This window comes from Sprattus sprattus (assembly GCF_963457725.1).
Source record: "Sprattus sprattus genome assembly, chromosome: 2".
Lineage (NCBI taxonomy): Eukaryota > Metazoa > Chordata > Actinopteri > Clupeiformes > Clupeidae > Sprattus > Sprattus sprattus.
The window spans coordinates 58,877,427-58,948,685 of record NC_137921.1 but is presented as its reverse complement, the minus strand read 5'-3'; the positions used below and the strand labels follow the sequence as shown (position 1 = coordinate 58,948,685).

Genomic DNA, 71,259 nt, shown 5'->3' with positions numbered 1-71,259 from the left:
AGGCACCTAACCCCGATCACTGGCAGCCCACTGCTCCGGGTTAGTGTGAAACATCACTTCACTGTGTGTGTGTCACTTCACTGGATGGGTTGAATGCAGAGGTGGATTTCAGAGTGTGTGTCTACACCACCTCTGCCATAGAGAGGACTTTCACTTTCACTTACCAAATTGCACTCATTGAGTGGTACTTCCTCATCATCTTTCAGCTTCTGCCCACCCGGAACCACCAGCTCAAACGGCTGCCAGCCGTCCACCAGCGATTCGCGCACAAACTGATAAAGTGCAGCAACCCTTTCTCGAGCCAGGAAAGTACCTAAAAAACACATAGCAAAGTGAATACTGGCACAAGGATACCACAACACTAACCACAACAGCTTTATTTTTACCCTGACTAACAAATTAAGATAATTCAAGCAGTTGTTTTATGCTCAGGCCTCTGTACATAGGATTGAGGTAAAGTGCCTCAGACTGAGACTCAGTAGCCCAGCCAAGCAACACACCGCTTCAGGAGCATTGAAGGGAGGGCTGTCATTTGATGTTATCATATATCAACAACCTTAGGCCAGAATATGTTACATTTGGCCCACTCCTGTCTGCTCAAATGACAATGTGCCATGCGTACAAACCTGTTTCTGTAACATGGGATATGTAGTTTTCATTTTATAACTATATTTGTAATTTGCAGCAGTCCCCCCCTACACATGTCTTTCTCCTAGCCCCACACACAGATCAGTTTATTCCTGCCTCCACCTGCACTCCTCAATCAAACTTTCTCTTTTGCCACATCCTTTTGTGCAGTCCTGCATTTCCATCTAGAAAGTTTGACTTCATATTTAGAAAATTGTTCCCTACGGTCCTCTGGCTCTGCGTTATGTGTGTGCACACTCAAAAGAACTGTTTGTTTCCTAGACCCTGGACTGTGCAAACACCAGTGTCTCAGACTGAGTCCTTAACTATCTAGCTTGCTTCAGGAGCACAGAAGGGAGGGCTGTCATTTCATTGGCTGTTGAGTTTGAATATCAACAAGCGTTTGTTTGAATCACAGACCCCATCTTTAAGCGCCTAAAGGCAATTGTATTGTTATAGCGCTATATAAATAAAATTGAATTGAATTGAATTGAATTGAATTTAATCTTTATGGCATTCAAGTCAAGTGTAAACACAGTGAGACAACCATGTCTCATCATTACAATAAACGTTAACTATTTTCGCTGCCTCAGAACAGTCAACCAAGCATTGACCCATCCGTATCAAAGCGGTTTAGAACTCTTAACAAATGAGGAGTCAAACGCGACACGTTCTATGACGTACTCTAGCAAGTTGTATACCCACACAAGCATTTCACCAGGAAGTAGTTTAGTCCACCCCATAGATCCTCTGCTTCACGGGAGTACTGCAAAACCTTCAACAAAAGCAGTGCCTCCAAAAAGCACCTGATAACATTTGAACTATAAGGCTTGCAAAGGAAAGCACTATATCCTTTTTCCTAGGCTGTTGCTGCTGCTTCTTCTTCTTCTAAGCGATTATCTGTGGATAAAAACTTAAGAACCACCACTTAACCTAGAAACTGAATGTATTAACTTAAGCAGTGATGTGGAATAATTTTAATATAATTACGTGGATGGCAGAAGGGGCTACAATATTAAAATATTAAGATGGGGGACGGGACTAACTGAGCCAGGAAGAATACACAGATCCCAATTCTTAAAATGTGCGGTTTTCCATTTGCGGGGTGAACTCATCTGTGATGATGATGAAGGCTAATGCGTAAAATGTTTTGAGAAATATCAATAAATAAGAGTTCCCAATTACCAAAGTATAAGCAAATAAACCAGTTCAAATGAATGTGCCATATAGTGCTTGAATAGACCAACTGCCTCTCAGTGTGAATTGTTACCCTGGAGAAGAGTTCCATCTGGCAGGCGCACTCTTAGAAGGGTATAGTTGTATTTCCGTCTCTCTCTCTGCTCATCCCTCTCACGCATGGCTTTTGTTCGTAACATGGCATTCCTCTCCACAACCTCGCTCCTAAACACAATCACATACAAGCACACATGGTTTTTACATCGCCATTACCACATCTGCACACCTCACATCACTGCACTCATTCATTTGACTGAAGAAATAAGCAGTCATGTCATTCAGAAAAGCACTGAGTCCACACAGCTCCAGACTCACTTGAGTTGCTGCTCCCGTTTAAGGTCCTCTAGTGTAAGGTTATAAAAATCTATGGGAAGATCAAAGTGTGTAGCATTGGAAGAGGGTCTGAAGGCCTGTGGCTGACGGTCGAGTTGAGCCCTGACTGGCTCTCCTTTCTTCAGCTGGTCCCTCCTCTCCTCCAACTGCTCCAGGGAGCTGCCATCCTGCTCTGCCAGCCGCAAGAACTCCTCACTGTCCTCTGGAGGAAGCAGGACATTTACTCATGGAATTGTTACATCAACAGTGACATTCACTGCATAATGCAGTAATCACTGAACTGAACATATCCATAAAACCTGTTTACATGATTATAGCCTGAATATCAATGATGTATGAAGATAAGAAGATAAATAATAGTGAATTGCAATGCAGATATTTATAACTGGTTTTAAGCATTATGATCTGTATATTTTGATACTTGCTATTTTAATTCCACTTGCTTTTATTCTATGCTTTGCTATATTTCTCAATGTGGCACATAACATAGTCTCACCTTGCCCATCTATTGGTAGCATGGTTCTCTCAAAGCCCAAGGCCTGGAGGTACTCCAGACAACCCTCCACACAGCTTACTCTCTCCTAAACAGATCATAAACAGAACTAAATGAAGTAATGCCCATGCTAATCATATCTCCATCTCCAACAAACATACCCCTTTGCCTTCGCCAAAGGTACCTGAAAGATCTTGTTGCTAAGTTTGATCTTCCTGTATTTCTCCTCTGTGGGATTCTTACAGATGTTGTCAATGTACCTGAGCACACAAGACAATGAAAACTGTTAATGGCACTTGTGAAAAGTGATGAACTCACTCATGAAGTGGCAATTGTGAAAAGGCTCTGTAATCAAGAAGCATGGCATTCATTTCCATTCCTATGCTATGTCAATGACCTGCCTATACCTATCCATGAAGCCAGGCAAATAAAGCTTCTCTCATTACATGACTTAAACACTGAAGCCAGACAAATAAAGCTTCTCTCATGACATGACTTAAGCACTGAAGGGACTTTATCTGCTCCTACTTGCTGATGATGTCCACAGCTCCTTTGACCTTCTCCTGGTCTTTGTTGAAAGTGTGAATCATCATGATGGAAGCTTCAACTGGATCCTCTGCGAATTTCTGTGGGGACAGATTTCACAACCGTTTCACATGACATGCAAATTCAGAATCAGAATCAGGTTTTATTGGCCACGTAAGTTAGCACAAACTAGGAATTTGTCTTGGTACAGTGGCTCTCAGTGTGCTTACACATATTACACAAAATATACATTACAACACAAAACAATACAACAGTGCAAAACAATACAACAGTGCAATGGTCTAACAGTCCAAGAAGTCTAAACAAGTATATACAAGGAGGAATAGTACAAAGAAGATGAGAGTCCAGAAAGTGCAGGAATAAACAAATACTATACGGTATGAGTATGACGGTATGGCACTCTGAGATTCATGTGAATGTAGAGTGCGCTATACATTTAATTAATTATTATTATTATTTTATTATGTCTGTACGACTACACTGAAGACACAGAAAACTGAATGTTACCAGGATACTAAAATCAAAAGAGTAGTTAAGATGTCAATATGTCCTGTTCAGTTCATAACTTTCAGACATACCATGAGAATAGCTTCCTTAATGCAAGGTTCTCTTTCAGTCTTGGTAAGCATGAGTCCAGTGAGAGGGCATGTGAAATAAATCCCAGGAACCGAATGAGAGACAGCCTCTTTGACTGGAACTGTACAGCTCTATTGGACAGATATAAAGATAATATATTATTGTACATAAGGTACATGGTATGGTTATATGAGGGTTATGTTCTCATACTATACTTGTTTTACTTTTTTTTTACTTGCCTCATGAGTAGCTGCTGTAGCAGAAGCCTCTGCCTCCAACTCTCGCTTGACTGGAAGAGACGTGCAGAGTTAAGAGCATTGAGATGACGTCATAGGTGTACAAGAGACATGTGCCGAGTGAAGTGCATTGAGATGACGTCATAGGTGTACAAGAGACATGTGCAGAGTTAGGGGCATTGGGATGATGTCATTGGTGAACAAGAGGTATGTGCAGAGCTAAGTGCATTGGGATGATGTCATTGGTGTACAAGAGGTATGGTTAGTGGTCTAGTTCTCCTGGAATCTCACCCTGATTTCGAATGACATCCTGCGATGTGTATCCTTTTGGCTTCTGGTGTTGATCGATTCTTGCCAGCGCTGCAGCACCAGCCCTCTGTGCCCCCTCGGTGGGCCGTGCACGGGGCTGGTGTTTGGAACTGCTCTGCAACACTTGGGGTTTAGAGCTATCAAGGAGATAAGGAAAATCAGAACATACATCTTGTTACAAGTGCTTAGTTTTTCTTTTTGGGCATGGAACATATTTTCTCTACCAAGCAACTGTATAACAATCTTTGTTATAGTTTGCAAGTCCCAATTCACCTGGTTTCAAAATAGGTAAGCCTAGTTGTTTTAGTTATCTTTTTAAAGATGCATTTATTTGGATAGGACAGCAAAGTTTTTTGGACAGGAAGTGAGGAGGAGTGAAAAGGTGGGGAGAGGATCGGGAAACGACAGCAGGCCAGAATCGAACCTGTGTCCCTGCAGACATTGAAGCGCATAAATTGGGGGCTCAGTGCCACCCCTGACTAATTTCATGTTTAAGTCAGTAAGGCATATTGATTACTATAAGGTGCTGTTTCAGTCAATAACCTTGGTTTATTGATTCAAAAGATTGGTAGGGAAAAAAATATGGGAAAGGTAAGTAACTGCACATCACTTAAAACTACTGTTTACTGTGTCTTCACAGTACGATGAAATATGGCTTAACCATCACATCTTAAGGTCGGAGTATTTCGCTATTCTTGGGAGATTGTACGTTCTATCGGTTTACCAATACAGCAACAACTTTTGGCCTTCTCTAATCGGTGTTACCAATATTATTGTAAATAATTGTAAATGTTTGTTTTACTTAACACCTGTTGTTCTTCAGATGTCTATGTCATCATGATCAATACTTTTCTGAAAAACCTGCTGTTTGCCATCTAAAAGATCTTTCGCCCTCTGGTGGATTATCTGTGCACTGTAGGTGAACTGTTGGCAGTAGTGGGCTTTGAATGCTATATCCAAAATGGCTTCCTTAATGTAGCATCTCATGGGCAAGGCCCTTTTCTATTCCAACATGACTGTGCCCCAGTGCACAAAGCAAGTACTAAAAATCAGAATCAGAATCGTGTTTATTGGCCAAGTACGTTTACACATACAAGGAATACAGAATAAGAATAATACAGAATAATCACCAATTCTCACAGAAACACTCACAAATCTTGTGTAAGGCCTTACAAGAAGACTGGAAGCTGTTATAGCTGCAAAAGGGGGAACCAACTCCATATTAAAGTAGATGTATTTGAATATTATGTCATTACAGTCCCTGTTGGTGTAATGGTCAGGCGACCAAATTCATTTGTCCATAGTGTAGGATACAACAAGCATTTCAGGTAATTTATCTATCCATCCCTCCATTGTTTTTGGATTGCAAAATAATCCACCTCCTCCTCAAAGACGCATCTCATCCACTGACCCTTGGCTGGCGAGTCAGCATTCAAATCATAATCTGGGTCTGAAATTCAATCTTCTAATTCATTGTTGTTCTTTTTCTCAGAGTAACTGCTGTACACTTCATCAATGTTGCTCCCCTCTCTGAGCTCGCAAATGTTTTGCTGTCCACACAGGCTAAAAGATAAAAATGTGTGTTATCTAGCAAGTTAGCTGCTCAACCACGGTCAAAATTGGCTGACTAGGCTTATGATAAAAAAATTGCGAGCAAACAACTTTGCAACAACATCAAGCAAGTACAACAACCCAAGACATAGCAAGCCAAGTCATTCCTAGTCCAAAAGCCAAAAGTCCAGCTTGGCATCTGTCTTCTATCCTTTGTCTCTTTTACCTCTCGCCTACAAGTAAAAGCCAGTCTGAGATGTACGTTTGTTCGGTCTCTTGCTTTGTCACTCTGTTTTTTTCTTCCTTGCTTCTACAAACAACCTCTTCGGTCTCTTTGCCGCCTCTGCAATGATGTCCATACTGAGAATAGCTAGCTAGCTTCTTCTTATAGCCAGCTGAAGGGTCTGAACCATAGTTGTAGTTGTGTGATGTGGTGCCATAAAGCATTACACAGTTCTCGTGAGAGGTCTCGTGCAGAGTCCACCAAAGTTACATAGTGCAATTATGTGAAAGTATGCTCTGCCTAGCCAAATTAGCAGTTTTATTTTTCTTCCTTTTCTGTTTTATAAGCTACTTCAGACATACAACATTCATAACAATATAGCTTCAATAACTGATGAATGACAGTAAAACACAGGTTGGAATCTGTAGCAGGGCAGCATGGGTTGATCTTTACATATATAATAGTACCAAAGGAAGAGAATTGTTATATCTACACAGCCCTATCAAGACATTATTAATTCATATGTGTAAAAACTGATGCTAGATGCCTTTAAAAGACTGACTCGAACTACATCTTTTATACAACAAAAATGCATTACACCTCTAGGCAATTAGTATTGATTAAGAATGGTGTGTGAAATATCGGCATGGGAGTTTATTCTGTAAACAGCCGCTGGTTTAACTCCTCCATACTGAGAGGGAAGCTGAGCAGCTCTTTCCTTATTCTAACTACAGCAGGTCCCTCCTAAACCAATAGCACAGCTTTGTATACAAAACAGGTGCAAGTGGAAAAAACAAAACTCCACTGTTACATAAAGTATTTGTGGTAAAGTATTGTTTTAAAATAATGTATTATGATTATGACACTATTTGATGTTTTGTAAATTAGCAAATTAAATCACATAATGTCGAATGATGTAGGCTAGCCAAAATGGCAAATGTCAAATTCCATGGTCAATATTTGAGGAAGGTTTTCGCGACTGGACACATTCGCTATACAATGGACGGCAGGTGCACTTGAAGCAAAGAAGTTTGTGCAGCCCATTCTATAAACTTCTGAGTAAACAGCATAGATGCCAGCAGTCCGGAGGTGGGAAAGTATTTTGATTTAATGCAATTCTTGTAAGCATTCAGTTCTGCATCAAACAAAGGTAGGGGGCAGTTTTTCATAAACTCTGATATCTATATACATCCACATTGATTCACTATCAAACACTCGCAGGAGCAGCCAAGCTAACTCCACTAACGCACTTTGACAAAATTACTGTAAAATAAGGGAGGCCTTGTGATGCGGATGAAAATGATCAAAAATACACTCAAAGTAAAGGCAGCATACTAGGTGTATAACTACATAAACTGGAGACACCGTAGGCTTACACCGGAATACTATTCTTACTCGACTCCAGAAGTTTGCAGCTTCAAAAAGCAGACACAGAAATGGTCCTACTAATATTTGTAATGAAGCACCTTGTCTTTGAAAGGCTAAGTAATACCGTTTAGGAGACAAGAGCCCTGTGCATTATGTTTTTAGGTATTACATTTTGGAGTGCCACCCCAACATTTTGCTGGACCTCACTTTACACTCCACTGAAATTGTTATGGCCTGAATGCCTGGTAAACGACAAGTCTAACTTGCTTAACCCTAGCAAATTGCAAATTAGCAAACGTTAACGTTAACATTCGCAAAATACAGTCTAGTGAAAAAGCAATGTTACTTCACAGTGGGGAGAACAGCAATTCATTTGATACCTAACCAGCAAGCTCGCTATCGCTAAATAGCAAACATCTTTTTCAAATCATTTAAATATGAAGGCTGGCTTTGATTAATCAATTTCAATGCGCCAAATTAGCAGCATTATGTGACTTCTGAGGCGACAACACAACAATCAATAAGCAGAAAACATTGATGTTATCGATATTTCGTGAGCCAGATGGCTAACGCTAACTAAAACAAACAACCAACTGGTCAATGTTATGAAGGCAACTTCTCATTGAGGATAGGGATTGTGCCTCCTGTTACCTGCTGTCTTCGGTAAGTTTCTTCCCAGGCCCAGCTGTTTTAAATTTGACATCTTTCTTGATATCTTCCAGAAATTTTTTCATAGTGAATGTAGGTTGGTACGTTAGCTCAACGTCCAAATTGTATGTCAGGACCAACGTAATCTACTGTAATCTTCTTCTTCTTCTTCTTCGCCTCCCTCTTCTTCTTCTGTTGTATTTGATGGTGGTTTAACAACTTGGTTTAGCGCATTACCGCCATCTACTGGATTGGGTGTGAACCATCTGTACATTCTAATAATCTTAAGGGAAAAAATTAATCAATCAATAATAATAAAAAAATAAATAAACAAAACCCTCTAATTCTTGGAGAAAAAAACCACAACAGTTTTCCTAACAGACTTTTCTAGATGTTAAACTCATCAGGCCTTTCAGTGTCATCTCATGTATAAACTGTTTCCCTTTGATGCCTTTAATTTCAAACGAAGATAACGGCCACTAAAGTGTCCCGTTATTAATTACAAAAATATCGGGCTGATTCTGTCTTTCTCTGTGCTTTGGTTGATTTAAAGCAGCAATACAGAGTTCTGTTCCAAAACTAGTAAACCTTGCAAACACCAATAGCCCAGCTGACACTGATGGAAGCTTGCCAACACACAACTGGTGTCTTTTGGCATTTTAGATTGTAATGTCATGCGTGTGAAAGTTTTCTTCCATATTTGCAGGGTGTACCAGCCCGTTGCACTGAACTAGAGCATATTCTGGATGGCTAATGAGGAAGACACAGGTGTTTATCTGTCCTTCACATAAACATACGCTATCAAAATGAATTTAAGGATACTACCAATACTAGTTGCCTGTAAAACCATGATCTCAAAAGGTGTCAAATTGTTGCATAGTGTTACTTTATATGATGCAGTCATATCAGCCCTCCTTTCCCTGATCCTTAAACAACATGCTGAACGTGGTGGAATTGGTTATGGCTTGAACCCTTGAAAAACGCGAGCATCTGAAAAGAGGTAGTCAAATTTGTCTGACTTTAATGAAATGCTTTTGTACATTTAAATTAAATGTATCGTGCACATTTGTCACATGAATGCTAGCCTGCTTATCCTGATATGTGTATCAATTAATCTACCATGTTTCTGATTTTCTCCCTTCCCTTTATCCTCTCTTCACTTTGCTAGACTCACACATAGATCAGGTCAAGTCACATAAGGCAGAACACATAATACTCAGGAATTCTGCTTCTTAACCTTAATTCTAGCTCTAAGAAACCTAAAGACATGAACAACATGACTTCCTTATATGACTGGGTCAGGAAGGGATCCTAAAACAAATGGATAAACATTATACATGTTCAGTCTAAGTTATCTTTAACATGATAAAGAATAAATTATAAAACTGTAGATTTGCATAAAACTTCTGGCAGACGACTTTGGTTTCATCACCACCAGCTTCTGGGTAGAACTGATCTCCTGAGTGTCTGTATATTTCTATCTGGTTTCGGTAGCCTACCAGTGGCATTTCCCTGCAACACAGGCTATATTTTCTCTCTGTCGAGGGCATGCGTGCAGTTTAAACAAGAACACCAATGTGTTTGCACGTTTCGGATAAAGATAACGCATGGTAGTTAAATAACTGCTTGAGACCCCACATTTGATTATGTTCATTAAAATGCGCGTGTATGCCTCCAGGGACCCATTACATCTCTAATATGCAGGTGCTATTCCTCTCATTCCAGCGAAAAATAACAGACTACAAGGCAAGTGACTTGCACTAATGCGTCACCAATTTTTACAATGTGAGCAGAACCTAACCATGGCTAGCTGAACTGATCAGGCATTTTAAGTCTTCTCACTATAACCACGAAGTCATCTTAAGTAAACACATTGATGACCAGAGCTGTAACGTTGAGTTTCCTCCGCGGGGTGTGGGTTAAGAGTTTTTTGTAACCATGGAGACCACAATAGAGTCCCTCGTGTTGCCTGATGCAAGTGACACATAGTGCATTGTTTTTCTGCTTCTGCAAGACAACAGTTCGATGCAGAAGACCAACGGATAACTAAATATTAACTCACCACCACGTTTGCCTAGGTTTTATACGTGCGTTGTTTCACTCACACCTTATTTTCACCGATTTTTCGAAAACCCATTCATTTTGCCATAGGATTTCTTTCTTTAGAGCCAAGACGATCTTAATTGCTCACAGGACACCCCCTTTCGATTTACTAAGTTAATATAATACAACTTCATTAGTGGAACAGGTCTCGATGACTTTTATTTTGGTACAACAACTGGAAGATTACACCGGAAGTGTGGGGAGCTCATGGCTGTTGGTGTACGCGGGACGCTAACGTTATTACAAATACAAGGATTTTTAAGGTTGGTTTCACACGAACAATCTTTGGCTTTATACTGGTCAGACGCCCAAACAACGGAGATAGCGTATTTAATGTTACTTAAGTTAGGGACACCTGTCAAGTAAGATAAGGGCTTATTCAGCACGGGGCCTCTGACGAAGAGAAAAATGCGAAAAACTGGGTTACAATAATATTAGCGATGGTAATGTTACCGTCAGCTTGCACCTAAATATAACTTTTAGAAGTTACTGCTCCCTTTTGAACCACATACGCTTCAAAATGACGACGTGTTGGTGATAAGGTTTCTCTTGCAATTTTTTTTTCCTCTTGCATAGCTACGTTATGTTTCCGGAATTGAGTCCAGACAGTTAGTGAAGTGACGTTTACAGCTAGCTAACGTTAACTCACCAGCAGTTACAATCACATTGGCGCTAAGTATCGCTTTCGAAACCTAAAACACCATCGGAAACAAATGAAACACCAGGTTCCTTTCTGGGTAAGTCAACTTAACTTTGCTGAAGGTTTGCTGTCCAGCTAACGTTAACTTTACTAAGGCGCTGCCTTAGTCTTATCAAATGTTAGCTAACGTTAGCTTCCTGAGCAAGTGGCTAAACAATTTAACATTAACTGTCAACTGTTTGCAGTAAGTTTCAAACAAGTTATTGGTTTATTTACCATATTCTACAGTTATTCTGCTGTGTAAGTTCGCATAGTTACGTAGTTGTGCTCAGGGTTGGGGAGTAAGTGTTACGGAAGTCTGACATTTGATAACAAATAAAGCTTCCAGCGTATAACACTTGTATAGCATATTACTACAGTATTAGCTTCAGCTATTGACATTTGTAAAAACAAAACAAGAAAACATAGCTAATAATGTAATAACCAGCTTATAACTTGTTACATTATGTGCAAAAAGTCATGCTATTTTGGTTCACACTGCTACAAGGAGTAGGCCTAACTAGTTACGTGTGACATACACAATTAAATTAGAAAAGAAATGTAGGTTTAATCATTTACACGTACTGAGAAACAAAATACAAGTTAATCAGTTACAAATCTAAATGTAAATTAACTTTCCCAGAATGAGTGCCTTCAGTGTTTCTGAAGATACTGCCAATACAGATATAGCAATAACAATAAGCAGCATTTAACCCACTCCTTGGTGGCACCATTGGTGTCACCATGGAATGTACGTGTGATCGGTGAAGCAATCTCCGGATGTCAAGAAAGTGAGTGAGTGGTAATATAGTGGAGAGAATGTGCAGCAGGAGAATGGGAGGGAGATCAAGCTTTCACATCAAACTGATGAAGATGATGTGTTGCCTATTTCTTAAAATTAGGTGTTGGTTAAAGCACAGTAAGATCTGTTGACATATGCAAAAGGTGATTTCTTCAAAATATGATTAATAAACTTTATTTTAACTTGGATCTAGTAGGTGTAACCTATAGGCTAACCACATGTAGAACAGCAGAACAGAAAATACTCAGATTCATGATCGGTTAAACTAGCTGAACTAGTTTGTTTATAATTATAAAATTACACAATTTGACTCGGCATAATCAAGCAACTGAATTGAAGGAAATACACAGTTTTTCCAATGCCATTAGCTTTTGGTACGTAGTACATACGGTTGCTCCAAAAACAGATGCAAAAGTAAAACATTTCAACGTACTTGGCATTTTGGACTGGCAAAAAAGAAGTTTCACAAAAACATCGGAAGATCATAAAGGTGCTCAGGAATGAATGAATAGATTTCCAGTTGCCTCACATACAGAGCTATGTATGTGGAAATGAGGTGTAAACATTAATGTGAATAGGGAAAATGTGGTGATCTTACTTTAACAGGTAAAGGAGAAATATTAGAATTTTGAAACGTTATTGCTTAAAAGGCTAAAGGAATTTTGGAAATGGATAGAACAGAGGGAGCAGAGAAAAATGTGCTGTAGCTTGCTGTAGCGTCATCTTATGGCTGGTGTGTTTGAAATTGGGTGAATGTGCTATTGTTAATGAGCCTATAAAATGTAATTACGTTTTGCCACTCACACAGGCATATATTGATTGCTGAAATCTGATTAGCCATGTGTGCCCGTTTTTATTGAGCGAAAAAGTTGATCTTTAGGAGATTTGAGTGAAGTTTAAGCATAACACATTCCAATTTGTGACAGTGATGTAGGGTGTCAAAGTTTGTATGAACCGGAAAGGCACTCAGAAAGGCCTAATGCTGTATCAATGTTAGCGTAAATGAAACTAAAATCATTGATCCACTTAGTGATTTGGATCAACTCTCCACCCTTGGTACACGTTTCTTCAAAGTGTCAGGCTGTTTTTGCGTAATCCTGTTTACAGACAAACACACAAATAAACAGGACCGAAAACATAACCTCCTTGCCGGAGGAAGGCTTATGATTAAAGGGGTTTGGTTGCGTATTGCCGCAAACTGCAATGTGCCATTCTTTGAATACCGCTGCAGCCGTAGCATGTTGTCACTCTTGCCGAACAACACTTTCCTCTTAAACCAGTGATGTCACAACCCCCTTCTACCCAGTTGTGCGGTTGGCCCCCTGGTGCCACGGCCCTCTGTGATAGGGGGACCCTTCGTATTGGCTTTTTCTCTAAAATGTAACTAACCACTCAACCTCTTTACCATTTGCAACCTTTATCTGTGTTTTTTGAGGATTCTTGAAAGACTGTCTGATGTCCATACCTGTGTGTCTCCATGTACGCTGCAGTACCTGTCATTGATGGCTTGCTTGTAAGCAGTGTTTGATGATTTGTTTATTTGTTGAAGAGGGACAGTGTGCATTAATAAACATTAAAATGTAAATGCACCCAATTGTAGCCAAAAGGCTAGTTTTCATTGGCAGTCCCCCTGCCAGAGTGAAACTGGCTAAAGATAGGGAAGAATTACAGCATAACATTGGGAAGGGGAGGAGAGAAAAGACAACACCCAGACTATGCTCCTAGAGGAGTACAGTTTGGGAACAGTAAAATACACACCTCAGCACATAAGCACATACAACTCACAAACAATACATGCATGAATACAAAACACCAGAGCTACATGAAAAAGCTGCCACTTGCGTTGGCACTAGGGATAGCCAGGAGTCTCATGACATGTACCAGGACATGACAAACACGAAGCAGGCAAAGGCGTGGGGCGTGGGATGTGACCGAAGGTGTCAGCTTGGGATGGAACGTAAACAGCGACTGCAGAGAATTCCCTGGGCAGGTAGAATGGTCTGCACTTGACCATTAGATGTTCGAGGTCGGGTGAGCAGCTGGACGATGGTTTTTCGCATCCACACACCACTGGTTGTTAATCAGGATACACACACCACCTCCTCTCTTCTTTCCCGAATCAACTATTCTGTCCTGCCGATGAATAGAGAGGCCATCAGGTAGGATGACAAATGCATTGCAGTCCTTAATCCCTTATCCCGTTGAAATGCCAACCTGGCTCTTAATTCATTCAGCTTGTTGTCAAGTGACTGGACGTTAGCAAGTAGGATACTAGGAAGCGGAGGACGGTGCTATCGTTTCCTTAATTTCACCAGGGTCCCGGCTCGTTTCCCCCTTTTCCTCCGGCGGCGTCTTTTCACGGGTATCCAGGGTAAACAGCCAGGTAAACAACTCGTAACCAACAGAGTGAAAGTCCCAAGATGCGTTTGTAATTTGAAGTTTCAGCCAGATATTCAGTAAAGCCTCTCTGTCATACGTGATTCACGCTTGACACGTTGTTAATACATGTGAAAATAACATTATAAAAGTTTAAAGTTGAGATGGCTGCCGTTGCTCGGTGTCCTCATCTCAGGCGCCTACGTCACCACAACGACGTCACCACCACAATCACAATGACGGGAAGAGAGGGAGGGGGCGTGTGGTGTGCTTTTTTTAGGCCTAATGCAGGGTATATTTTTGACTCAAACTTTATATATTATAAGGACTTAAGAGTAAACTATCAAACTGGTTGGCCAGTTTGTTTTTATTATACTCTTATGGGCGTAAAAGTATCAGCAGTGCTCCTGCACGGTGCGGCTGTGTGAACATCCTGTGTGAACATTAACTGCTGGCTAGCACTAGCTATTCGCTCTGTAGATTAGACCTATGTTACTCTGTAAACTGTTTAGATTTTTTATAACACTGTACCTTCCTTTGTGTTCTGCCAGGTGTTCAATTTCAGGTGCACTGAATTGAGAATCGCCTTGAAGCGGCTGCAGGGACTGGAGTTTTACTAGATTCATTGATGGATCCGAAGGAAACTTCAACAGCCTCATGGAAATTCAGCAAGAAAGGTACAGACTAGTTTGATTAGTTAGTCACGATGGCATAACGTGGCGTTCAATCTGACAAAATCTCAATCTGGAGTGAAATTGAGGACTAAAAAACCTCTGACCTCTGCCTACTGACTGTTCCTCTCACTCCTCAACTCAACCTATGACCTCTGCCTACTGACTGTTCCCCTCACTCCTCAACTCATCCTCTGCCTACTGACTGTTCCCCTCACTCCTCAACTCATCCTCTGCCTACTGACTGTTCCCCTCACTCCTCAACTCAACCTCTGCCTACTGACTGTTCCCCTCCTCAACTCAACCTCTGACCTCTGCCTACTGACTGTTCCTCTCACGCCTCAACTCAACATTTCTCTGTACTTTTAGCCAAATCATTTCAGTCCTCCTTTTAGCTCTGCCTTCAGGAGCTGTCGGCTCAGAGATAAAATGTTTTGTAATTTTGTAATTTTGCCTGCCTACATTTAGTCCATATTTCACCATGGTTGTTTCAAGGTGAATGTATTGCACAGCTACCTATGCAAGACCAATAAGTGCCACACCAGTAACACATCTGGAAGGAGAGAAGGTGATTTAATAATGAAACAGCCTGACTGACTGATGACTGAATGAATGCAACATTTTCATGTTTCATTGGATCTGCTGTTTTAAAACAAAAGTATACAGCAACTTGAGATAATAGGCAACAAGTATTGCTGTTATCTTTAGACTCATTTTGATGGTAAGCACACATCAAAATAGTTCTGACATAGACACCGTAAGAAAAGCTTTCACAACATGACATCGCCAACTATATCTTCAAAAGACAGCCGTTAACATGCTACCAATGTTTTGCAACTGTGCTGGTGTCGCTGTTGCAAGATACTACCAAGCCCTGTAGGTAGTTAGCTTACTAGATACTACCATACCCTGTAGGATTCAGACCTGGGCAAACTGTGGCCCCAGGGCCATTTGCGGCCCCTTGACTGTCCCTGACCGGCTCGCTGAGGTCAATGGTGAATTAGGAATCAAACGTTAAACGATAAAATTGATATTTCTTTTAATTTGTATACTTATACTATTGCATTGCAAGCTTGCTCTCGTGTGTGTGTGTGCCATGTGTATTGGTCGTCTGGGCACACCTTTAATACTGCAAAAACATGCTCATTTTTCATGCTGAATTGAGTTTAGCCTATTGGTCCGGCCCTCCACAACAGTCCCACCTCCCATCTCATGTGGCCCTTGGGGAAATTAATTGCCCACCCCTGCAGGTAGTAACCTTACTAGATACTACCATACCGTGTAGGTAGTTAGCTTACTAGATACTACCATACCCTGTAGGTAGTTAGCTTACTAGATACTACCATACCCTGTAGGTAGGAAGTTAGCTTAGTAGATTCTACCATACCCTGTAGGTAGGTAGTTAACTTACTAGATACTACCCTACCCTGTAGGTAGTAAGCTTACTAGAAACTACCATACCATGTAGGTAGTTAGCTTACTAGATACTACCATACAATGTAGGTAGTTAGTTTACTAGATACTACCATACCCTGTAGGTAGTTAGCTTACTAGATACTACCATACCCTGTAGATAGTTAGCTTACAAGATGATGACCAAAGCTCCTTGCTGTGGATTTAATGTCCAATTCCTAACAGGAAACTTGATAGAGTTGTATAGGGAACAGTGAATAGTGCAGTGGTGCTAGAAAGTTTATAAACCCCTTTGAGGTAAACCTGTGTATTGACCTACAATGCATCACAAACACATTGCCTACAACACATTTTGATTGCCAGCCTAACTACACATGTCTCTGCTAATATGATCACAATCCTCAGTTCATGTTATTAATAGGAACCCTATTAGTACATTAAGTTAAGTTCATTATGTTGTAAGACTATTGTATTTGTATAATGGCATTATTCTCTTACTCTTCTATCCATTTCAACACCCTTTCTACAACCTCTAAGTATGCCTGATGTAGATCTGCCCCATGGTTGGTCATGTGATGCATGATGCATGAAGTATTTGCCTGATGATTCATCCTGCCTTGCCACTATCACTTTGTGCTCAACGCCTTTGGCTTATTACTTTGATAGTAGATTTTGAAGTTAAAGTTGCACACAAAAAATCACTATACTTGGTGGTACTGATGGAGGGTATTTTTAATGTTTTTTTTTTGTTTCGAATTTGACTTAAAGCAGACATGTTTAGGCTATAACACAGTTTTGCTGCCTGGTAGGGACTTCTGGAAATTCATGTCCACTCAGAATTGTAATTTCTTTCTTTCCAGGTGTTGTACTTGGCTTGTCCAGAACAGAGAGGGCTGAAGGTCCAGGGAAGGTTTCCTTTAGCCCCCTGAAGAACAGCTCACTGGACAACAGTCTCCGAAAGACTGTGAGTGTGGATATCAAGGACCATCTGCCCTCCTACAGGTAAAAGCAAGTGTTCAAGTGTTATTATTGTAATTATGGGTCATCTTCTTGGGGGCCAAGCAGTGAAGCTTTGTAAGCACCCATTGTGTTTCATTATTCATCTTCATATTTTCATCTTCTATATTTGAAAGGGTTGGTCTGAAGATCATCTGTGCCAATTTAAAAAAAAATATTATATTAAAAACCTTTAAGTTTTCATCAACCACTCCACAAACCTTCACAAATGATACCAGATGGATTTGTGAAGTTTTCAGGGATGTGTGAATATTTAGCTACTCAAATGATTGTCTCTAGGTTGCGGTTGTGGAATATCATTTAAAAACTTGTTGTTGACATACCTCTAAAACGTTGCTTTGCTTAATGGATTAAAGGTAACTGGGGAATTGGTTGAGGTGTATGGTTGGTAGAAAGAACACCAAGTGTCTATCAGGTGGAATTGGTTCAAGGTGTGAAGTGTGCACATACAACCCTCATGTTTTTGTATTTATTTACTTGGTTTAGAGGGTCTACACGTGTTTTTGTGTTCATTTGGCTTTGGGCACTCAGCAAAAACTGTTAGGCACTTAACCTATGGGCACTTTACCTATGCCTTTCTATGGCAGGAAAGACCTTGTTGTCGTCCTCTAATGAGCCATGAAATAAGCTAACCTTGTGGCCAACTAACTCTGTCTGCACCAGACAGCCCTATAACTACTGTAAGTGAGATAGGCAGAGAATGTTTAAGATAAAACGTGTAGTAAATGATAGAACTGTACTCGCCAGAAAATGTTAAAAATGTAACGAGGAGTAAATGATAGAACTGTACTCGCCAGGGCTGTCTCACTGTTTAAGAAATAAACCATCAATCAAGTTGGCCTACAACCCACAACTAGAAGGGCAATTGAAAGTATCAAAAAATATTATACTGTTACTGACAAAACATGCCTAACACCTAACCTTGCTGTTTATTCAGTTTACTGGTTGAGGTGCAGCCCTTTGCTGTATTTTATTGATTTAAGAAGAACCAAGTAGAACACAGCCTTAAAGCAGTGATTTGCAATTTTTTTCTTCACTGTAATTGTGTCCGTTATGATGCATTAACGCACACTGGAGTCATCTTGAGTACACACAGATATATATATATATATATATTGCTTGTTGCTTTCAGGAAAGTGTCTCCACACTTGGGATTACCATTGCAGCTTGAAGATCAGACCCAAAATGTAGGCACCAGTGTCAGCCCTCTAGTCTCTGAATCTAGCCTGGGTCGGATGGTGTTCCAGCGTGACACGCGCTCTGCACAGACTATCAAACCAGCCAGCACACACTCTTCCATGGTCAGTGACACATCAGTCCACTACATCAATGACCAGTTGGCTATCAATGAAGCGGTTCATCCGGTACATCAACTGGCCACCACCAAAGGTGCCATTTCTTCCTCACACCCCCAAGAGCAGCAAGAGCTCACCGTGTTGAGCCAGGAGGAGGTCCATCCCCTGATGGAGACGCTGCAGAACTCCAGCCCCAGTAGTGCCAGCCAGCGGCTGGAGAGCTTGCGGCGACAGCAGACCGATGATAAGCTGGAGAAGCTGAAAGAACGCATTCGCAAGCAGCGTGAGCACCTAGAGGAGGCTGCAGGGAAGAAGGAGTCACTTGGCAACTTGGAAAAACCTCTGGGCGTTAGTCAAACCTACACGCAGTCCAGCAGCACTCTACCGTCTGCTCGTGTCCGTAAAGTCATCACAGCTCCCCCTGCTCCTGTTTATAAAGGTACAGACTACAAACATGTTTACATTCTTTTTTTATATTTTCAACCCTATTTACTCTGTTATGCTGAGCTTGGTTGTGATTTCTCTAACCCTGTGATGAAAGGATTCAACACCACAGAGATTAAGATTCCCACTTCTGATGGGAAGATTGGCCAAGAGGAGGACTTCACCAGGCTGAGACGGGAGATCTACAGAGACCTGACACGCCAGCTCACAGGTGACCTTCATATCGGTCCCATTTCCAAGTTATTACACTACCATCAGGGTTGGTCTGGTCTACCCAGTTCAGTTTTTGTTTATGGAGTTTGATAATGCACACAATGTATGTATAGACTAGCAGAAGTGTCTGTAAATGGACCCTTTCAACACTCCCTAGCATGAATGTTCTGGGGATATTCCAACATCAGTGTTAGGGTTGCCAGGCAGTTGCTTTACTTTTCTTGGAAATAGCGAATTATTCCAGTGAGACATTTATATGCAGAAAGAAACTAACAAAGTAACCAAGTGTTTTCCAGTTATAACTTGATGCTATCCTTTAACCATAGTTTCTGCTTTCTTTGTGGACCAGGAGAGAGCACCAAACAGAAGGTGCGGTTCAGGGAGCGTGTGAAGGGCAAGAAGCCAGTCAAACCTGTTAGAAAAGTCCACAGGTCAGCCCCTGTAGCCGACTCTGACCCCAAGCCTGGTAGGAACCTTTTCTGCTTCTTTCACTTCTGACCTCTTACAAGTGTGTTTACTACCTTTACTGTTGACCTATTTTTTCATATGTTTTAGAGTAAGAATGTTTTTTTTGCCTTTTAAGTTTTCCAAAATGTTACTTCTGTTAGTTATGCACATGAGTGTCTCATATTAAATTTGAACGAAATTCAAGTCCCATATAGAAACTAATGCAGCTTTTTTTCTCCCAGCATCCATAAGTACGTCGACATGGCGTGAAGGGCAGAAGGTGGTGAACATGATCCTAGGGCCTCCACTGCAGTCACAGCGCCCCTCCATGTCTGAGTCTGGAGAGAGGGGGGTCAGGACAGGTTGGGGATCTTCCTTTATTCTCTTCTTAAACAATCTAGTGTGAAATGGATCAGCATAATTCATAAGACCTAACATTAGAAAGACATTTCTGTAAACACGCAAGTTCATTTCATTTCAAGTACATTCATGACTTCATGACATTCTCCAAGCGAGCACAGTTTCTCTGTGTGAACATTTTGCCTACATATAAGGCTGAAAGTTAGTGTAAATACCCCAAATTCTTTCCCCGTACTGTTGATGTTGACCTTGCCTTCTGATGCCCAATGGAGATTACTGAATAGTGAATTTAATAATGACGCCAAGCGCTTTAATAAAGCTGACATTGAGGTGTTCTGAGCTATCCAAATTAGTATCAGACTGACTCAGATCCTCAGATCTCTGATAGTTGGAGGACCTGAGAAGGTTCTTTGGGCACCACATGTGTTCAAAACAATAACCGGTTTCAGCAGTTGATAGGATATGATAGGAACCTGATAGGAACCTTATCATGTGTGCCCGAAATAGCTAAGTATTGTCAAGATGGCTGCTGAGTGGCAAGATTTGCCTATAAGGACTTTGCCTTCAGCTATTACTGGGCTCTGGCTATTGGCTGTAGGTGTGGAGAAGGGACACACTGTGTGTACTGACAGCTGTTACACCTCTCCTGCTCTTTTTGAAGAGCTCCACCAACAAGAGAGCAGCATGTATGGCACTATTCACATGAAAAAGAAGGGCATGCCCCCTCAACTCCATGCTTTGAAACTGCAGCCTGAAGACACTTACTGCATTACTGCATGTCATACTGCATGACAACATGGTCATAAATAAACTGTGCGAAAACCAGGAGGAGATTCCTAAGAAACTGTTACATCTATGAGCGCAATGCAATGAAATCAAATCATATATCATATCATATATCATATCATAGAGGCTGCACTTGTAAACACCCATATGTTGTACGAGGACGGTGGCACAATTGCGACCGCCAGTTACAGAGAACTTGTAGGGGTCATGTAATGTGTTGATGCTTGAGAAGAAAGGGTCTACTTAAACGCACTTGAGAAGAAAGCATGTGTGTTTATTGCCTCGAGGGCTTTAAAATGCTGATCCTTAGAACTGGATTTGGTGGCACCGTGAAGCCGTCTCCAATGCTCAAGCTGTGGCTGTAGTTGGATTCCAAATGACTAAGTGACATTGAAATAACTTTTACAATAAAGCACTGATGCTTAGAAATTAAATGGATTTTCAAAATATTTTTTCAGGTAATTTGGAGCGACCACCTAGCAGTGCACCAGTGCAAGATAATCTAAACCAAGGCAAGAAAGCTGAAGATGGGAAGAGTCCTGTAGTCTCCTGCCTGCAGCTCTCAGCTGATTTCCAAGGCATCTTGGACGACCTTCAGATGGATCCGTCTCCTGGGAAGCATGTTGAGAAGTTAGATCAGAAGCCTGTCACCTCTAGAGGAGCAGCAGCACACTGCAGCAGAGTCAATCACACTGCTGGTCCAGCCAAACCCTCCTCCTCCTCCTCCACCACGGAAGCCCTCAAACCTGAGCCAGTCAGAAGAAAGCGCCACTATGACTCTGTTGCGGTGCGGCAGTACATCTCACGGCAGCAGGTGGAGCGGCGGCGGCGGCAGACGGAGGAGCGCCGCAGCCAGCAGGAGGAGTCGGAGAGGAGGAACCAGAGGCTGGAGCAACTCTACAGGAAACAAAAGCAAGGATTCACCAGGCCAACTGCTGACACCACCACCACCCTGGAGGCTACACACAGATCTCTGCTGGACACATACACTAAACTGCTGCCAGACGAGAGCCAGCTTGACATGGAGGTCCCCCTCTCTCCTTTCAGCAGCACCTATCAGCAGGTATGGTCGGCACTGCTTCAGAGGATAGAAGATAAAGGATAGATGAGTTAAAGTGTAGAGTAAACTATTATGGCATCAAGGAAAGGAAATGTGCTGGACATGCTTGCATCAGTATTTATTTAGTGCTGCCCACAGAACACACTGCGTTAGTTTGTTAGTTCTTATGTCCATGCCATTGTAAATAATGGCTTCAGTTATCTAAGCACTAGAAACCTGGAAACAGCTCCAGGTCAGATGACACAATATGGCTATGCAGACCCGTTTAGATTAGATTTAGCAAATGCCAGAACTGTAGTTAGTTTACATACATAGAATTTGGAATGATAATGTCATACTTACATCATGTTGATCAAGTTGAACTGAGATATGTGTTCTATTGCAGAGACCTCTGTACCAGCCCTCCAATGAGTCGGATAAGGAGAATAAACATCAAAATCGACCCCAAAGTCCGTCTAGCAGTGACCTCTCTTTGTCTGAGCAGCAGCTTCCGGCACCAAGGTTTGATCTTTTTATAACATGCGCAGTAGTGTTGATAGAGAATGATCCTATAGGTACTGAAAACAACCAGTGCCAGTGAACTGTAGTGAAAAGGAAAGCAACTTTGATGGTTCCAAAGCAGACCGGCCTCTCGTTTATTATACCAATATCCAGCTCACACATATCCGGTTGAGTTTGACCTGTCTACACCCCTCATTCAAACTGTGCACCATTTACCAGTTCTGTTGCCGTCATGTTAGTTTGCATACTTTAAAAATGGGGTGAATACGCATTATTATGAACAATATGAAACATGCACATCAAAATATAATAGTGATGTATCTGCTGCCAATATATGCACGGGTTATATTGAATGTAATGTGCGTGACATGCTCAAAATCAGTAGATCAAAATGTATTTTCTTGATGGTTGTGTATCTATAATTGTGTTTGGTATTAATCTTCAATTGCCTTCTCTCTTTCTCTATGTATGTGAGCAGGAATGATCTAGGCTTACCAACAAGGTCCGCCTGGGTACAACAGGATGGGCAGTGCTCTTCGCCGAGAGGAAGTGTGGCTATCCCTTTAGTCACTTCACCTACCCGAACATTTCCCCGCTGGCTGGACGAAGAGTACAAGCACTCTGCTCCCAGTGCCTCCTGCTTGCATGCTTCAGCTCTCCCCACCGCTCTAACCAGCATGACCAGCAGAGTGAGCCGTCTAGAAGTCTTGAAGTCTACAGCCACCTCCCTCTCCAACCGGATTGAGAGTGAGGCCCGCAAATTGCTCCTCACCTGTCAAGGCGGCCAGAGTTCAGAGTTGGGTGCAGACTTGCCAAATCACTGGGCTAGAGTAGCCAGCTCTAATATTGGCATGGTGGCAAAGCCAGAATCCCCGGAGGCGAACATTCAGAAGCTGCTGTGTTTGGGCCTGACCACCTATGATGGACCTCTGCCTGGAGTGGGACATTTGGGCACCTTCAGAGAATCACAAGAACGAGCGGCAGACACGGGAAAAGGTGCCATGACTCCCGCCATTGCAGACTCGGTCTTGTCCAGGCAAAGGGAGGGCAGCCTGAGGCAGGCTGAAGAAGAACCAATCATGTCCCATCATAACCACTATGGCTCCAATGAGAGTTCCCTCAGCGAGGGCAGCCTGACGGAGTGGAGGGCCGGTTCCCAGCAGCCAACCAAACCATCCTTGCATGTTGCAGTTCTAGACATGGACCGCATTCAGCAGCAGAGCCCTCCTTTGCACAACATCTCTGTCTTCAGTAGTGGGACAGACAAATGCAGACTGTTTAGCAGTACAATACCTCAAGACTTGGATGCCAGTATGGCTGCCTGGAGAGAACTCACCAAGGGTAGTCCTCACAGTGTCATTAACATCTTCACCAAGAATCTGCCCAGCAGCAGCAAAGGTCAGTAACAAATATTTGATTCCAGGAATCTTATTGCTCGTGCAATGGCCAGTGTGGGTGATACAAACAACACAACAGCCACTGCACATCCACACCTGTGGCCAAATCATATGCAAATCTCTTTGCTGCAATGACATTGGGAGGTGCTGATTTTAGCTTTTTCATGCAAGAGATTAGTACAAATGCCCAAATCAGTCACTCAGTAACTTTATATTTCTCCTGTAGTGTCTAAGGGGAGAAGTGGGAGGTCCAGTCCTGTGTCCTGCTCTGCTCATCCAGAAGGCCTTTATGAGAATAACATCTCCTCACCAGGCAGTAACACCAATGGTCACCAAATCATCAGGACTTCAAGCAGACATAGGTATGTCAGCGCATCCCCTCTTTTTCCTTTGAACAGGTTTGACTTTTAACAGCAGTACATTTATTTTCAACAGTACCAGACTAGTACATGACTAGATTTTGATAGCTTGCGTGCACCTTGGCAAACCCACGGCTGTGTGGTTTGTGTAGTCCAGATAAGCCACAAATCAGAAATTGAGTTTCAGAGAGACTTTGTGGTTCAGTGGGAAAGTGAGGTGTGTTGTTATTGACAAAGCTCTAAATCTGTAGACATCACGCATACTGTTCAAGCATTTATACGAATACTTTTTAAGCATTTTGATACAAAAGGGACCAAGGAAACGCATGGTTTAAGCAATGTTACTTTTACTAGATTGTTATTTTTTGAAGCAACCCTTTACCACCTTTGACATTACCCTTTTTAGTTTAACAACCCGCAACCAATCAAGGTTATTCTCAGATGAATGGCACTAGAGTCCCTGGCCTAGGTTCATGGTTTTCATTATTGTGCAGAAATTCTGATACGGCTTCCAAGGTCTGATCCACGTGGAGCCGTCTGTGGTGTAGCTTGTGATCTTAGCGTCCTCCATACATCTGTAGAAGAGGATTGTTTGGAACGATTTTGAGGCATGTAAATGTTGAACAGAGATGACTGTTGTCGGTAAGTTATCAGGAGAAACTCCCACATGTTTCTGTTGTATATCTTTACAGCAGCAGCGTAGGAAACCACCAAGAAAGTGGTCCTCAAGATGACTTGAAGCGTCAGACATCAGGCATACAGTCCTATTCCTCAGTGGGCTCTCCGGTCTCATCTTCCTTCTCCTCTCCTAGTTTCCCAGACATGGGTAAGATATGGCCAGTCCTCTCTTCATGCAGGGGTGACTGTGCTTGTGTCCTCTACAAGCTTCAATATTCTCTTTGCGTTATTCTCTAGGCCCTTCAGTATGAAACATGTTTGTGTCGTTTATTAAACTAGCCACTTCTCCCTCAGATGGAAATGTTGATGTGACACTGGTGGAGGGTCTGGGGGGCGACTGGTCTCCAGTCATAGATCCTGGATCTTTGGGTTCCATGAAGGAAGGCCCTGAAGGGAACTCTGTTCACAGTTCTCTTAACGGCCTGGACCCCGACAGCAGGGCAGGGAGTGCTTCAGTCTACGCGTCGCACAGGTACAGGAGCCTCTGGAGTCATCTTTCTTTCTCTTTCACGGCTGCTTGTTTTTATTGTTGGATGTTTAGCATATTTTTTTTTTATCTTACTTACATCAAGGGCACTATTCACCCTATTGTCAATTTTTAACAGCAAGATTTACCAAAAGCACTCTCTTATGGAAACATATTACTGTGTACCCTCGACCTTGTGCCTTTGAGTGTCAGTATTATCTGCCATTACTGTATGACTTGATTGTTGGAGGAGACCACAGCTCGATGAACTGAAAAATCCCTTTAGTAACTAAACTCCTCAAAAAAAGTTTGGAAACGTTTTTCGGTCGATTATTCCTCCCCTTTAATAATACCAATTGGTATTGTATATCGTTGGAAAGCCTGATTAGTCACCTTTACAACGAGGTACAACTTGTAAGGATTGTGCATTCGTGGAATGAGCAACACAGCTAACCGTGTGGGTAGCGGCCCAAATAAATGTGCCAAAATCCCCTGCAATATACTAATTGGTATTGTTAAAGGGGAGGAATAATCGACCGAAAAATGTTTCCGAACTTTTTTTAGGGGGTTTAGTTAGACACCTGGCTAGTGTGAGGCAATTCACATGTCAACATTTGTCAATTGGTTAGCAGAAGTATGTTTTGTAAGCATTTCACAAATCTTTTAAACGAAATAATAATGAAATAATTGCACCTTCTTATGTGTCATTTGGAGGATTTGAGTTGCTTTTATCATTTTATCACATCATCATCTTTTTTTGAATCCTTTTTTTCATGGGCTCAAGCATCAGTTCTTGTGCTTTCCACAAAATGGGTCGAACAGCCTTGTAAAGTAGTCAAACAGCCTTATATTTCTACCTGTTAAGACTCAACAATCCCACAGCTGTGAAGAAAGGGTTAAAGAGTAACCACCAGATAAGAAAAATAAGCAAGGTTGTCTTTGTAAGACAAGCTCTGTTAAACATGTCTGGAATTATTCAGAACACTAAAAAGCTCAAATCAAAAGGGGTGGTGATTTTTATCGATTCTCTCTAAAACGATTCTCTCTCGATTCAGGAAAGTTCATAATCGATTTTGTAATAAAAAAAAACACATCACATCCATTTTATGATGAAATGCAAGCTGCATCGATTATTGGATTGTTCATAGAAAGTCAAAATCGTGACAAGGAAAAGCTTTTTCTCTAATAAAAAATAGAGAAGGTAATTCATCTGTTGATCTTCTTTAATTATCAAACACAAAGTAGGAAGTGTAGCAAAGACTCTGAGTAGCAAACTCGAATGTTTTAAAAGTCGAAATGGATTGATAATCGTTTTATCGGTTTAGAATTGATAATCGTTTTTTTTACACATCCATTTTATGTTAAAATGCAATTATCGATTGATTATCGATTATCAATTTGAAACCGATGAAACCATTATCGATGCATTTCGACTATTGAATCATTTGAGTTGGCAACTCAGAGTCTAAAATCACTTCCTACTTTGTGTTTGATAATTAAAGAAAATCAACAGATGAATTACCTTCTCTATTTGCTTTATTAGAGAAAAAGCTTTTAATGGTCACAATTTTGACTTTCTATGAGCAATGCAATAGTCGATGCAGCTTGCATTTCAACATAAAATGGATGTGTAAAATAAAAAAAATAAAAAATGTTTTTCAAATTACAAAAATCGATTTAAAATCGAATCGCTGACCTCCTGAATCGATTTCAAATCGAATCGTGAGGTGCCAAGAGATTCCCACCCCTACAAATCAATGTCTATCGATTGGATAAAATCGAAGGAATTTGTTCTGTCTGTATTTGCAATCAGTAGGTCATCACAATAAGGTTCATTCTTGTAAAGGAGAGACTAGTGCTCTCTTCAATTCAACTAAATGTGGATTTTGGCAATCGGACAAATTAATTTAGAGTACCCCTAAAGTCAAGTTTGTGAGGGATTCTCTATAGGGAATATATAGATTTGATTTTTTTTTAACAACATTGCCATAAATTGTATGTGTGCAGAACCATATAGGTTTTTTATCCATTTTGTGTTGCTTGGACTTGAAGTTTTTCCTACCTTTGTCCTCTTCCAGCTTATTTGTACACAGTAAGACAAGCCAAAGAAGGACGGTGGGTCCCTCCAGCTCCTCAGCTGCCTCTGATCCTCCTCCAACCTCCAAGGGCAGCGGCCTCACTGCTGGAGATAAAGGTGCTGTGGAATCATCACCTCCTAGCCGGGGCCTTCCCAGCACTTCAGCCATCTTTTCATCTCCTGTCCCCAACAGTCATGGTGCTGAACAAGTGGGGAACACTGCAGGTAAGTCTCAAGGTTCATATGCCAACTAGTTTCATGGAACATAATCAAACATGTGTTTGTTATGACCTTAAATATGCTCATATATTTATGAATAATTTGCCTGCTGTAATGTTTTTACAAAATCATAAACTGTATGTAAGATAAGCTAATGTTGTGCTTAACCCGCTGTTGCCAAAATTACTTATTGGACTTAACAGCAACTCTGAAATCACACATTTCAACTGATATTGTTCTGCCACACTAAACCATCAGAATGAATGGAATGGTATGCAGCTGTTATCAATAAAAGAAAGTTACTCCATATGCTCCCCATGGTTATGTCTGTTCACAACATTCAAACGACAAATGTTATGATATGTATTTAAATTAAATAAATACAATGGAAAATACAGAATTTATTGCTGTGTGTTAAAATACTGTCATCAATTGGCCAGATGCTTTGACCTGCTTCTCTTTCTGTCCTAGGTGGTGGGTTGCAGTGTGCTCCAGGTGCCTTACAACAGCGCATGGCAGCAGAGCTCATGTACTTGGACTCCATAGAGGAGTCGATACGACAGCTCAGTGATGTGGAGCGCATACGTGGTGTTTCCCTGGCTCAGCAGGAGGTCTTCTCCCTAGCTCAGGTCCTCAAGGTCAGTGATGTGGAGCGCATACGTGGTGTTTCCCTGGCTCAGCAGGAGGTCTTCTCCCTAGCTTATGTCCTCAAGGTGAATGGCAGCTTTACGGATGCAAGTGAATACGATGAGAATACTACATGCACAGGGGTTCAACTCAAACTCTTTGAATGTAGATAGGTTCAGCCCTAAAGTCAACCTTCTCCCCAAACTCCACCTACTGCATCATTCACTCTCAGAGCGTTCGGAGCGCACTCTAGGCATGCCAACTGAAGAGACAGAGGGACAGAGTGTGACATCAGTCTAACTGGAAAAAATGGCAAAGTTCGATAGCTGCGGACTTATTGGTGAATTACAGGCGATAAGTCATTGGTAATACGTCATTCGCCAAAACCTAGTATTAATCATCCTCGCTGTCTCTAATGATAAATGTGCTCACATGTGGAACAGATTAGATATGTATTAAAAGTAGTTGTAAAGAAAATTTGTAAAGAAAATCAAGACCTGCAGTGCAAATGCACTCTAAAACATAACGCAAACAGCCATGTTGAAATTAGGTTTATGTCCAGAGCATCATTCCATTTTCAGACACATTGTGTCTATGTACATATGAAATGTGCTCTATAAATAAACTTGAACTTGAGACTGCCAGATTGAACCTCTGAATGCACCTGATATTGTGTGTATGTACTCCACTTACTATGATGTGTCTCATTCAGTCCCAGCAACAGGCTCACGAGCTGGACCTGCAACGGCTAAAAGTCAAGACCGAGCAGGAAGCCTTTGAAGCTCAGAGAGATCTGCAAAATATACAGCAGAGAGAAACACAGGTTGGTTATATCTTGATGTCATGTTTTAGATGTCATTGAACTTTCATGAACTCTTTTAAAACATCTGTATCCACCCACCCACTTTAAGAGGTGTTGGGAGGACATAAATAGCAACAGCAAATGTTATTAGGTTAGTTAACACTTAACACATTAGAATCCTACACTTATCTTCCTCAAAATATTATCATTTTTGGTTTCATTTAGTTTTATCAGTCCATCTTCCTTTTTTACGGTTCACAGTTACCAGGGGTGCCCAGACATTTACATTCCACTAGAATTGTCCATGTATTTCAATTTCAACTTATTTGCTAGTATCATCTCGTATGTGTTTTTTTTATTGTTAGATCCTGTGGTATGAATTGAGTTGTCCATACAAGAGGGCAGTGTGGTATTTACATGTTGAGTTTCTTTTTCTGTTTCTGTGTTGATTTTCAATGTTTTCCCCACTTACAGATAGCCAGGGGTCTGAGTATTCAGGCATCCATCACATCCCACTGTGACGAGTCTCAATACACTTTCCATAAGCAGATCCCAACTTCCTCCAGTACTCTCAGGTACCCACAAGAACTTCCTTTTCCTGTGCAGTTGCTGTATTTTAAAACATGTTGTTATGAACTAACATGTCACCTGTATGAATCCTTAGAAATTGTATGAAAATGCCGATAGTACGAACGGTTAGGGCAAGGGTTGAGACTTGGTACGACCTTGTCACTGTTGAAGATATGACTAGTGTTTTCTGCATTCTATTTAATAAAGCTGCCATCTGGGGACGTATGTGGCATTAGTTTCTCAATTTAGATTTGTATCACAGCACAGTTGTGCAGCGACACATCTTTGTGTTCAGGATTTGTACTGTTCTGTGAAGGATGTGGTGCATACCTTTGTCAGATAACTTCAATTTGTTGGCAATTTCTTGTTTGAAAGAGCCTGAACAAAAAAAACGTACAATCTGTACAAAAATTCATGTCTCGTCCAATTTAAAGTGATCAGTTCCTTGTTCTCCTGTCCAGCAGTGGAGGGCACAGTGTCAGCGGAGGGCAGGGGAGCTCCCCTCTTCCATCATTTGAGCAGAGGAGGGATGTTGCTGCTAGAAACTCTATTGATGGCAGTTCAGTTTTGGAAGAGGCCCATCTTGCAGCTCACAATTCCACTCCCAGCGACAGCATACCCTCCCTTCAGGATGACAAAGGTATGATAATATATATATATATTATATAATATGCCATTGGAAACAGAGAATTATGAGCTCAAATGACAAGACTGTAAACCTATGATGGCAAATCACTTTTCACTCTCAAAGCAGATAGCATGTCAGTGGCCACCGAGTACTCTCTGAAGTTTGACGAGTCTATGACGGAAGATGAGATCGAGGAGCGATCCTTCCGATCGCTGCTGCCTTCGGAGTCGCATCGGCGAGTAACACTGGAGAACAAGCAGAGCCGGCACGAGTCGGAAGAAGAGCCCGCTCAGGACATGGCTATCTCTCTGGATTCTTCCAAGGTTAAGACTTGTTTTTCACTGCTCAAATCCTGTGTCTTTGGCTTTCTACACTATTCATGATCACACTATACCATACCCTGTCCGCCCTTTGCTCTCTACACTATTCATGACCATACTAACTATATACCATACCCTCTCCTTCCTTTGCTGTCAGAGTTGTCTAAACTCAGTGTTGTACTTAGTGTGTTTTTATGTTTTACCGTAATTCCTCAAATAAAGACCGGGATTCAATTAGACGCCGGGCTTCAGATAGTAGCCGGGGGCGTGGTCGATACGGACAAATAAAGGCCGGGCCCCGAATACAGACCGGGGGCTAAATAAAGTAGCCTTTTTTACTGTAGCCTACCAGCATCAGTCCATCGGCACAAAATAGACATCTCAATTTAATTGAATGCATTTCATAAACACATGTTCTACTCATGTTTAATGTTGTTGGCTAATTTCATGGGCTGTTTGCAGGACTTAAGACTACTAGGCAAATTTTGCAGGAAGTGTTTAACGCATATGCAATGAATGATATTAGCCTACTGTAATTATGCCCATTATTTGATTTAAATAATACAATTCTATAACAGAAGATAAGTAGGAAATAAAGGCCTGCCCCTAATGCTAGCCTGCCCCAAATAAAGGCCGGTGCACTGTGCAGTCTAAGTAAATAAAAGCGTAGGTCACAATTTGAGGATTTACAGTATGTTCACTGTGTGCACCTATACACCAGAGCAAATTCCAGGTAGGTGTAAACCTATTTGGCAATAAATACTATTCTGATTCTGATTCTGATTCTAAACTGTTGAGGTGTCGCATTCCCATGTCATATTGAACATGGTCTTTTGTAAATACTGATAGTGGCTTAGATTCATCAGTGTAATAAAGACATTAATCACTGATTTAATTGCTTTGGGCCTTAGTTGCTGAGTGTTGTGTCTGATTGCAAATGAGCCTGACTGTTATCTGGTATTGGTGCCAGACAGATAAATAGACTTGTTCATGTATGCTTCTCACGCTATGCTATGCTATGCTTTGGCAGGTGCTTCAGCCAGACAACAGTATCCCTTTCTCCAGCGGACAGAACAACTTTTCCAGGTTCACCATGGACATGGTGCGGCAGTACATGAAGGAGGAGGAGGTGCGTGCCCAGCACCAGAGCTCTCTGCTGCAGCTCCGACAGCGGGCACTGAAGGACAAGACTCGAGCAGAGCTGGCATGGCTGGATCACCTAAAAAGGCATGACAATATTATAAATGTTTCTCATATTTACTATTTTGTCATCATGTGCATGTTCACTCTCGTTTTATTTCCTTGAAATATTATGTAGAAAATTCGATTTTAAACAGAGGTAGAGCACAGTTCTATTAACAATTAACATTGTTGTGTGAGACACTCTAAGATGTCAGAAATAATAAAAGCATCACTTGCTTAATAAAAGCAAGTCTTTCATGACGTAGTTTTCACCAGAGTTGAAGAACATTGTATTTGTCTCCCTCCTTTTTCAAACACTCCCTGTGTTTTGTTTATCAAAATATAGTATGTGATCTCTAACAGCGTGTAACCTTTCAGCAAGGCGCTGCTAAAACCAAAAATGTGTTCTACAGACGTCTCAGGGGTAAAGGAGAAGATGACAAGATGCCACCGATTAGGAAGAAGCAGAGAGTATTGTTACTGAAGCTACAGCAGGAGCAGGTAATAGGTTTTGTTTCAATTTGTTTAAAAATGTCTCAATTTGAATGACCATAAAACAGGACATACAATTGGTAAGGACAACAGACTGACAACAGCCAGTGGCTGAGTTTTTTCATGCCATCGAAGATAGTTTGTCACAGTATGTATTTCAAACTAGCACTGTTACATGTTGGGTTCAATAGTGTTGTTGGTGGCATGCCTGACTGTTTATTGTGTGATTTTTTTCGAGTCAGGCATGATCTATTCATCATCGGCCTAGGCCTTTTCTGGGTTTGTTTTATTTAAAGTGGCCGTGAATACTAGCAACCTTAAAACAGGGTCAGTAGGCTGACTCACTTCACTTCTGTTTATCCAAACCACGTTTTACTGATGTTGACAAATGTATAGGATTTGTTGTCTTTAGTAGCGCCATCGGTTTGATGATGATCTTGTTTAGTTGTATGCTGTTACTCAAGGATGCTTAACCATCATGCACAGGCAGTGTAGTGGCTAAAAGTTCCCTTGTTTCTATCAGTAGATAGTTCTTAACATTTTCTTTGAATAACCACTCTCAGACGGAAAGAAAATGAGTCTACGCGTGTATGTGTTTCAACAACGGTAGCAAAAACTGGACTCCACCAAAATACTCATGTCACTGGCTTTAATTTGAGAATGGCATGTTAGTAGTGCATTTAATATCAGTACAGTTGATTAATTAGTGCTGATATTTACATTTATGGTCCGTAGCCTGGTGGTCTACTACCACATAGGCACGCATGGGTCATCTCCACGCAGGCACGCATGCGCATAACACTCCCTATGAGTGGCTTCCCTGTCACCACTAGCCCCATGTTACATCGGCCTTGTTTGACCGGCCTTGTTTGTTCTCACCGATCGGCGTAGACCACCTCTCTCGAAAGGCTCAGACATCGCCGTAAATATGAGAGGGTTAAATTTAGGTGTGAGCTACATGAGGCAATTATAAGCGATTTACGAGCTATATCTGGATTAAACGCGATTTGGGTGGGTTAAATTGACACATGTATCCGTGCCTATTGTTTAAGTGTAGACTACTGCCCCTTGCCTTACCGAGGGAAATGTAATTCCTTGAAAGGTAATGTCTTACCTGGTTCTATCTTGAAGCCACATAGCTCAGCTGTCTTTAACAAGCTACTCTCTCCAGTGAAAAGCTTGTAATGTGATGTCTTGTTTCGCTCCCTTTCTATGTGATCAGGCAGAGATTAAGAGACTGCAGGAGGCCAATAAAGCGGCGCGTAAGGAGAGACAACTGCTGCTGAAACAACAGGAGGAGATTGAGCGGATGCACTCCACCACTCATAGACTACGAGAGCGCTTAAAGAGTGCTTGCCATCTGGTCAGTATTAACTGCAACTACCTCTGTCATAAGTCACCCAGATGTTTAAAAGCCTTAACTGCAATGTGTTTGTCTCACAACTAGCTCCGTCATAAGTCACCAAGATCTTTAAAAGCCTTAACTGAAATGTGTTTGTCTCTTGCCTTCCACCTCAGGAGTCCTCCAGCTTTGAGACCACAGAGGAGCCTGCCCCTTTCAATGTGCCCATGACTGATGCTAACTCACGTAGCGCCTCTCCGGTCTCTGTGTCGGGGAGTGAGACCAGCAGCATCATGCAAAGGCTCAAGAAGATGCACAGCCACATGGATGAAAAGTAATACCACCTTTCATTCTATTATTTCAACCTCAGGGTTGGGGGTGGCATAGACACTGGGGGATACGGATCCCACTAGGGTAAACAAAGAAACTGGGAAGTGAACCCTAGTCACTGTCACCTTGTAGGCACCCAAAGAGAATTAGAGCTAATACTGTCACCACATGGGCTTTAACAGTATAACACCGCATGACTTAGAAGGTGAGGTTGCCTAGCATGGGGTTCTAGAAGTCTGAGTCCTGCTTCTCCTTGGGGGTGTGTGCCTTTGCAGGATCAGAAGATGAAAAAACTAGAAGTGCACTTCCTCCACTAAGGCCAAATGCCTTATCTAGCAATGTTAAAGAAAGTGAAAATGATTTTTGGATCCACCCTGTGATTTAAATCAGCTCCAACATGTAAAGGATGCTTCCTTGGCCCATGCTACACCCCTCCACCAAGATTCATGAAAATCGGCCTGGTAGTTTCTGCATAAGCCTGCTGGCAAACAAGCACACAGGCAAATGGCACCAAAAACATTGGTAATAGGTCATAATAAAGAATAAATAATGATAGATGATAAAGCTCTACATATTTTCTAATTACTAACCACAATATATTTCTCACAAATATACAAACTTTCATTTGAATAATTCTAAAAGTTCTTTGGAAATATTAAGTGACACGTTAAGCTGACCAGGCTGAAGTGATAAAACATCTCACCTGTACCTGCATTCATATAATGGTTTGTTTGATGCGTCTTCTTCCTCCTGTGGTTCCTCAGGTTCCTGACGAAGAGAGAGCAGCAGCTGAAGCAGAGGCGCAGCTACGCAGAGGAGCTCCTGCAGTGGAAGGAGCGCCTGGACTCTGAGGAGAGAGAGATCCGCAGGATGGAGAGGCAGGCCATGGCTGCCTGGGATAGTGACATGCCTCAAGTCATCCCCCACCAAAAAGGTGTGTGCACTTCATCTACTGACATTCTCCACAACCCTTGGACACGGGGAATAAACAGCTCTGGAATGTTTTGATGCTTTAATTGAACATATTTGTTCACTAGTTTTGACTAGTGTATTGACCACACCGTATTAACTGCAGTTCATTGAATGTTATATTATGTCATGCCATGTAGTTGTGGTGTGAGTGCTACTAGCCATTTAAGTGGTATGAAGAAGGGGTGGGCATTTCAAGCAAAAATACTACCCCCTCTCCCGCACGCGTGTTTGAGTGCTCGAGTTCTTCCTAGATCTCGTTAAGGTGCATGGCGCACAAGAGAATGGCTCCCCTGCGTTAGATGATATGTCTTGCTCATCCAACAGGTGGTAGGAGAGTCAAACCTTTCTTTTTGAAGGTGAAGTGTGTTAGTATCCACATAAATGTATAGGTCACTGGATGCAACGTAAAACTACTGCTGCGGTGCAATCACTTTCACACTTCTGTGTGGAAATGCATCTCTAGATTAAAGCTGTTATTCGGAGATAAAATCGTTACACAATGTCGCTTTAAATGAAAATGGTTACAGATAATGTTTCACCCAGTTTTTCACTGTAATATTTCTCTCCTCACAGATGCTGTAGGGCAGGATGCATTGGCAGATCTTTCAATGTACAGTGGACCCTCCAACCTTCCCTTACCTGAGAAGCTGACTGGGCATTCTGAATCAACCCAAAGTCAACTCAGCAGTCAGCAAGCAGGTGTTAGCTTGTCCCAGGAGTCTGAGATCTCTGAAAGAATCCTGGTAAGTTATAGGTCATTCACACTTACACTGAAAGCCATTATTTTGATGTTAATATGCCCTATTGGCGTCATGTGGGAATAGAAGCCAATGTGAACATGGCAAAGTCGTACCCTCATTCTACCCAACATTCCCTTCTTCAAGAGGACTCCTCCCATCTCTTCTACCCATACTTTCTTGTACTGTGCTTGTAGTACATACTGTAGGCCAGCCTATTTACCCATAATATAAACAAATGCCATCATTGACATAGATTAAAGCTGCTCAACAACCAATACTTTGAAAGCTGGCTGGATTTTGTATTCACTATTCTGGGTATTTTATGTATATACCTTCTTCTATGTTTCTTGGAATCACATATAGCGCATGTGTGCTAATTTGTGTTATCCTCTGTCTGATATGTTTATGCTTGCTGCTGCTGCTCTGCTTTTAGGCAAGATTAGGATTGCTGATTGCTCTGTTTAGCCTTCACACCTAAGGTGTTAATACTTTATGTGTACATTTGAGACGGTATGTTGGATATTTGGGTGCTGTCTTAATGTGGGATTGAAGTATATCATCATAACCTTCCCCTGTGTCCTATCCTTTATCTGCACTAGTCTCCCTCAGGGGAAAGCATTTCTAGCCCATCCCAGCACCTGGAGATCAGCAGTGGGGGCAGCATGGGGCACTCCCAGCACCTGGAGATCAGCAGTGGGGGCAGTATGGGGCACTCTCAGCACCTGGAGAGTAGCATGAGGCAGATCTGCTCTACTGACCACAGGACTAGTGATCAGATCTCATCTGGGAAAAGTGAGTCAAGGATTTATTTACATATATAGGCTCTCTAAACATATCATGAATCCGTTTTTTCTTTAGCATGCACATATGTTGGTAGCATATAAAGTTCTACAACAAATACAATGTCTACATTTGACTTGATTGTTATGTAGTTAGATATTATGTAAGGGATAATGTATAGTCTGGCGGTCATTATCGAAAAATAAATTCCGGCGGGACGAACGGGACTCCGACGCGGGAAATACTAGTTGCTTTTACCTTTTTTAACATTTTTATGTGAATCAAATGTTGTTCTTTGTAATTTTGCAAAAATGCTAATATAACTAAGGTAGTGATAAGTAAAAGACTATACAATTTTGATGCAGGTGTCTCTTAATGGAGACAAAAAATATTCATGACCATACTATACCATACCCTGTCTTAACAATAATTACATATTATTTTTGGGAGGATGTGTTTACAAAGAAGCTTCTTCTGCAATAAAACCAAATGTGATCCATGTTCAAGTATAACTCTTTTATTTTGAGACAACCATTTGAAAATATAAGTTGGAGATGGAACAGTGCTTTTGTCCACTCAACATGTGTGCCATGATGAGATAAACGAAGGAAAGTGTTAGGAGGATGATGTTGGGTCTTTTTTGGGTCTAAGGACAATGAAGAGTAATATGATATTTAACTACAAATTCAAGAACTACAACTAGCTGAAGAGGAACTAGCGTAAATATTTACAGCTGTCACACTAGGAGATGTGCATGTTAACTTCTGATTTGATTTGAAAGGCAAAATTCCATTTGCGTGACATGATAACTAGCTGATGTAATAGTCTCCTCAAAATTATAACATAAATATATATGATTTTTTTAGAGTCAACACCAGATCAGAGCAGCATTGAGAGCCGGATCTGGGCTCTGAAGGAGGAACTGAGAAAGCGCAAATCTGTTGTGCACCAGCTGAAGAAAGAACAGAAGAAACGACAGAGAGAGCGCCTGAAGGCTCAGGAGGCCAATCTACTGAAACAGCTAGAGGTGAGGAGTCCCTCACTGGATTCTCTTGAGTTAGATATGCATACTTCCTCAATCATAGTTTCTGTGTGCTTATTTGATACTTGTTAATCATGTCATTTATCAGTATACTATTATTTTGTCATGTCTTTAACCTTTAAGTCGTATAATGACTTCATAAAGAAGACCAAATCAGAGTTAAGTGAAGACCTCGAAAGCACATTGACAACTAAACCAGATATCAAGAAGCTTACAACAGGGAAACCAAGAATCAAAACATCTTCACCCCAGAGGTCAGTTTCTTAAGATGTATGCCATATTCATTTAATTGGTAATAATGATGTATTTTGTCTTAAGTTTCCTTGCATTCTCCCAACCTCAGATCAAAAGCAAGCAACAACTTGGAAGACCGCACCAAGTCTCAGGAAACTGAGAAGACCATCTCAGATTTTCAAGATAAAAGTGGTATGTTAAAGATACTTTTCTTTAAAAAATGTATGACCTGTATTGCATGTACTGTATTGACTTTTTCATGTGTAGTTAACTCTTAATTTTATCTTTGTGCATCTGTCAGGCTCGGGCCACGAGGAGGGTTTGTCTGATGAAGATCCTCCCACTGTGACTCCAACACCAGTTTTAGGAAGTCCAGACCACTCTAATAGTCCAAAGAATCTGGTGTCACCTGAGCCTCACCATAGGCAGATATCTTTGAATGCATCGTCCACAGTACAATCTGCCAGTGAAAACCTTGGGTCTCACCAAAGAGCAGAGTCAACTGTTGAGATTGACTCTTTGAAGTCTGAGAAATCTGAGAGTGAGCACTCCTATACTCACCACTCAGATCATCTCTCGGATGTCCTTCTTCAGCTGGAAGTTGTTGCAGAGTCTGAGGTCAATACGATGCCTTCACTGAGCGGCAAAGACCTGGCTGAAGAGTCCCACAGAGAAAATGGCCAGAGTGGTGCTCATAAACCGAGGTCTGAGGATGGCGTTAACGATGGTGCAGATGATGGTAAAACCACATCCTACTTACCAAAGTATATGCGCTCAACGGAGCAGAAAACCTGGGGCCAGACCAAGGCATCATCTCCCTCAGTTGATGGTTATAATGATGATTTTGAGTCCCTGGCCGAGTCATGTCACAAGTCTGTTAGAAATAGTAGCGAGGATGAAATTGGTGAAGAGTTGACCTCAAAATCTGAATTAATTAGTGACATCCACTCTAAACATCTGTTCGACCTCAAGAGCCAAACTGCAAATTCTTTAGATCAGGACAGAGAAGAGGACTTCATCTCTAAAATGTCCACAGAGTCATCTACTTCTAATTCACAGGTCTTGTCAGCGGTGGACAAAATGGATGGTTTCAACATTGGGGATAAAGTCCTTGTAAGGAATCTTCAGCTAGGTATTTTAAGGTTCAAAGGCCACACTAGTTTTGCCAAGGGGTTCTGGGCTGGAGTGGAGCTTGACCAATCAGAAGGGGATAATAATGGAACCTATGATGGTGTGGTGTACTTTGAATGCAAACCAGCCCACGGAGTCTTTGTTTCCCCCAATCATATTTCTCACCTGCCAGGGGTTTGTAATGTTGAGGTTGAAACCACAGATGACGAGGACTCTTTCTTTGAAGACGCGTCACGCAAAGAGTCTTTGTTTGACGGCTCAAAGGATCAATTGCAGCAACAAAGCCATGTAGGTAATGACGGCCAAAGATCTGATCAACTGTTTTACACTGGAGACAAAGGCCACTTTGATCAAGCCGATGAATCTTCTGAACTGCAAAACAAGCAAACCACGTTAGAGAATGATTCTGTGACACCAATGTTGAATTGGGAACTGACTAACTCTGACCTCATTATTGATCACTCCAAAGATGAGAAGTGCTCATTAATCAGTGGAGAAAGCAGAGCTATAAACCTGGATCGTGCTTCCACGGATAACCGAAATGTACTTCTGTCTACCATGGAGAAGTTCAACTTGAAAGATCAGCCTGAGGAAGCAGAGCCCTCTGCTCTCCTTGACTCAGTTGACAATGAGAAGGGTGTCTCAGATACCAAGATCTCAATTGATGAAAAGTGTGATGTTTCAAAGCGTCATGAGAAGGACAGCTTCAGCACATTTGCAGATCAGCTCTTCAAGAACTTTGTGTCAGACAACGTGGAGCAATACCAACAGATACAAAAAGCTAAACAAAAGAAGATACAGAATGCCAATTTGAAGAAAGATGATTTTGGCTGCTTAAGTAAGACACCCATGCCTTCAGCAACCATAAAGATGGATACGTTTCCTTACTTTGATGAAGAGGAAGAGGATATAACATCACCAGAACTTTACAACCGACAGGTGAGTAAGGGATTACGTGAGTGGGACGAAGGGAGATAAAAGTTATTCAAATTGCATGCAAGGTTTCTCTATAAACCAGCATGGAACATTTGGATTATAGTGTCCGTACGACATCTGAACACCGCTCATGTCCTTCAGCTGTACATGGAAGGTGCTTTTCAGACTGAATGAGCTATGTAGGCTTGTAGTAAGCATGTCGTTCATTCCAAAGGGTTTTCTGACATCATTGTTCTAAAACAAACACTAATGCCCAAGCCCGAGTCCTTTCCTCCAACTTGTGCACTGGTGAATAGCCCCAGTTCTCCAGTTTTATTGTTGCATTGTATTGCATTGCAAAAGTCAGTAGGTGAGCCCCGATTGGGCCCTGCCCACTCCAGGATGGAATTAAGAGTGAAATGAGCCACGTTTCCAGTCCAGCCCCAGAGAGGGAGACAGAGCCATAGTGATATATCAGCTCAGTTTGATTTATTCATATCGCAACATTACATGAGCACAATCCAAAGTCTTTAACCCCCAAGAGAAACAGTGGACATGGAAAAATCTCTTTGTAACAGGTAGAAACCTTGGGTAGAACCCAACTCAAAAGGGGGGATTCATGTGCCTGGGACCAGTAGGGGGATAGGAATATATTTAATTATGTTAAATCTATATTATCTCTCTGACGTAAGAGATCTAGTTAGTATCTCAGTATGCTCAGAGTAAGTGTTTCGTACCTTAATTGTTGATCTTTCTGCTATAGGAGAGTCCTGTGTTGGATGCATCTGGGCAACAGGAATTGGCTAAACGTTTGGCTGAGCTGGAACTTAGCCGAGAACTGTTGGATTCTCTAGGAGAAGAACCAGATTGGTTTGAAGAGGATTTCGGTCTTAGTTCTAGAAAAGAGCTGAGACAGAAACAGCTCCACCTGTGGCAGGAAGGAGGTATTCCAGGTACTTTGGGCTCAGCACCACTGGAGCAGGTGAAGACTCCTCCCAGGCCAGAGCTACCTCTTCAAGCCAACAGAACCCCTGAGAAACCGGTCATGATTGTGCCTCATGGCGTGCTAGAGATGGAGAAACTTGTGCACGCTGCCACCCAGGAGATCTGGGACAAGTGCAGATTGGGAACGGGTAAACCACTGGCTGGATCCCCCAGACCCCAGGCTTCTGTTGGGTTCTTAGGAGGGGAACCCAAGAGTGAGGACCAGGACACTTACTGCAAGCAAAGCTACAAACAGGTAAAGTCCATCCACAACCAGAGGTGTTTGGAAAATAAATCCTTTTTTTTTTCAGTTTGTGGAATTTGTCACTTGGATTAGAAACCGTATTCATCCTTTGCCATTGTGAAAGCTTGTGGTTAAATAATGCTGCCTTACCCAAGTCTATGGTTAGGGTTAGGAGTCTGTCAGGAATACCAGTCAATCTGAAGTTAGCAGTCTGTCAGGACTACCAGACATAAAACACCTTTTGTCATATGGATTGTATACAACATGGGGATAAAGGTTTTTCTCTGTCTTCTTAACATGCTTTACAGCCATGACATTACTTTGATCATTTGAGACTCAGATCTGAGAGCTCATTTGAAATGCTTTACACTAATAATACAATTGTGTGTTGTAAAAGTGCAATGAAGACCTCACCAAATCGATACATGGACATGGACCACAGCTCTACGTGAGTTACTCTGAGACCAAATCAACAGTTTTACAGTGATTGCATCTGTTTTTCAGGCTGTATTTGATTTATCGTGGGAGGTTATCAAGGACATATTTGCCAAGGATCAGAATGCAGAACAGCCTCAATGGAAGAAGCCTCAGCGCATCAAGTCGTCACACTTTAATGGAGTCAAATGCACCGAGGATATCCAAACAGTTCAGGTTAGTTGTACATGTTGGTGTAGAGCGCTCCCCACCCCTAGGACAAGACATTTGGTCCTAGTCAGATCATTTATTAGGATTCTGACATGATTTTAACCCCTAGGACAAGACATTTGGTCCTAGTCAGATCATTTATTATGATTCTGACATGATTTTAACCCCTAGGACAAGACATTTGGTCCTAGTCAGATCATTTATTATGATTCTGACATGATTTTAACCCCTAGGACAAGACATTTGGTCCTAGTCAGATCATTTATTATGATTCTGACATGATTTTAACCCCTAGGACAAGACATTTGGTCCTAGTCAGATAATTTATTATGATTCTGATGTGATTTTAACCCCTGTGGTTTTGTTCCAGTCCTTCCTCACAGAAGAGGCGTTAAAGTTGTATAACTTGAAGAGGGAGCACAACCAGAAGACCGACTGGCAGAAAATGCTGAAGTTTGGCAGGAAAAAGCGTGACAGAGTTGATCACATACTGGTAAGACATGTCATCATAGAGACATCAGGCAGATGATTCAGGTTTGATCAGTTTTGAGGAACGTGTTTGTGTTGAACTAGTTTCAAATTCATTCTGAACGGCAAGTCTGTTGGCTTTTAGCCAGTTATCTCACTTAAAGAAAATCTTACTGCTTCTTTAAAGTAAGTTTTGAGTTCTCTTTTCTCTTCTTCTCTTAGGTTCAGGAGCTGCATGAAGAGGAGTCACAGTGGGTGAACTATGACGAAGATGAGCTGTATGTGAAGATGCAGCTGGCGGATGGCGTTTTTGATGCCTTGTTAAAGGACACAGAAGATGTGTTGTCCCAAATTCAGGAGAGGAGATCCATCCGAACCCTTTCTTCCTGATATCCAGACGTCCTTAGAAGAACACTTCACGTCTCTTTCCAGATTAATGTCCAGTCTGTGGACAAGTTTCTAGGTCCTTCAGCCACAGATAAACAAAAAGCAATGTTAACGATGTGTAGTTGACCTTATTACTTCAAAAACAGAGCAAATGATTCTTGCAATTATACTGATGTTCAACAGCACACTTAAGATTTATGTAATCATCAGAAGACAAAACATCACATGAACTTTTAACATGAGAGGCTGAGGAGATGGAGAGGTTTTAGAAAGGGGCTGTCAAAACGTTCATAAATGAAATACCTCACGTCACATCTGTTGCTTACAATTTGACAAGTCTCTTGGGTTGTTCTTCTGTTTAAAGAGGAAACACGAGAAACACAACATCGGCTTAAATGTCATTATCATTTAACTTGGTCTGGTGACATTGTCATTAACCTTAACCTTTAAAACGTCTCTCTTGTGTTCAGCTGTATTTGATTTCTGCCCATCACTGGTGTAATTATGTCTAGATTTTTCATTTGTATGAATCTATTTCTCTGTATAAAATGTGGAATTGTTAAAACCTAGTTAATGTTAATGTTAGAACAGGCCCCTGTCCTGGTAATACAGCTAATGTGTTTGAGCATTTCCACCTGTGAACTGCACACAAGGCAGGAGTTAGGGGTATGTTTTTGTATACTGTAGAAACAATGGTGAACGAGGGCTTCTCTTTTTTTATAAATCATTTGGGAACTTAAGCCGTGTGCTGTTGTGTATACATACATAATACTATAATTCTTTATTATGTAAGCATTTAATCGACCTAGGACAATATCCTGAGATGCTGCACCTGTTCCCATTCAAGTCTGATCAGTCCTGAATTGTATACTGTGTTCATAAAAGAAATGTCACCTGTAGAGTTTGAACCTTTCTCTCTGAAATGGAGAAATTAAAATTGTATGAAAAGTTCAGTTGTATGAAAATATACAGCTGCACACCACTTGAAAGTGTTTTGCAAATGTACAGACTTGTTCTTTTACTGCATTTGACACACACACACAAACACACATATATAATATACATGTAATATAAATATATTGTCTTGGATATGTAAATTGTTTCACAAAATATTTTTTGAAAATGTAAATAAAGTGGATTTCTTGAATGCCACCCAATTGTGTTGCTATTTTGGGGTATCCAGATTGCCTCCACCATGGAGACATGTAGGCCAAATGTGGGTAGGAAAGGGGAACAACAATGGGTGGGAATGGGTGACATTTGACATTTCAACCATAAACTCAGGCCTCCAATAAGGATTTTGAAGGCTTTTGACCAAACTGGATATCTGGCCATCAGAGGACTTGCAGACTCACTGACTTTGCTAGTGTCACATTAAATCCACAAGGACCAAGGCTGTCTGATGTTCTCAATTAAACAAGTCCTCAAGGGCTCTCCTACGGACCTTCTGCAGACTGTCGGAGTCCACAGAATACTTTTCTCTGGTGCAGTTACCCATAATTCAAAGCTGTTGATGAGAGTTGTTACTTCTTGTGTACATGTTTGAAATGACTGGCTACATCAATTTGTTGGCCTTTGGTGAGTTTCTTTGAATAGACTAAAGATATTGAGATGGGAATCATATTCTGTGAAACAACACAAACAATGAATAATGGGATGCAGAGCCAAAACTGCCTTTTATAAAAAGTCTCTTTAAATGCAGGCGTCACACTTTCTTCATAAATGTAGCCTACATATTTCCAGCTTTGGCGGCTGAGTGTTGCATTGAATGTGTCCATAGCAACAACTTGAGCTTGGCATTAAAGACATTTGCCTGAGCCCCATGTGGACTTCAATGTCAGTCTACATTTTTAGCCATGAAATCTGCCGGGGGAGAGATGGGGGGGAGATTTGGCTAAAACTCCAGAGTTTAGTAGTGGATCCTATCAACAGCTGGATGTGCTTGATTGTGTACATCTCTCAATGTATTTTATTTGAAAGAAAGATAGTGGATTCACAGCATGAAGTGCACTTGAGTTATTAACAAGTCAACCACAACAGATGCAGACAAAGCATATTCATTGAGGTAATCAGGGCCGGATTAACAACACAGAGGGTCCTGTGACAAACCATCACTCAATACTCAATAATCCTATTTATGAGTTGAGTATATGACCGAATTAAGAAGCAGGTGTGAGGATTCATTAAACAATATCTTAACTGAGACTATAAACATACAGAAAATACATACAGATGCTTTTGGATCAACTTGGTACAACTGAGAACAATCAAATGCTACAGGATACAACGTACAATACAATAACCGGGTTAAGTAGTTACATGAAACAGAATTAAGTTATTAAAATACAAAGAAAAAATAGTAATCAGGTGCAGACACAGAAAAAAATCTATAATTAAAATACAGTAACTTGTTGGTGATAATGAAGGGGTAACATTCGAATATATACTTTTCGTTAAAAAGCTGTTGAATACAACATTAATTTTGTTTTGCATCTTTTTGCCATCTAGATAGTCTCCCTTCATTTGGCAGTAGCTTATGTCCTCAAATTTTGAGCATTGTTTTTGATTGGTTCTTTTGTTTGGATTTTTGTTTGGTCTCACCTGCCAATCAAAAAGTAATTGAAAGTTATCAAATGTGACATTTGGGTTATGTAATGTTATGTTAGTTAATATCTAATCATCATTTTTATTCAAGTAACACTCTGACAGTCTGAATCAGTAATGTTTACTCATTTTGGTGACATTTTGCAAGTGCGATGCGGCTCTGACAGTCATCTGACATAAACCGTTTCTGATAAAGACCCCTGAAGCTACAGACCCCTGCATCAATGCCGCCTTCAAGGTCACCCACAGAAAAGCATTCTGAGCTCTGATGTACTAGCCACATGTTTTCATGGTGTACATTTGACCGTTTACAATTTAGCAGCGTCACCACTTTTTTTAAAGATGCAAGTTGCAGAATTTCGCAAAAAACATGCTGCTAACAGTAATGTGGTTAGGTGGTTGATGACATGTGAACTGTTTTCCTGCCCTACCAGGTGTAGACCTTCAAGCCAAGTTATGTAAAACACCCTGAGCAATAGTTATTATTTATAGAATCATATAAAGGAAATAAAAGAAATGTATCAAATAATCATGGAAAGATAAGTCATCTTGTATTTTAACATTTATCTTATTTCTTTAGTACTTGACACTCTTTAAAATACTCTTTATCCAGGGCAGATATCCTGATATTCTTGTGCAGACGTTTGGATTGTCATTTTTGTAATTGATTTTAAATGACACTACCCCAACAGTTTTGCTCTTGCAAACCAGAGGGCCGCCAGAATCACCCTGCAACAGACATCAAAAAGGGTACAACATCTGGCGGAGAAAATTAAACTGGCAGAGTAAGTCACATTGGTTCTGAATGTTTTTTTGATGCATTTTGAAATAACAATCAATGCATTTGTCCACTGTCATCTGTAGGTGTATGGATGAATTACACAGTGTCAAATCTTACCGCGCAACGGCCTGCTTTGCCACTTACACACAGCATTTTTTTAAAGAGGTTTTTCCTGAGTTTCTGACACAAGATGTCAGTGTCTGGCTTATTGTAACGATTACTGTTAGGCATATGTCATGGCATGGCTTTGTTTCTGTGATGTGGGGATAGGCATGAGCCTCAACCATTAGGGGCTTCTCCACAGCCTCAGAAACCGCCTCCTTAAGGCTTGTGGTGAGCAGTCAGTACAATGGCTTTAGTTGGCTGTCAAACATCAACTGAACTGAGCTAGAATGGGTTTCCCACAGCGTGGTTGAACAGCTACTGTTGTTAAATGATAGAGAGACCATCCTTATAAATACTCTCTCTCTTAGTTGCCATAGTTGTTGGTCAACGATGCTTTTGGTGGAACGCATCTCTGAGCATCAAATCTCCTCACTTTCATCAAAGTGATGCAAGCTTTGGACCAGGAGATGGCGCTCTTGCCCATATTTACTGGGGATGACAGGTTCTTCTCAGTTCTTCTGTAGTTGTGCAAAGAGGCAGGTAAAAGAAAGAGGCATTGGGCTCATCTCTGGCGGCACCTACTGAGATGATTTCTTGCCATCATGCCATTGTAAAAAATAACCCCCTTGTTTATTTATGTCGACTGGTGGCAGAGGGATCCATTAGGAGGTGTCCATGACCCTTTCACTGTTAAGGCAAGGCAAGTTTATTTACATAGCACAGATCCTACACTTTCCTAGTGCTTTCCAAACGAGCAGGTAAAAGAAAGTGGCATCTGGCTCATCTATGGCGCCTGCCGTCACCGTCCAGGTCCGGCCCTGATTTGACTCAGTTCTGAGTCTGGTCCGGAGTCAGCTGGTCTCAGGGATGCTGTGGGCCCCTGAGCTGCTCACTGGGGCCCCCACTGGGGCCCGACCCACTGTGTGTCTCGCTCAGGCCTCGGGGATGAGATGATCTCCAAAGGCCCACACAACCCCCCCCCCCCACACACACACACACACACACACACACGCAGGTCTGCCATGTTCCATTTGCGCACGGCAAAACAGACACACTGTTGAATCATAGGCCTCTACATGGGCCTTGGGCCAGGGTCCTCTGCACTGATGGCGGGCCTGCTGGGGGGGCCCTGATTCCCATTCTCTCCCCCCTCTCCGGCTGCTCCGGGCCTGCCCGATGAAAAGCCTTCTAATGCCATAATGGGCCAGCTTAGTGATGAGGAGAGGCTGTGTGTGTCATATCAGCTGAGCTCTACCTCGGACACATGCTTCAATGGGAAGCCCAGGCCCAGTGGAAAACAAAACAGCCCCTCAGCTACACATCCGCTACAGTCCAGAGCAAGATGCTGCCTCCATGTTGAGTTTCAAAGGTGAGGGGAGGCCTGTGCTCTTCTCCATTAGACATCTTCCTTTGCTAAATGAGGTTTAATAAGTATGAGATGATACGGAGAAAGAAGACAGAGGGGTAACATCATGGATCACTGTCTGTCTAGACTTGGGAGGATGTTTGTGGGAAGAGAGGCGCATGCCCCATCATCCTGTCATTAGTCTCCGTTCCACTCAGGGTGAGGAAAGGCTGCACATAGGCTGTTTTATTTCAGAAGGCTCATATTTATATCACCGCTGGAAACGTCTGACCAGCATGTCCCCCCACTCCAGCCAAGAGCTTCAGGGTTTTTCCCTTTTTTTTCTTTTCTTTTCTTTTTTTTTTTTTACATATTTTCAGGACGATGCTGACAATCCTTGACAGACGAAACAGACACCCCCACAGTTTTATATGTACGATACAGCCCGTGGAAGAGGTCCAAAATAAATTTTTCTCACCGCTGCTACTCAAGCTTATTTTTGAAACTCCTGAGAGGGGAAAGGAGGCCTGTGATGAAAACCTAAATTTAAACACCCAAAAGGTGGAAAAACTGGAGTGCCGAGGGTTGAACGCCGGGCGGTGGTGGGGCCGGGGAACGCAGGCGTGATCTGGGTTAGCATTAGCAATGAGAAAAAACCACAGTGCAGATGGGTGACAAGAGACAGAGACAGCTTAGCTCTTCTCGCATGGAGAGTTTTTACTCACACATACGCACTCAAATGCATACACACACACACAATCTCTCTCACACACACACACACACATACAAACAACACACTCACAGATAGACACACACACACACACAGTGAAGGTCCTAGGGTAGAGTGGAACGGGTTTGGCTCGGCCTGTGCTTTGCATGAACCCATCCTGACTTATGTCTTTTCCAGTCACCAAAAGCCAAAGACAACCTCATGATGTTGACTGGGCCCAGGTCCAAAGCCTGCTTCAGTTGGCCCAACTCTCTGGCAGAGAGTGGCAGCCACCCCACTGCTCTACCACCCCATCAAACTACCACCCCCCCCCCCCCCCTCCACCCCCACCCCTCATGGCCCGACGCCCCTGTCCTCCTGCCCCAGCCCATCAACCCCCCCCCCCTCATGGCCCGACGCTCCTGTCCTCCTGCCCCAGCCCATCTAACAGTGTTTGACTCGCCCGCAGGCATTCTGGGAATGCCGAGTGAGGCCAGTGTTGGACGCGTCCCGGCGGAGCGGCGCATACCTCGGGCCGCGGCACGGACAGGCTGTGGTGGTGGCGGTGGCGGTGGCGGGGCGTGTGCCACTCAGGAGTCCCTGTCTCATGTCCGTCCAGTGGCTTCAGACGGGAGACTATAATCCAACCTGTGATGAGAGGGGGCCACTCTGATAGATCTGCTCCCTGCTGCCAACTCACCACAGAGAGAGAGAGAGGGAGAGAGAGATGGGGGGAGAGAGAAAGAGAAAGAGAGAACATTAGATACAAGCAGAGATAGAGAGAGTGAGAAAGGGTTAGAGAGAAGACGGAGAAAGAGAGAGAGACAGAGAAAGAAACAGAAAGCAAGATGAACAGATACAGAGCAAAATACAGATGGAGACTGGGGAGAGAAGAGGAATAGAGAGTGAAAGAATTCGCCGAAGTGGAACAGGGGCTTTTCTGAAAGTTATGGAACTTATTTTAACTGCCATCATTTTGAGTTCTATGAGGCGGAAAATATTTCATAGATAGGTTCCAAGAGCTAGCATGCAATGTGTATTCATCATACTGGTAAAGTTCCAAATGAATACTTGCTGGTTAGCAACATATCTTAAGACTTCTTAATTATTAACATATTTGTACTTAACTAAAAACAACTGAGAAAACCAGTTGCTTTTCCAAATATGAGGGGAGAATGCTTCAGATGAAATGCTTGCTTTAGGAGACAACCATGACAAACATTAACAGTCGCCCCTTGGCATTATGTTCTAAGAAATAATCTCCACATAGTAACGTCCTTTGAAAAAGCTTCCAAGTTTAATTATGAAAGAGAGAAATAACATGGAGACACACACACGCGCGCACACACACACACACACACACACACACACACACACATACACACACACACACACGCACACACACACACACAAACACACACACACACATACACACACACACACACACACACATACACACACACACACACACACATGGACATACACATAGGCACGCACACAGTTTGCCCCTTGGCCTATTCACCATAACAACTCGGGCTGTTTTTGTAACAAAACAAGACTAATCCCAAATTCAGAGTCGTGAATGCCCCTGAACAAATGGCAGACAAATGAGAGGGATTAGAAGGCCAGTGAAAGACTGAAGTGTTCTGCTATTGATCTGCGGTGGTCCCGCACTCTTTCAAGGCCACTCCGTCTGAGGAGCCTGCTGAGCGGGAGCACACTGGACCCCCTCAAAGCGCTGCGCTGCTCTCCACGCCGCTCCGCAGGGAGATGCCGAAAACCACCACAATTAGTCTCAGAGGCCACCATCATTTATTAAGCTCTGTGGAATCACATGCACTCTCTCTGTCGCTTTCCCTCTCTCTCACTCTCACTCTCTCTCACTCTCTTCCCTTCCCTCTCTCTCTGTTTTTCTCTCTCTCTTTCACTCTCTCCCTCCCTCCCTCTCTCTCTGTTTTTCTCGCTCTCTCTCTCCTCTCTCTCTGTCGCTCTCTCTGTCACTCTCTCTCTCTCACTTTCTCTCACTCTCTCTCTCTCCTTCCCTCTATCTCTGTCTTTCTCTCTCTCTCTCCCTCCTTCTCTCTCTCTGTCTTTCTCTCTAAAACCCCCCTTCTCTCTCACTCTCTCTCTCTTTCTCTCTTGCACACCACTGTCAAGTTGAATATGGTAAGCATTTATTTATTTGGCCATAAGGTTTATTCCGAAGCTCATTTGAATCCTGTTGCAGTGGTCGACTTCCATCCCTACTGTAGACACAGTGCAGTGCATTCCTTCAACATGTTCGGTGTACGTATAGAGTCTGCACCTCAAAAGCTGATAAGCGTCATCTTAGTAATGGTAATGTACTATTTGAAGTTGCATGTTACTGTATACTGGTGCTGCTTGAATGCCCCTGTTCCCCTGTGTTTCGGAGTTGTATCCTAATCTCTTGTCTTGCTAATTATTTTGAAGACAGAATATTAACATCTGTCCCTCATCAGACTCAAGTAGTTTCCGAGATTGGAATTTAAAGCTTTTTGGCGGTAACACGACCACAACTGTGTCCACAGCCATCTGCTTATGTGATTGTTACAGTTAAAGGGGAGCAGTTTGCCAAACCGCACAGTGAGTGTCATTATAAACCAAAGCACTTTGGTATCTCTTTAGCCATGGCATTCAGGGCACATCCACTTCAAAATGTCCGTTGTCCTTTCCCTCCTGTCAGCCCGACTCTTTAAGAGGAAGCACCTGCATGCAACATTAGTGTGACGCCGGAGCGAAAAAGGGCTGAAGATGTCCCTACAAAAAGTATCCAGGCCCAGTGTGCGTGGCTCTTTGAAGCGCTCCCCACCTTGATTTTCCATAACGTTTTGGGGTTTGCTTGTGATCAAAGGCCACTCCTTTGATCTTGTGGGCCCAGCACTGCCAAGGGATCACTCTTGTCTCGCTGGCGAGCGCTCTGACAGGACAGTAGAGAAACAATGATAATTACAGGCTCCTGTTCGGTTTCGTCGCTTGTCGAACAGGGGGCTGGCATAAACAGACAGCCTCACCTTAAAGCCAAGAGAGGGGAAAAAAAGAGCATGGAATTTCTGGACTGTTATGGTGGGGGTGGGCAGAGAGAGAGAGAGAGAGAGAGAGAGAGAGAGAGAGAGAGAGAGAGAGAGAGAGAGAGAGAGAAATTCGGAGTTGTTGATGATAAGGCACACCACACAAAGGAACAGGCAGAAAATAGATTCATTTGGGGGCTTCATATTTTTGGACATTTTGGGACCTTTGGTGGCCATTGCCATTCTGAATTTCACATGCCATTAAGATCATTCATATCAATTCAGTAATTCAGTGTTTAGCCAGTTTAACTGTCAGGAGTCTGACCTGAAATCATGCTCAACAAAGTACTGAAAGTGTGGCTAGGTCATGCTTGATGAAATACTGTAATATACTGTGTATTTTCCTCTTTTCATCAAATTTGCATCTTGAATTCATCTGTCAACTTTGTGTGGGGTGATCCCATCTACAGGTAGGCCTACTACAGGTCCATCAAGCAGCAGGATGTCCCTGGGCCTCCGTATGTTTCCAATCAAACCAGACTGTGTTCCTCTAACTGTCACGTGTGAGAGTGGGAGGCCACGTGCCTCTATGGTCATCCACATTAGAGACCTGCTGAACATAACATACTGTTACGTTCAGTGCTGAGAGTACCGACAACAGTGTACAGGAGAATGAGGCATGGTATGTGTGGATTTCAAACATCAATTCAATATCAGATGAATGAACTTGATGAATGAATAATGATTTTCACAAGTGTTTTTTTTTTTCTTTTAAAGAGAATCATTACTTTAAAGAACCATCACCACCACCACCATCATCATCATCATCATCATCAACACAGATTATGACAGAGATTTCATTTGATGTCACAGTTCTTGGGTATGTTTGATCATTTTAGTTGTTTATTGGTATTCAGTTTCACCTGGCTGAACAAGACACACAATTGCTCCTCTGCAGTAAAGAAATATGTTCATTAAACAGTTCCCATGATCGTGTCTTTGATTACGTAAATTGTAGTAGGCAAGCAAAACATGATGTTCAACCAAGAGCCTGGGCTAAACTGACGTGAACTCGGCAAAACATGAAGGGAGAGAATAAATGGAGCCTCACTTTCAACACAGGCTTCCAGATATTTAAATATATTAAATATTCTATTTGCAACAGATCGGTGGAGAAATGTTAGTGTGGTGTGAGAAGGGTGTGAGAAGAACAGTCAATATATGAAACAGTATGAAAGGGTCAATTGTCTTTTGCGCTTCAGATACCAAACAAGGTCCCATGAGATACAGAGGGGTTTCAGTGTAGAACCATTTTAAGGGGGATGGTTTCCAGACATCCACGGAGCTGCAGTCTGTGTTGAGTGCCCACCAGGACTGAAGCCCAGAGGAGTGAACTGAGACGACACGAACCTGTCCAGACTAGTCCTGAGCCCAACTTGTTTTATGTTCACCTTGTGGAGGGGCAGACACTTGGACCAACGGTAAACACAACTTATCTCTGCTCTCTGAAAGGCGTACAAAAAGGGGGATCTCATTCCAAGCATAAAACGCGAGAGGAACTCCCAAAGCAGTTATCAGATCGAAGAGGAATCTCATTGCATGACTCTGCACTTAACAGGGATTTCTCTGTTTGACACACACACACGCCCCCCCCCACACACACACACACACACACACACACACCCCACACACACACACTCAAACACACACACACACACACACACCAGTGCAGTGTTTCAGTCAGAGTGTCTTTCTTGTGAAGCAGATGATACAGTATGCATTGTATGTATGTCCAGCAACTTTCTCCCATATGGAGAGTGTGAGCCCATTATCCACAAATGCAGTTGAAGTCACCCTCTCAAATCCGATGGTAAGACACATCAGAGAATCCTACTCGAACATCCAGTCATATGGTCCAGCACATATACATTTGGGATCATGTTGGATTGATACAGACAGTCTGGTCTGAAGAGTATTGGGGAGGAACATCATGACATTTACAAGTTAATGGTATTTTACACATGTTGTCCAGCAGCCTTTCTTTAAGACCTTAGGCACACAGAAGGGCAGAAGGAGAATAACTTAAAGGTAACTCCACTGTGACCACAATAGGCATAATATGGTAAAAAATCAAACAAACACAAAGTTCCAACAAATGTACATATATGGGAGAGGGGTTACAATAGTAACGTCTTAGTAAAGTCATAGCAACGTCATAATAACATAACAAATATATAATAATGAGAGTATCGACAGCAACGATGATGACACCACTTATATGCAAGGGTCAGGGGAGACACTTTTTCAGGCAGTATGGGGGGGGGGGGGGCAGCTACGTGGGCATCATGGGTAGGAAATGGGTGGAGGGGTGCCGCCTGCGGGCTTTGTGTCCCCGGCGAGGCTTCCCGCGGCCGTTGAGCGACACGAACATTTGGCGGCCGCCGTGCCGCCAGCGCAGAGAGGCGTACGTGTTGTAGCCGTTCTCCTCTATCCGCTCCTTAAATTTGCAGCTGGGGTTGTACCGCGTCTGAAAGAAAAGAAAGAAAGAAAGAAAGAAAGAAAGAAAGAAAGACACAGAGGGCAGACAGGGGCAGTCAGTGCATGGCCTTCTGGGACAATCTGTCCTGACCTGCCTAAACGAGACAGGTGAAAGGTCAAAGATGGGCTCAGAGATACGAGTGCTCCGGATGTGACCCCCAGCATGGGATCCCATTCCAAGTGTGTTCACATGGAGGAATGACAAGCACTCCCATAAAAGGCCCTGATGACCTCCCTGATAGCACGCTGACACTGAGCCGCATGTGAGCCTGATCTGGGCCACAACAAGACCAGAGACAGCTACTATCTGTGCTTCTGCTGCGTTATCCACTTCAGTTACTGCTTTTTTCATACAATCACCGTTACCATGGTTCAGTCAGGTAAATATAGAATTTGTTTAATGTTTATACTTGAAGACTGCAAAGCTGCCTAACAAATTTTCAATCAGCTTTTTCCATGGGTGGTTCACTCTTCTTATCAGTGAAAACGGATGAATTAAACAGAGATGAAGTAGCTACAATATGCAGTATTTTATCTTCCACCACAGGTGACTATCAGTGCGCCATCACACAACACTCTCTAAGATAAGATCAGCTTATGGGGGCCCCTCAGATGCATTCTCATCAAGGTGTTATTCAGAAGAGGATGCTAAGGACCCGTCTTATCTGCTCTCTGGTATGGAAAACGATGCTGTCCTGTCACCCACTCACAGTGCAGTAAACATGCTGCCAATATGAGATGACGCAAAGCTGCTAAATGTCTACAGTGTTGCTCGTAGGGTGAAGTGGCTGCTGCTGATAGGTGGCATGCTAAACTGTAACAAGTGCTTAAGTGTTGATGGACCCATTTCATATTGTGAGCTTTACTACTACTATACTATAAACAAGCAGTAAGGACAGTCTTCCACATCTGAGCTAACTACCTAAAATACATTCAAAAACAACCGTTAGCACTGATAAAAGCTTGACTTGCCAACAAATCTGACCCTGGTCTAGCACAGGTGCGGTTAATACACCTCAAGTCAGGACCAGATCTGTTCCAGAATAAATACCCGGAACAACAGTTAAAGAACTGATGCAGACAGGGGACTGATTCTGCATCTGATTCAACGACATTTAAAACATATGTATATTTCTTATTATAATGTCTCAAAATGTACCTACCGATCCAAAGAGGGTGCCCTTTTTGGACATGGCTAAGTACAGCCCGGTGCTGACAGATTTGATGGCGACAACTCCCACACTGACAGATCGGATTTCCATCAGGCCTGGAAAAAAAAAAGAGAGAACAGAAATCTCTGTTAGAGTGGTGGACGAGCTGGAGTTTCCCCATCAAAAGCTGCTCTATCATTACCGATTAGGAAACCAGGCATCCGTACACCCTGGGAATGTAGTTTTTTTTTCCCCCAAGACAAGAAAGAAAGGGGTACGCACAACAGTGTTTAGCAAATTCCCTGAGGTAACATACACGATGAAGAATGAATCCCAGAAACAAACAACTGGGTCATGGCAAAGGACTGTCTTTGCTCTCTAAAGAAAGGAGTCAATCATCGTCCAGTCAATGTAACGGGAGGATGGTTTTATGATGTTAAAACCCAAAAACCCAACACTTCAACTATGAATCCTGTAGCCACCATATCATTGTCTCTCCCTCGTGTGAGTTGCCCCATGCTTTGTGATGCAAATGCCCCTCGGTGCTGCCCTTGTGTTTTTTAGTTGGAGTGCATCCATCCATGCACCACACCAGTGCTGCCGTCTAGAAAGGAAAATGCATTATGCAAAAGAGGAGGAGAGGAGAGCCCGCAGAAAGTTCCAGTCTGCGGAGCAGAGGCTGGCTACCAGAAAGGAATCATTCCACACCCGACAGTCTGCCCAGATGAACCTCCATCTCATACGCTGTCAGAGATAGAGCAGGTTGATAGCCACCACAGTGCACTTATGCTCAGTTCAGCCCCTTGAAAGAGGTGCCGGCGCAGAGGAATAAGGGTGTCCTGCGGGCAGTGATTGGGGAAAACCTCTCTTAAGTTTGGCCTTGATCTGGCTTTAGGCTACACGCGGGGAACCAGACATATTGTCAAGATGACAGACAAAACTGTTTTTCAAGATGACCTTGTGTCCTCCACCCTTAAGGGTTTGAATAGGGAGGTAATTGCTAGATGAGAAGCCCTCTTAGATAACTTGTGCTTGACTTGATTTTTAGAGTCTCGCCTTCAAAGACAGACTGATGTAAGGCACTATCTGATCTCAAGGCATGTCCCTCCACACACTAACAGAAGTCACCTTTAAAGCAAGAAAATATGGAAGAGTACTCTCTCTCTCTCTTTCTGTCTCGCATACACTCTCTCTCTCAGATGGTCCCTGTTTCTCTCCTCTCCTCTCTCTCTCTCTCTCTCTCTCTCTCTCTCTCTCTCTCTCTCTCTCCTCTCCCCCCCTCCCCCCCCCCCCCCCTCTCTCCTCTCCCCCCCTCCCCCCTCTCTCTCTCTCAGGTACCCTTCTAAATAACCAGAAACTGGGAGCAGTGCTAACAAATGGGCTATTGGCTTTGGACAGGGACTGTGGATACACTAACACATGGAGGTGCTGAATGAGATGTTGACCCAGCGCCAGCAGGGAAATGAACCAGAAGCCACAAACACAAGACCCAGCTAGCCCGGGCCCGTAGCCCAACCCTCGCCGGACCCCCGCGGTGCGGCCCCAGAGAGCCCGAGCCGGTGGCGGTTGAGTTTCCACTCTCGAGCCGGGTCTCCGGATAGACTCGTTCGGAGATGAAAAATAAACGCTCTCACCAGGGGCAGAGCAGGTGCAAGCCTCACTGCATGACCAGCTCAGCTATGTTTACTTGAGACCGGACTGTTTTTAAAAAAGAACCTGAGGAAAATCTAAAAACAACATTTGCTTGGCACAGTGGCCACAGTTCATAAATACGTATAAGAAATGCCAGCGGATGGCAAGGCCACTGGAAGCTTGAGAACACCATCACCTTTACTCGGTGTTGGGAGATCCAATTCAATTCAATTCAGTTTTATTCATATAGCGCCAATGCGATTGTCTCAAGGCACTTGATCCACAAGCTCCACAAGTGGATATATTTCAAGTCAATACAACAGATTATATTTCAAAAGAACGGCAGCTCGTTAGTAGGGTGTGGTTGGTGCTTGTAACACAGAGACGTGGGCACCACAGAGTGATCTGGCTAATCTGGAGACTGCCCTCATCACAAGCTAATGCCATCCACAGACCCGCAGTGTGCAGCTGCCTCTTTCACTCTCCAGGCACACAACACAGAAGCAAACAGTCTTTCCTCTCATGCTTGTCAGGTGAGGTCATCCTTTTTTAGAGACAGAGAGAGAGAGAGAGAGGGAGAGAGAGGGAGAGGAAGAAAGAGAAAAGAGACAGAAGGTAAATAAACACCGTGCTCCCTGTGCCTCTTTCTTCTCTGACACGCACGCCAGAGTGTATGGAGACCCCCCCGATCAAACAGCAGCAGCCACAGCTGCACAGGCACAAAGCTCAGGTACGCTACAGCTGCAGACCCAGCCATAGTTACAGCTACACCCATGTACCTGCACCTTGTCACTTTGGGGGGGGGGGGGGGGGGGGGGGGGGAGCGTGCAAGCGGCTTGTAAGCAATTAGGCCAAGTCCTGCTCCTGATTGAGGCGCATGTGGCGTTTATTGGGAGCTGTTGCGTCAAATGAAAACTGATGGTGCCTGAAAGTGCCACTGGTGCCTCTGCTAACGATCGCCGGCAGCACCGGGGTGAGGGGAAATACAGAGCAGCCATGTGTGACGGTACATGTCACAGAATGGGCTAGTGCCAGCAGCAAAGGAGGTGGCTCTGTTTGAAAAATCAAGCTGGCTGGCATCTGTGGAAAAAAAAACTCAAAAGTTAAAGAATTCTCCCTGCAATCTTTGATGCAAATGATGGCCATTATTATGCATTAGTCATCAGGGTGAACTTAGCTACCCAGTGTCAAGTGGTTAAAAAGGGGACCCTTTTAGGGTCCTACACAGCCAAGTGACGATGAAAGCATTCAGTGATGCACTAGAGAAAGGGCTCTTGAAAAGAGGTGAGAAGAAAAAAAAACTCCTAGGGTATCACTTTGGTTTGCTGAAAACTGAGCATGTTGTAGGGTATATGCCCAATTCTTCTGTGTAACATAAAACAGCCACTACAATGGACTAATGGGTTCGACTCCTTTTAATGAAACATCTATACATGACAACATGGCTTCCCAGAGAGGAAAAAAAAGATCTAAGGGGATGGATGAGGTGGGGATTTGGCCTTGTTTGGAGGAATGGCTCAGACCTGTGATGCTTGAGGAAACCCCAACAAAAGCGGGTTAGGCTCATATTAATCTTAGTCCCCCTTTGAAAGTTCTCTCCATTGTGTTGAAAGCTCACAGATGACTGTGGTATTCAAGGTATTAAGTATAACTATCTGACCTTACATGCTAAAATCCTCAGGTCACACCACTTAATGGCTCCTGGTAGCTCGCTCTGGACTTCACACGTGCATAGCCTGGATGTTTGCACTTGCACACGGCATGATTCTCCTAAATTATTTTTTGCAATAAATAAAATAATTATTGGAATATGTATTTTAATATTGCTCATCTGTAAATAATTTGTCATTTGGTGAACTGTAAAATGAAACTAATGAAATAGCAACTGCGGTGAAATATCATAGGCCAATGATACAATAATTCAAAGGCTTTTGTGTCCTTTCAGGTTTGAGACAGATGCTGAACTGGGTGAGTTTTCCTCTCCTTCACCCCGGGCAAAATCTTTTAACCTTTGACATGTTTTGGCCAAAGCTGTCAATAAGCCTGCACTGCTATTACAAGCAAATCCTGTTCTATACGAACTTAGTCAAGTGTGGACTAACCATTTTTCCACCTTCTATGGGATTTTTTTTTTTTGAAAAAGCATCGAACAAACCCTTTGCCTCGTCTTTAGACTCTTTCTCTTTTTCTTTCTTCTCCCCTTTTTTGGAAGTGAGCCCATCGTCTGATCATTCAGCCTTTTTTGACCTTGAAAAAAAAAGCCAAAAGGAAGGTAGGAGAAAGGAGAACTCTCATGGGGTTCTCTTTGTCAAAATTATGGTTAAAGGAGGAGGGGAAAAGAGAGAGAGAGAGTAAAGAGTAAGGCTGCTAGGTGCTAGTAGTAAGGAGAGGGGAGGGAAGGGGAGGGGAGAGGAAGAAGGTGGGGGTCATGGGGGGGGTGGGGGGGTGGGGGGTCATAAAATGATGTTGCCTTCAAACCGCCCCTCTGTTCCCAATAAGTCTTTGTTCCACACCTGAGAGGTGGATGGAGACAAGGTCTTCTTAATGACTAGGCTTTTTGTTGCCCTCCCCCAGCCCCCAACCCCCCCGCCCCCAGTACAACCCCACAACCTCAACCTCCCACCCCCCTCCACCTCCAAAAAAAAAAGGTCCCTCCCACCACAATTAAAAGAAGGGGAAAGGGGAGAGCAGAGTGAAAGAGCGAAGCAAAGATTTCTCCAGCTCTTTCCCCCCAGTCTTTTTCTCATTCTCTTTCTCATTCTCTCTCTCTCTCTCTCTCGCTCTTTAATTTCTTGGGTTGCCCCCTCCAGTAGTCCTCCACGGCTCGCTGCTCCGCCGAGAGAGAGCCTGGGAATCCGAGGGTTCCTGCAGGGCGGCTGCTCTTGATTGACATACCTTTTCAATTATTTCACAGTTTGCTTTGCTTTTAAATGGAGAGGGCCCTGTTGTTTTTTTTTTTTTTCCCTTCTTTCCCTCCTTTTCAAAACACAACCTTTTCATGTTGGTTCTTCGCTGCTGGGCCTAATGGCTGTGACCAGCACCTTTGATCTGGTCTGACCTCCACGAAGCACTCTAGAGTAGAGCATAGGCCTGTGTATGTGTGTGTGTGTGTGTGTGTGTGTGTGTGTGTGTGTGTGTGTGTGTGTGTACATCTGTGTGGTGAGGTAGGAGACAATAGCAACATCAGTCATGACCACTTTGAACACCTTGATACTGGTTTGGGAACAACTGTTTCAGGTTGCTTTGTGTGGCCTGTTTCCTGGGTTACACATCGCCACAACTCAAGCGAATAATGTTCAAACGAATGGTCACGCACATGTTCAGTGTATTTATGGGCAATTTTCTTTTTTCCATTTTTTCTTTTTTGGGCTCTGTTCTACACCAGTTCTACAGTTTACTTTATACAGTTATTGAAATTTAATATTACTTTTCAAATATAATTTTTTATGAAAAACTAAATTCAAAGTGATACAAATGATACAAACACGTTAAAACAAGATCAAATCTGTGTACTTAATATCTGAAGTACCACTCCACTCTCATGCTGACCTCCCATGTTAATATAATTAACAAATTGATGGCTGCAGTGACTTTGTGATGGCCGCCTCATCAGAACACCAAGCCCTTCAAAGGTTAAAAAAGAGAGAACCAGACAATGGCCCCCCTCTTGGCCCTTTCTAATTGCTTTCTTATAAAAAAAATGTAGGGCTTTTAGACCTCTCAGGACCCCCTCTTTTGTGAGAAGCTTGAGGGCGAAATGGGAAGATTAGATGGAAGGAGAGAGAGCTTAAGCTCGAGTTAGTTAACTTTAGTTTCTATTGTGTCTCAGTCTAATCAAAAAATCGTTTCAGTGATGAGTTCTGACCCCAAGCTGGGACATTGGTTGGTAGATCTTTTCTAAATTCAGTAATTTTGTATAGCTTCAGCGGTATGTTATTCCAAAAAAGCATAAAACACGTAAGTACAGAAATAAAGAATTGTGCACATCCACCTCACACCTTGCAACGTAATATCATAAATGTGAATGTGTTTTATGTACAAACATGAAAAAAAAAAAACGCTTTTAGAACTAAGTGATGGCATTTATCTGATAATAATTCAGAATTGTTTATACGTTCTCTTTGCATGTAAATACTTTATTTGAAGGGTTTTTATGCATTTGTTGACATTTTAAAGGGGTCTGAACACATAAACAACCAAATCAAAGTGTGTAAAATGCATAGTATTGTTGGGGTCATTGTTGAGTCCAGAGGCATTTCTATTTTTTTTTCAATTTACTACATGTTTAATTTGTAAAAACACGTTTCATTTGTTACTCTGCTACAGAGCACACACACACACACACACACACACACACACACGCGCGCTTAATCAACAGCGCTGAAAGCAATGCCGTCCACACGAATGTTCAAAGCAGAATTCTGCCTCAGAGTAGCCTGCAGCGGTAGCTTTGTTATCTGTTCAAACCAAAAATCAACACAATACTACTGCCGAGGTCACTGCTTGGAGATCAGAACAGGTTCACGGCCAATGGGACAAGTTCAGGTGTTCCAACCGTTCAAAAAAAGGGGAGGGCACAATAAAATAAGCCATTTTATTTTACAATAATAACTGGTATGCTGTTTCTAATGATTCCAATAATATATCAATATCCACAGCCTGTTACTTAACAGTCTTACCCTCACAGACAGGTGTCCAATAGCTTTTAACAATTAGATCTTTGTATGACGCCAGAGCCAAATAGCTCCAATAGAGGGGAATTTACAGTATTAACAATTCTTCAAATGTCGTGCAGAGGATGTGATATCACCTCTGAGATTAGAACTTTTTGCAGAACAGTGCAATGAAACCCAACCCTCTGTTCGACGTCTGCATTTCACGTCTGGGACAGACCATGACTTTTACAGCTACACCCCCATCCAGGTGTAATAAAGGGCTCAACACATCTACCACCATGTCCCATCACACAACACATCTCCCACCGCGTCACGTCACACAACACATCTCCCACCATCTCCCGTCACACAACACATCTCCCAATGCGTCACGTCACAGACTATTTCTCCACCTATCCTGAAAAATTTGAAGTGCTTCTATTTTTAGTGTGAAAGCCGCTCTGTGTTGTCATGCTAACCATGTGGCGTTGATGGGCTGGCTTGTTTATGAGGGTCTCTGGTGCTGGTTGAGTTTGGCCCAGAGTTTACGGTGTGTTTAACAGGCCTGTGACTGCCTAGGACAGTGTTCCAGAGAAAGAGGTTAGCCCCTGCCACAGCTGTGGGGCTCAAGGCAATGGCTTGTCTCCCGACATGCATCATACCTATTAAGCTTCAGAAGGCATGGATGATTTATTCATCTGACCCAAAGAGCTCAGAGACACGTCTGGTGAGGAGCATTTTCCCATCTCCTTTTTCTCTCTCTTCCTCTTCCTCTCTCTCCATCTCCCTCTCTCTCTCTCTCTCTCTCTCTCTTTCTCTCTTTCTCGCTCTCATAGGTATACACAAACACACACACGTACCTCATGTATTTTGTATTTAAAAATGATTTACCTCTGACTTCGTCCGTCTCCAAAACAAATAAATGCTTCCTATTTAAAATGAGGTGCGCAATGGGTTTTGGATTGAGATTTTTTTGTTGTCCTTTTTTTGTTGTGACTGTCCCATTCATCATCAATGGACATGACTGAATGAAAATACACATTACTCTCAGGAAGTGCTGTTATTTTTAGTAGTGGCGTCATTCTAACCACTTAGTAAAGGCGATTACTGTTAGCTGAACCTGATATACTCCGAACGACCACAAGCATCAAAGGGGCATTCCAGAGGAGGCTAACTCTCACGACACCTCATAGAATACAGGTGCCAGTGTCACCACTAACAATGGCCTATATGTGCTTCATCATAAATAAGTAGGACACAGGAAGTGTTTTTGTCTGTGTGTATGTGAGTGCGTGTGTGTGCGTGCGCGCGCGCGCGTGTGTGTGTGTGTGTGTGTTTGTGTGTGTGTGTGTGTGTGTGTGTGTGTTTGTTTGTGTGTGTGTGTGTGTGTGTGCGTGTGTTTGTGTGTGTGCGTGTGTTTGTGTGTGTGAGTGTGTTTGTGTGTGTGTGTGTGTGTGTGTGTGCTGGGACGATTTCTCTAGTGAGTGGCCCAGCCCGACGAACAACAAGACGGATGGTAGCCAAGAGAATGGGAAGAAAAGGACCTAGTCGGGCTAATTCATTGCTGCCCTGATTTCTCCCTTTGTTCCCACATTCCAGCGACCCCTAGGGTGGTAAGAACAGTGATGGTCCGATAGCCAGTGTTGGGGAAGCTACTGTGAAAGCTTAGCTTTGCAAGCTACCAAATACTTTATACTGGAAGAAGTGGAACTACAGCAAAGTTACCCTAGGGAGAAATCTTGTTTGGTTGACTAAAGCAACTTAGAAAAAGTAATTTGTAAAAAAAACATTTTGGCATGTACACGTGATGTGAAATTATAACAAAATACAATACAAAAAAGTCACATGCCAGCAAAAGAGGCCAAGAAAAAATGCCACTCAATTATGTTTATTGCAAAAAGCGCCTACTTGTTCACAGGTCATACATATAAATAATAAAAGAAAAAACTAACATACCACACTATTCATGTGAAAGTGCAAGGAATGTCAGGTTTAGTTTTGTGCACAATGTCCATCGGTCAGACACCTGCCCTGCAGAAACTAGAGTCCAGGTGGAGGTACTTCACTACTGTAAGTAGCACTGTCTGTGAATAGCATCCCAGGTTGAAGGTGACTCTGGAGTTAGTTTGGCTCGATTAAATGCTTTTACATAATTCATCATCATTTTGTTCTCTTCAAGAGTAGGACAAGTGCAGAACTCAGTTCTACATTATCATCCAGTTATATTTTAGATGTGCAGGATATGCACGTGCAAAGTCTTCTCCTCTTTCAAACAACAACCATAAAATGTGGCTGTGATTGCAATGACACACCTATGTGTGTGGAAATCTGGTGGTTTCAGCGATGACAGATGTGTGTGTGTGTGTGTGTGTGTGTTTGTGTGTGTGTGTGTGTGTGTGTGTGTGTGTATGTCCTGTGTGTATGTGGGGTGGGGACAGCGGGGTGGGTCCACCTTTGCATCAAAGCGCTAGCTTAGCACTGTTTGAAACATGTTTGACAAAGGCACTGGAAATGGAAAATGTTCTATTTTCAAAACTCCCAGTTGCCATTTATATAGAGAACATATGGTTGAGTGATTTACCTATCCTCTCCTAGAGAAACAACTTTCTGACATTGTCATACTCACTAAACTTTAAGAGCTCGGGCGCAGTGTTCGCCATCCAATCTCATAAACATTCTCCGCCCTTAATACAAAACACCTGTCCCTCCCTACGTCCTGCAGTCTGTCTCTAGTCTCTGTCTAGCGCTTTACCATATCGTTGTATGTGACCCATTCTCTCCCCCTCTGCTTTAAGGTGCAAATGGACCCTGCTACCATGGCAGCTCCTTTACAGGGGGCCGCTGTTCCAAAGTTGGAAACAATGATGAGAAAATGCGCCTCCATTTGCCTCCCGTTTTCTGAATGGTACTCCAAGGCTGGTGGGAGGTGGGTGGGCGGGCGGAGGTGCGGGAGGGTAAGCGACTCGGCGACTGTAAATGGTTGGCTGCGCAGGTGAAAGCCGATTCTCACACTCGCATCGCCCTGCTCCGCTCTGCCCCGGCTCCGCGCGGCCTCCACATTCTCTCGCACACACAATCCCGAGCTGGTACAGTTTCAAGGCCCCGGCATTCTAGTCCCCTGCCCCCACCCCCCACCCCACCGCTCCCTGCCCCCCCCCCCTTTTATGCGACGCTGAATAAGTGCTCAGGGGATTAGCCCGGTCCTTCAAAGGCCATTAAAGCAAATGACAGGTATCCCATTACGCTGCGGTGCAGTGACAGACCAGGTGAGGAGCGCAGGGGCCACGCTGGAGAGCACGGGGTCAGCTGGGGACAAAAACTTTCGGCCCCGGCAGGGCGCCCCCTCCATCACCCCCACTCCGACAGACTGCCCGCTCGCTCTAACCACCGCACCCCCCAAACCCCCTAGCCCCATTCAACCGCCCCCCCCCCTTCGACACAGACGGCTCTCTCATTCATGAATAATGCTCGGCTCACGAGCGGCTCACAGACCGGGTTTTGGTCTGGGTAATGACCCGCCTGTGTGGCCTTGGTTTCTCCTAGTCACCGTCAACACTGGGGGTTGGGGTGGGAGACCAAACCTGATGATGAGACAGAATACAGACAGGACCGTGTAGCAACCTGTCTGTCAATGTGTGCCGTATTTTAGAGGTTTGTTCTTGTGTGCCAGTGTGGTCATGACAGAATGCATTTCTAGTGTTTGGGGCACATATAGAGTTCCCTCACCCACACTCATACATCTTCCTTAGACCGCTCAGCAGAAGAGGAAGTGTTTGGTAGTGTTTCATTAACTAATTAATCATCACTTGAAGATAAAGGAGACTTCCTTTATAGTCCCACTATCAATAGGCCTCTGTTTAAAGGGTGACCAATTTCCCTCAAATGTAATGCATGTTGCCTGACACGTAGAGAGCAGATACTGGAAAAGCACTGGATCTGCGCTTTACACTTACACACTTACATACACTTCACATGGTGACAGCCATCCATCTTATCACAAGAGAGAATTAAGTTGGACTCATCATGGCAAAGTCCACTCACCCCCCCCCCCCACAAGCAATGGTTACAGGGAAAATAACACAACAAGACCAGGATCCTTCTCAGGGTAATCAGGTACCTGAAGTCAGATTTTTACCATGGGTGGGCTCCTCAGCATTTAGTCTCAATGCACGTTTTGGCTGTAAACATCAGGCTCCTCTCCAAAGTGTGTAACGCAACATCAATGGGGTTGATTGATATTGTGTTACACGCTTTGGAGAGGAGCCTGATGTTTACAGCCAAAACGTGCATTAACGAGCACTCGCATGGAAAATTAGGGCCACAATCACCCGACGGCCTCCAGGAAACTTCCAGGCCTGGAGAGGTACCCCCCTACCCCCGCCCCTCCCTCCCAGAGGGGCGGAGAGGTGAAAAGGGTTAACGAAGCGGCGGTCTAGTCGTCTAGCCGGAGCCTGTGAGGCAGTGAAGGGCCCGAAACCCAACCCAGGAAGAAGCCTTTTCTTTTAATCAAGGAGTGCGGGAACAAGAGCGCAGAGGGCCTCCAAATCATGCATAACATCCGTAACGAGCGAAAAAGAGAGCTATCAAAGGCCCGGCACAGATAGTTACAAGCAGATTCGCCAGAGCACTCACGGCTTCTGCAGTTTCCTGCACTTTGCTATCAAAAGGCTGGGGGAATTAAAGCGTGAGGTCACTCCTGGGTGCCATTAAGTTGCATGCGGGCGGCGGCGGCATCTGCAGCTGGTTTTGGTGTCCAGGCGCAGTGCTGACTTAAAACAGAACCGAGGGGAGGGGGGGGGGGGGGGGGGTTAACGAAAAATAACAAGGACTTGTTTACCATACCCTTACCTTCTTCAGTTTGATCGTCGGAAAAACAGTGGTAGCTCAAACAGGGCCACATCTGAGGCTGAACGGGATCTGTCAACTCGAATCGCACACTTGTGCCGAAACACACAGCTTGTATTTACCATACAAATTATTACACATTCTTGCACAGCGTTTGATTAAATCACTTTAATTTCCTCAATTTCCTTTGCATTCGAGACTTCCAAGAGCCAGCAAACAAGGGCGGCACTGGCATGGAGGGGAGGGTGGAGGCGGTGGTAGAGACAGGGATGGGGGTGGCGGTGATGGGGTCTGGTGGAAGGGCTTTGGTGCCCAGTGGGGCAGCTCAGACACAGGGTTCCAGTGGCTGAATATGACACGAAGTAGCCTCCCTGCCCCGGCCTTGGCCCCTTTGTATTTACATTATTAAAATGAGACGGGCAGACAGGGAGGTGACAGGCAGCACAAGAGGGAAATCAGGCGGCCTGTCAGGCCTGTCACTTGCTCCACTGGCCAAAGGCCTTGACCCCAACACAACCCACCGCCAGGAGCATGGAGGGGGGGGGGTGTCAGACACCTTAGCCCTGGGCAGCCGGCCACCACCCCAGCCCCGTCCCCCTCCCGTCATCCAGGCTGCCAATGGAGCTGCCGGAACTGTCACCATCAAAGCTTCAGCGCAAGCCTGTGAATATAAAATGGCTATTTTTTTGTCTTTAAATAAATAAATAGGAGTGTCTCTCTGGGGATGCCTGGCAACGGTTGGCTGCTTCAGCAACCACCTCCTCCATGACTCACCGTCAGATTGACACTCAAAAGCACTCGGATGGAATTATCCTATCTATCTGATACGCTTTTATTAACACAATAAAATGTTATGCAAGAACAGGCAGAACAATAGGGAGGTCTACTCCTCTGTGAAAATGCTGCCATGCATTCACAATATTGCTTTCCTCCCTGAAGGCCCAAATATACTTCTACAACTTTGTTGCTCCGTGGTCACGCACTTGCCCTCGGAGAGGGTTTGCCACGACGGAGAGGGACAACCATAAATTGGCCTCGGCTGTTCCAGGGTTCAGGCCTGGCCGTCATCAACCATCCGCAGAGGTGGAGGAACATGTTTTTAAGTTTACACACTCAAGAACACACACAAACATTATCTCACGCACACACACACACACACACACACACACACACACACACACACACACACACACACACACACACACACACACACACACACGAGTATGTAATGGTACTCTAGGAATGTGTTTGGTGAAGGTTATGTGTCACTCCTCACTCACAACCAGCATTGCATTTATTGTCTCGTCCTTGACCTTACAGAAGATTTATAGCAAAATACCCAAACCCTTTTTACTGTGTCCTCTAACTTTCATTGGACTTCCTTGGAGGTACTAAAAGATACGCTCTGCAATTACTCATGATAGATAGATCCTTATTACTTCATTAGTGTATTTGTATCAGTATCATTGATTGACTGAAGTTGCAGTCAGTAGAATCACTCAACTTCGGCCTCCAACAAACACCTGTGCTGAATGCCACCTTGAAACATATTACTTAAATCATCTGATTTCAAAAGAACCTGGCAAAATAGAAGTATCCTCTCGTTACCTAGTAGGTAGGCAGTCAGCCATATTGAGTCAACATTGGGGTTGTGGTGGTGATAGTTAACACCTAAGACCCCTAATAAGCACTACATCCCTAATACACTTCATTTTTCAACCCCATTTCACAGCTGATGGGAAAAGGACCCCTTTTTGCCTGCTGTAGTGCATTGTGGGAAGGACACCCTGTGTCTCCCCAGACGTAGACAGGTCATGTCATCTCGCAAACCACACTTGCTAAATCTGCTTCCCTGCATACCCCCTCATTGTCACTGGCATATTTTTTAGAAAAGAACTACTGCAAAAATATTGTCTCCCTTGTTAGAGTGAGACGAACTATGAGCGTCTGCCCTGCACAAGGAAAATGTCAAGTCCTGGTGAGAATATTTCCTTTGGCAGAGGATGCTCAGCATATGGGGTTGCATGAGTAATATTTGCTGCAGGGTTCCTAATCCCAGCTGATCTAATTAATACCTATTTCAAGTCTTTCACAAAAAGGTTGTTATAACACCAATAACAACCATCCTGAAGACTTGTCACTGCGCAAAATATGATACCGGCTCATTTTGTCCAAGTGTTTGAGCTTGGCTCAGCTCATACGCACTCTGAAGCTGTTTTCATAAGGCGTCCACAGAGAAGTCCACCCCAACACACCAATCACAGGCCTCAGATGGTTGGATTCAACTCGACCTGCTACACACAGGCAGTCTGCACACAGGGTTCGTTTGCTTCACTGACTTTTACCAGCCCAGGGAAGGTTCTGCATCGCTAATTACAGGACACATATGGCGTTTGCCTGAAAGTAGCATGCGAAAGTAGCATGTATCAGTGTAGGCTACATGCTTCTTTTTTAGGACATACACATTAGCAAATTCGTATTCTTTTCTCAGATGCAACATTTTTGTGTAGATGGGGCAATGCAAGTTTGAACTCTTACAGAGCAAATTTGAATAAGCCATGCATTCAGAGAGAAAGAGAGAGAGAGCGACACAGAGAAAGCCTGAGGGAGCCAGTCAGGCTCAATAAACCTGATGATGAACCCAGCTAAAGCAGAAAGGAGCCAGGGCCAGACTGGGCTGTTAGCGGCTAATTGCTACACTTTTCCCCCAACTATTCATGATATCAAGCTACGTCGTTACAAGGCTAATTAGCGCACTAGTGCCACACTTCCCACCCCCCCCCACCCCCCACCCCCAACATTCCCAGGGTGTGTATGTCCTGTTTTATTCCCCCCCTCACCCTTTTCCTTCTTCACTGCCAGGAACAGCTGGCAAGGGATTGATTTTCAACATTTCCCACTAAAGCCAATGCTGCTGTCCTTATTCGGAAGGATTAAAAGGCAGGATTTGTGGGATTTTCCCCGCTTTTTGGCACTAATGTGCTCAGTGAAGCACTTTTAGATTGGGAGAGTCTTGGAGGAGAGCTTACAGACGTTCTAATGAGCCACTGGATCACGACCAGTCCTGCTGCTCTCTCTAACTTTATTGTGTCCCACAGAAAGCAGCAATGCCCCCCCCCCCCCCCCCCCCCCCCCCCCATGCAGGGTCAGCTTAAAATCACTTAAAAAGTGATAGAGCTTCAAGAAGTTCCAGTACTTCATTGCTCGAGTCAGGCTGTTCTTCGTCACTCGATTCAAATTTCTTCTCGTCAGTGTCTTTGAACTGTCCTGAAATGAATTCTTCAGATACAGTACGGGTTTGCCTTGAAAAAGAGTGAATTAGCACTACCAGTCGTTAACATCATCCAACCCTACTCTCTACTACAACTAAAAATTGTAACAACATCCTATTTGCTCTTGGACGGACAGGCTTGTCTTTGTCCGGCCAGTATTAAGTAATTTCCACAATATATTCAACAGGAAAGGAAGGTTTTCTTCCCATGTGGCCTCAGCCAAGCTAAACACACCTATGAAATCACGGCGAAGTAAAATAACATCAAACATCTAACATCTAAAGCAAGATGCAGAAAGGAAAGGAAACTTGGTCAACATGACACAACTGCCTGTAAACACAGCTGAAAGTAAGGGAGGGGTTAGAGGGGCCTGGCACACAGCAAAAGCAGGCATATTTTAATGCAAGTGACTCGTTTCTCTGAGTATGATTGTCGCATGACCTTATTTCCTTAGGTTGAACGCGTTGTCATTGCCTGGCCCCAAGTCAACCGTTTGAAGTCTTCAACCACACACACCCAAAAACCCTAAACAGTGTGTCCATTTATAGTCAAACGTTTTTGAGAAGAAATGGGAATAATAATAAAAAAAAAAAAGGGAAGGCGTATGAGTTGGCAGGCCTGACAGCAATATTTCATGAGGAGCTGGGACATGAAAAATGAAAAAGAAAACAACCTTGGCCAAGCATAATCACCCAATATGTATTTCCAACATGACTGGAGCCGGTCGGGGCCGAGTCCGAGGGGACAGCGGGGTAACGTGTTATGATTCGCCTTCTGCCTGACGACGGCTCGTAATCATCTGATGTGAGTTCCAGCAACAGCAGCTGCTGCACTCCTTCTGCCTGCACTGACAACTCGGTCACGACCCGTGACCTGGAACAGGATATGTCGTGTGTTTCGTTTCGTAACCTTTAAACCGTCGTTCCACTCTGTTGTCGTCACGACTCTGTGGCATAACTTGTCTTCTTGGATGGAGGGAATGTTTTTATTCTTTCGTCTCAGCCCTCGCCCCGTGTTATTTTTGAAAACACCTGTAACGTGCCTCTGCCTGTTCCTGTGATTCATCTCTCTTACTCTCCCTCGTGGTTATCGCAGCCCATCCATCTGTTTTGAGCAAGATTCATCATTTGAATATCTGCCTTGGCAGACAGATGCTGCACTCGATCAGATCAGATAAATATCGTTTGAATATTTTGGAAAAAAAGAGCAAAACTTCAAAGGGCCCTATTGTGGCAAAGCACGGAGGGCAATAACTTGAAGAATTAACACCTGCATTTGTCATAGAATACCGTGATTGGGGGGGGGGGGGGGGGGGGGGGGGGGGGAAGTGCTGAAAAGTACCGCATCAGTGCCAAAATAAAGCTAGATTTCTCATCTCTTCTAGATTTATCACGAGGGTAACCTCTCCGTCTGAACTTATTCTTTCTCTCTCGCCTCCTTGTTCACCCCTGCTCTATTCTGGGCCCTTTGAATCAGAGCCTCTGCCTCTTCCCTCAGCTGTTCCAGACGCCAGCCCACTGGGATTGATACAATATTTTCCAACCTCAATTAGCCCGAGGGGCCTGTTGACTAATTCCAACTGTTTTTGCACCTGAGAGGTTGAGAGCGCGGACTGGAAAAAATGAGTGGGGGTTGAGGACCAGGGCGAAGCGGGGCTGTTTGGGCTGCGGAGCGGTGTTGACAGACAGTCAGGGCTACAAAGAGGGCAGGGTGGACAGCAGCCTAACGGCACGGGTTCACGACTATGAGCACGGCCGAGCGCGAAGGCGACAACAACAGGGACATTTCAGCAGGTGGCTTGTGTGCAATGGATACGGCTCAGCCTAACAGTACTGTCAAGAGGTGCCACAACATCTCATAAATCATCATTAAAAACAACAAATAGCGCCTCTCACTGCGATCACACTCAGTCAAAACACCATGACATCCAGTCCAGGCATTTTTCTCAGTAATGTGGTCTCTCGCTGGCTGGCAAATGAAAGTATGTGTCACCGGGCAGCCAGACGAGCACTAATGAAGACCTCATTTTGAGGTATGGCCGCCGTGGCAGCCACAGGGCTCTGAGCGCAGACTGCATCTCTGGGGTCGCAGATACAGACGCTTGCCGGGCGGAGTTGGGAACTACTATTCCAAGTACAGGAAATTAGAGGAATAGAGGGCGAAACATTCGAGCGGATTGCATCTGGGGGCTGGTCTCTCTCAGCCCACTCCGCAGTGCACCACCATCTAAGCAGCTCTGACAGCGACCC

The 71,259-nt window shown here is 43.2% G+C and overlaps 3 protein-coding genes across 3 annotated transcripts in view; 1 reads left to right on the top strand and 2 right to left on the bottom strand.

The window, feature by feature from the left end:
• Window positions 1–8,298, bottom strand: part of ubxn6 (UBX domain protein 6) — a 9,611-nt gene extending 1,313 nt beyond the window's left edge. Inside the window, exons 1-10 of the mRNA XM_080833345.1 lie at window positions 8,150–8,298; window positions 4,339–4,493; window positions 4,051–4,100; window positions 3,814–3,942; window positions 3,218–3,315; window positions 2,874–2,949; window positions 2,693–2,777; window positions 2,179–2,398; window positions 1,898–2,028; window positions 165–313 (exon numbers count right to left, since the gene is read on the bottom strand). Coding sequence (XP_080689471.1) covers window positions 165–313; window positions 1,898–2,028; window positions 2,179–2,398; window positions 2,693–2,777; window positions 2,874–2,949; window positions 3,218–3,315; window positions 3,814–3,942; window positions 4,051–4,100; window positions 4,339–4,493; window positions 8,150–8,232 — 1,176 coding nt within the window. The 5' untranslated portion in view covers window positions 8,233–8,298. The remainder of the gene's footprint in view (window positions 1–164; window positions 314–1,897; window positions 2,029–2,178; window positions 2,399–2,692; window positions 2,778–2,873; window positions 2,950–3,217; window positions 3,316–3,813; window positions 3,943–4,050; window positions 4,101–4,338; window positions 4,494–8,149) is intronic.
• A 5,972-nt stretch (window positions 8,299–14,270) lies between these two features.
• cep350 (centrosomal protein 350) lies at window positions 14,271–43,324 on the top strand (the record flags this gene model as incomplete). The annotated part of the gene is made up of 34 exons (XM_080860319.1): window positions 14,271–14,366; window positions 14,687–14,783; window positions 17,051–17,192; window positions 18,340–18,941; window positions 19,044–19,157; window positions 19,509–19,625; window positions 19,849–19,968; window positions 21,211–21,815; window positions 22,198–22,313; window positions 22,792–23,711; window positions 23,937–24,072; window positions 24,762–24,895; window positions 25,042–25,219; window positions 27,292–27,515; window positions 27,981–28,147; window positions 28,849–28,959; window positions 29,413–29,513; window positions 29,973–30,148; window positions 30,263–30,459; window positions 31,487–31,683; window positions 32,052–32,139; window positions 33,353–33,493; window positions 33,649–33,806; window positions 34,567–34,736; window positions 35,348–35,517; window positions 36,114–36,306; window positions 37,161–37,321; window positions 37,460–37,590; window positions 37,680–37,762; window positions 37,872–39,640; window positions 40,380–40,856; window positions 41,349–41,495; window positions 41,860–41,982; window positions 42,180–43,324. 34 exons carry the CDS (start codon window positions 14,271–14,273, stop codon window positions 42,345–42,347), a joined length of 8,529 nt encoding a protein of 2,842 aa, XP_080716445.1. The 3' UTR covers window positions 42,348–43,324.
• A 9,925-nt stretch (window positions 43,325–53,249) lies between these two features.
• fgf22 (fibroblast growth factor 22) overlaps window positions 53,250–71,259 on the bottom strand; it is a gene marked incomplete at both ends in the record, with an annotated part of 19,721 nt that continues 1,711 nt past the window's right edge. The window contains 2 exons of the mRNA XM_080860274.1: window positions 53,250–53,444; window positions 54,619–54,722. Coding sequence (XP_080716400.1) covers window positions 53,250–53,444; window positions 54,619–54,722 — 299 coding nt within the window. The remainder of the gene's footprint in view (window positions 53,445–54,618; window positions 54,723–71,259) is intronic.